General features: G+C 40.6%; 5 protein-coding genes across 5 annotated transcripts; 2 read left to right on the top strand and 3 right to left on the bottom strand.

Moving 5' to 3' along the window:
• Positions 1–2,107: 2,107 nt before the first annotated feature.
• rap1gds1 (RAP1, GTP-GDP dissociation stimulator 1) lies at positions 2,108–27,677 on the bottom strand. Its single transcript, XM_030779186.1, has 16 exons — positions 27,646–27,677; positions 27,077–27,168; positions 25,723–25,830; positions 23,410–23,532; positions 20,570–20,695; positions 15,705–15,851; positions 12,033–12,161; positions 11,478–11,603; positions 8,737–8,880; positions 7,229–7,360; positions 6,579–6,713; positions 6,247–6,372; positions 4,406–4,545; positions 3,179–3,305; positions 2,592–2,720; positions 2,108–2,286 (listed from the first exon to the last, which is right to left on the bottom strand). Exons 1-16 carry the CDS (start codon positions 27,675–27,677, stop codon positions 2,159–2,161), a joined length of 1,944 nt encoding a protein of 647 aa, XP_030635046.1. The 3' UTR covers positions 2,108–2,158.
• Positions 27,678–31,636: 3,959 nt separating this feature from the next.
• On the top strand, positions 31,637–36,948 carry LOC115816220 (excitatory amino acid transporter 3-like). The gene is made up of 13 exons (XM_030779185.1): positions 31,637–31,640; positions 32,022–32,162; positions 32,686–32,778; positions 32,904–33,018; positions 33,158–33,200; positions 33,460–33,550; positions 33,855–34,041; positions 34,169–34,276; positions 34,393–34,515; positions 34,913–35,107; positions 35,412–35,546; positions 36,167–36,325; positions 36,801–36,948. The coding sequence occupies exons 1-13, from the start codon at positions 31,637–31,639 to the stop codon at positions 36,946–36,948; spliced, it is 1,542 nt and encodes a 513-aa protein (XP_030635045.1).
• Positions 36,949–39,049: 2,101 nt separating this feature from the next.
• Positions 39,050–48,760, top strand: LOC115816567 (excitatory amino acid transporter 3-like). Its single transcript, XM_030779542.1, has 12 exons — positions 39,050–39,149; positions 42,616–42,756; positions 44,281–44,373; positions 44,691–44,805; positions 45,115–45,157; positions 45,238–45,336; positions 45,567–45,751; positions 46,391–46,498; positions 47,099–47,221; positions 47,401–47,595; positions 47,997–48,131; positions 48,520–48,760. Exons 1-12 carry the CDS (start codon positions 39,050–39,052, stop codon positions 48,758–48,760), a joined length of 1,578 nt encoding a protein of 525 aa, XP_030635402.1.
• A 4,818-nt stretch (positions 48,761–53,578) lies between these two features.
• spata6l (spermatogenesis associated 6-like) lies at positions 53,579–59,716 on the bottom strand. The gene is made up of 10 exons (XM_030779184.1): positions 59,669–59,716; positions 59,101–59,238; positions 58,954–59,002; positions 58,789–58,830; positions 58,537–58,661; positions 58,154–58,237; positions 57,705–57,879; positions 56,310–56,427; positions 54,813–54,906; positions 53,579–53,650 (listed from the first exon to the last, which is right to left on the bottom strand). The coding sequence occupies exons 1-10, from the start codon at positions 59,714–59,716 to the stop codon at positions 53,579–53,581; spliced, it is 945 nt and encodes a 314-aa protein (XP_030635044.1).
• Positions 59,717–61,289: 1,573 nt separating this feature from the next.
• Positions 61,290–64,645, bottom strand: trmt10a (tRNA methyltransferase 10A). The gene is made up of 8 exons (XM_030780676.1): positions 64,557–64,645; positions 64,005–64,194; positions 63,486–63,648; positions 63,130–63,201; positions 62,939–63,013; positions 62,210–62,359; positions 61,864–61,969; positions 61,290–61,652 (listed from the first exon to the last, which is right to left on the bottom strand). Exons 2-8 carry the CDS (start codon positions 64,163–64,165, stop codon positions 61,363–61,365), a joined length of 1,017 nt encoding a protein of 338 aa, XP_030636536.1. The 5' UTR covers positions 64,166–64,194; positions 64,557–64,645; the 3' UTR covers positions 61,290–61,362.
• Positions 64,646–68,767: the final 4,122 nt, after the last annotated feature.

Raw genomic sequence — 68,767 nt, 5'->3', positions numbered from 1 at the left:
CTCTAACTCATTCCCATTGTAAAATAAAAGGCCCGTTTTTCAATCTGCTGACCATCTACCATGTACAAAACTATTGATATTAAATTTTAAAAAGGGAATAAAAACAAAATCAGTGCAGTGTCTTAATTTGAGTGTGTGCTCGCAGCTGTTTCTGAGAACCGATAATGACAACAACCATGCTTTGTCTCCTTACAGACAACATACCATACATTACCTGCTGTACACAACAGTGCAAATTATGTGTGGATTTATAAGGCTTAAGACAAATAGGAATACAAGATTCTCATTTTCTTTCTGTTCTCATAAAATTTGTGTTAAGTTTTGAATAAGCAGTGATATCTAAATGATTTATTACCTAGGCTACAGTTGCCTTTTTCTTGTCTGTACAGTTCAGGTAAGAGTAAAACAACAGAAATCATTGCCAGCAATCATCTTTAATAATCCTTTGAGTTTCAATCTTTCAAATGTACAGTTCATCAATGACATTTACAACAATCATTTGAAGTTTATATTGTATGTAGTTACCGTTAATATATCAGATTGCTCTGTGTTTTTCTTTAAGGGTACAAACCTGGTACATAAGAATCATTTACTTGACAATAACAACATCAACCTAAAAAAAGATGAAAAATTTAAAATAAAAATTAAAAAAAACAAAAAAAAACAGACAAAGCCACATTATGGTGTTTGAGAAGTATCTTACATGCAAGTGGGTGCATGTTTTGTTTTGTTTTGTTTAAGATACCCTCTGACATTTTGGAATGGGAGAGGACAAACCCATACATGCAAAAAAAAAAAAAAAAATCTGTTTGGTAAACAAACATGTACCACAGCATTAAATGGATATGCAGGAAAACTCCTCATTCACGCATTATGAGTATGTGTCAGCTCTACAAGTCCAAAAGGAAGTTTTGGGAAACTTTTTCAGTAGTTTCCACAACCCACATTTTGACCTAGCCAAGCTCTTACACACAATACACACTCGCTACCTCACAGACCACCTGACAGACTGTGACAGAATAAAAATTCTTAATGTATCTTCAATTCAGTGTGTTGTGGTAAGTGATTAATTTGCCACTGAAAACAGCTTGAATCAATTCATAATTAACACCGGGGCACTGCCCAAATATAGTTTTCGGGCCTTCTCTTTACAATATTAAACTGCCTGATATTAACCACTAAAATCTAAATTGAACCACTATGAAAGTAATCACAACAGGTCTTATTGCACTACTGAACAAGCTTTGTGACAGAGTCTGTCAGGCACAACACTGTACCAACACCCCTAGCACTAACAGGAACCAAGATCTGTTCGCTTGAGTTCTATTTTGAATATGCAACAGGCTTGTGATAAGGAGTTCAACTCTTCCCAGTAAAGTGACTTCATGAATAGATATGGATATGGGCTGCACTAGGACCAGGAGGTGTAAAATTAGGTGTGGTCTGCCCTGGTCCTGGCTGGTCCCTTTTACAGTACAAACACATTTGATCTCTACTTGTCAGGAGTAAGAGGTCTTGGTGGGTGAGCCAGATTTTGGCTGAGGAGTAGGAGGAGGGTCATGTAACATATGAGGGAGGGATTAGAACGGCCGAACACATAATACGCCATCAACTCAAACGAAAACAAATAAATAAACATGCACATCTCAAACTCGGCTGGTTCTCAAGCTACACGGAGAAAATGTGGATACGCACACGTCGTGGATAAAACAGCCACTCTTCTTTGTCCTCTCTTCTACAGCCTTTTTTTTTTTTCCTTTTTTAAATGTTTTTATATTTTTGTTCCTCGATGACTTAACATTTATACTCTTTAATCACAGCTATGGTCTTAAAAAGTGTTTTGCTTTCATGTATTTTGACGTTTCTATTGCGGAAGGCGATCTACGGCTGCCCTCTTGAACACGGTGACTGTAACTGGAGCTGTGTGTATGCATGCGCAAACAGTGGTCTGGGACAAGGGGGCGGGGCAGGAAATTGGGGCGGAGGGGGGCGGGATAGAGGAGGGGGAGGAGCCAGACTGGCAGGCGGGGATGGGAAGCCTTGGCACATGACGATGGGAGACACAGTGGGGGTCTGAGGGAAGGAGTAGGAGGGGAGTTGTGGTGAGGCAAGCTGGGGTGGGGGGTGGGGTTTGGGGTTTGAGGTTGTCAAGAGTCTTTTAGCTCTGCGCCGTTAGCCTCTGCTCTGTCAGCGACGCTTGGTGGGCCACCGTTTTGTTCTCGTGAGAGCGTAGCTTGGACACCACGTCGATGAAAGCCAGGCTCTGGACCTCTTTGTGGAGCGGCTCTGAGAGACGGGAAGAAACGATGAGGAACAAAGAACAAACACCAGGCGCCACAATGCTAGTTATGCCTTCAAAACATCTCAAGTGCTCTCTATTAAACACCAGCTTTATAACGTGACTCACAACTGACTGAGATTTTGGCCTTAACTTTCCCTCTCAATAAGGGAAAGGGTCTTGAACCGACAGAAACCGTCTTGGCAAGGTCTTCAGGATGAAAACAGTTTTATGCTAAATTTAGAGCAGGACACTTCTCGATGATGTGAAATCTGACTCATCTGTCCACTTTCAGTCATTGACTGTCTCTTACCTGAGCCCATTACGGCACAGATCAGAATCATAGAGTTGTATTTAATCTCAGGCGCGCTCCTCTCGTCAGACAGTAGTTTGTGCAGAACTTGTACTAAATTGGCTCCAACGAAATCTTTCTCTGCAGCATCTGAAATACCACAAGAGCAACGAACAACTTCAGTCGATAAATCAGCTTCTCGGGATGAGGAGTGCTACTATAAGATGCTCTGATGGATAACGTTTGACTGTTTTTTTTTTTTCTTTGAGTGCAGAATCCCACACTACTGAAAAATGAGTAAGGTGTGAAGGATAAATCCTGGCTTAACTACAGAGTAAGGGTTTTAAAAAACGCATTAGGACTCAAACAAAATCTCTCTCATGCAACTTTTGAAGTTCTTTTTACACTTACAGTTCTGACTGCTTACTACTACATTTTCTCATGAACTTAACTTCTACATATGACCATAAAAACTTCTGTCTTTTCGAGCTGCATCTACACATCAGCTCTGGATAATTATTTCAGAGAATCTATCACGTGTCTTTCACATCTCTTATAGCTTTGACAAGAACACAGCATAACCAGATTAACAGAACCTCGTCTCTTACCCAGGTCCAAGGCGGCGATGAGACCCAGTGCCACCAGCGCTTCATTCTGCATGATCATGTGCTCGCTGGTTGCCATGGTTACCAAGTGTTTCACGCCACCACTCTGGATAACTGTTCTAACCACGTCCTGAGATCAAAGAGTTAACACTCAAAAGTCAATCAATCAGTCAATTAGTCAATGAGTCAATCAATCAAAATTTCAATAAAGGGAACCTAGCCCACATCATACAATCATCAAAAAAGCATCATCAATCTGTTGGTATACACTCGAAACATATGTTTTAGGCTCGTGAAATAAGTATGTGGATGTATATCATGGTTTCATGGCTATTGAACCACATTAGCTAAACGCCTTGGACAGATTTCAGCCTCGCAGACATAAACTCCACTCCGTTTTCCATTCCTCCTGGTAAATCAGGGGTAGATTTTAAACACAGCTACAGTAACACTCTGATGACTCATCTGTGCCATAATCAACTCTCTCCAACAACACTCCAAAGTAAAAAGAAAAACAACCCCCAACGCTATTACTGGCAGTAATAATATAATACATTACAATTAATACAATAACATATATGCATATAATTTATGTGTTTGCTCTCTTCCAATGCGCAAGTGTTTGTCAGTGTCTTTTTAACTGACCCAAGTTTGCTGCTTTATGCAGTTTACACTGCAATCTGTAAACAGAGTGAAACTGCTCCAGAGTGTTAGTCTATAAATTCTAAGCCAGACAAAATTGATGTTGAGCGTTGGAGTTCTGAGTCACTGTGTTCCAAGGCTGCATGGAAAAGGCAGTGCAGCCGGAAAGTCCCGGGAGTGTTTAACACCAGGCGCTACATGCTAATTCAAAAACAAAACAAGACCGTGTGATATGAAACATGCTGACAGAGCTAACGGGTATTCACCCAGCTGGTGTGGTGAAATTCTGCTGAAAAAAACTAAACACTTTGTGACTTAAGGAATTCGATTTAATGTTAATGACTTGACAAATTATTGGTTGACAAATGCTGGTTTACTGTTATCAGTTGTGCCACTTGTGTCTGAGTATTAGTTGATGTGATTGGTTGATATGATATCAGGTGATGTGATTGGTTGGTAAGATATTCGAGCGATCGTCATAGTGTTTGTCTCCATACTGAGGGTCAGTTGGGGTTATCTAAACACCGTCCCTATAAGTCAAAACATCAGTTTATTGGAGTGGGCAATGCCACTACACTAGCTCCTGACCTTTGACTTGCTGTGTCGGATGAGGGCAGAGAGAAGGCGGTTGGACTCCCCCATCACACCGGCATGATCTTTGGCCTCACACCATTCCACCAGTCTCTCCACCAATTTCACATTCGTCCCCAATTGGTCAGCAGCGTCCGCTGTGGTGAACAGAGTACATTTTGCCATACTCAAGAACACATACAAACATATATATATATATACATATATACATATATATACACACATACATACATAAAATCCAATTCTTCAGTGCTAAAGGCCCACTTGAAGTTTAAAAACCATTAAAAATAGTAGAGATAGAAGCTTATACAATCGTACTTAAAAATTATATTTATTCTAACAGCGAAGCCTAAAGCTTAGAGAGCTATAATTGCATATTATGAAGCACATATATCTCGAGTTTAAAAAAAAAAAAAAAAAAAGCCAAGCTCCGTTACGAAACACATACACTTAAGTGAGACTGCACAACGTAAACCCCTGTAATACTTTAATCACTGGTAATGTACATTTAAGGGTATGTCCGGCACAGATGTGCCGACCCAGCTGGGACGTCCAAGTTTGGTCCCTTTCATCCACTCAGCGTGTCACTGAAGTCAAGTGCTGTTGGCTGCATGCCCCACCGTTCACGCTGCATTTTATAAGATGCCACTGCTAAGTGTCCAATTACAGCCTCCGCCTAACTCCTAGTCATAACCCGATCCATAGAAATCACATCTGACCGCCGCGCTATCGACAGCCTTCGCACTTAATATCAAACTACAGTAACTGCACACAGGCCGTCTGGGCACAACGGCCCCCCCTTGTGTGCCAATATGCTACTGCATCTGGGGTGAATCGCTTTGGGTTGTGTTGGGTTGTGATGTGAAACTGAAAAATCTTATAAAAGATTATGTTCTGAGAATATGTAATCAGGAACACTGCCGTACGCATTTCGTAATGATTAGAAAATAACACACAGTTTAATTTTACCTGACATAGCGCATGGTTCTCTACTAATGAAAACATATGTTTTTCTTTCTAATACAACCAGTGACTGATTTATCGTGAATAAATCTGGTTGAGCACAGACGCTTTGTCAAAAAAAAAAAAAAGTACTTCTTAGTTAAAGCCTTTGATGAAATTATGTCTTTAACCAGATTCAATTTATGTCACTATTCATTTACGTGGAACTTCCAAACGACAAAGGTAAACTAGAGACTAAAAATAAAATTTCTTCCATAATGTAGATACAGCCTTAATTCTAACCATGTGCTTTTACAGCCTAAGGCCATAGAGAGGGTTTTAGACAGAGAGGGGAATGCAGTGACTTAGCAGAGAAGTTCTTTAAAGAATTTGGCATAGATGCTCAGAAGCACATAAGATGAACTGGATGCCCCGATACAATTTTAGGCAGCAAACCCAAAGGGCCTTCTAAAATGAAGCTTAGAAAACGCAAGCCAGACAGGAACAAAACTCAAGCCAAGAGAAGTCTCTAATGCCGAACTCCAAATGCATGAGTCATCAAGCGAAAGGAAAAAAAAAAGGGTTCCTGAAGAGTTTAAGTGGCTATATGTATATTATGGCTGAGTTTCAAATAGTCAGCTATATCCAGTCTGCAGATTTGGTCTTAAAAGGAAACTAGTGGAGTTCAAGGATATTTTTTTTCCACGTGGGCTGGGTTAGGAAGGTCTTCAAAAGTTCTAGAACTTGCTACGCTTTAATGTTTTTTTTGGAATTAATGTTGAATGAACAACAGCTTTACTGAAAGTCAGACATTTAGGATCATTATTAACTCTGACAGTAGGACAGAGTGGGGAAAAAAAAAAAAAAAACATTTAGGAATAGCGCAGGAAAAGTACCTTGTGTATCGATGAGCATCCGTAATGTGCCCAGGAGTTTGAACTGCACTGGCGGCATTTCCGACTGGAGGAACTTCAGGACGACGTCGGACACGCCGGCCGCGAGCATCTTCGATTTATTCACAACTGACAAAAAGGTTCGAGCGTTATCGCACAAAAATCAGAAAAACCGTCAGACAGGATTATTGAAAGCAGTGGTTTTTAAGTAATTAGCGTTAATTCCAATGTAATAGATGAGTATGCATGAAACTTAAGTTTAATTACGGTCATGCTCTTTCATGGGCAGAGCGTCGTGAGAAATGGAAGGCAGGGATTGGAGGGTCAAAGTTCACCTGGGATAGCTAGGTTCCTCAAAGCACTGAGGGCCGCGTGCTGTACTGTGACGTTACCCTCCTCGACATGCCTGTCCAGCAGTTCCAGAAGTTTCTGCACAATACCAGTGTCTACCATATGGATACAGTTCCCATCTGTGAAGAAGTCGGACACAGGACTACATTACCCCGCATTCTGTCAGAACTGCGTATGAGGTCGTGTCAGGCGTTGGTCTGTCTGATTCTGCACGCTCGTGCTAATGATCAGGTATGACTGAACAGTCAAAAGTAAAATGGTTGATAACTCAAACAGACCCACACATAATCTTCCCCAGTTCTATTTATCTTCCTATTCTCCGTCCACATATCTTCCCGATATTCAAATCTGATGTGAAATGTATGATATGGGGCTAAAATAGCTTACATCTCTTTTTCTCAGAAAAAAAAAAAAGGATCATTACACAAAAAATGGATCATTACACAAAGCACTGCCCCAGTTTGGCCAAAGAGGCACTCACTGTTGTTTTTTATTTATTTATTTTTTTACTGTATTACTTTACATGGCAGGCAGTGAATATCATTACTGTGTGTTTAGGCTTAAACTCTACATGCTCTTGTGGGGGGGGAGTTGAGCTGGAGGCTTTGAACATCCTGGTTAGCGGTCCTCTTACCGTTACGGGCAAAGTTGGCAATGGCCAGCGCGCCTGCCAGCTGGAGCTGGTGGTTATTGGAGGGCACCCAGGAGAGGACTCTCTGGAACACGCTTCCTTTCCCTCCCTCAAACAGTTTTTGCATGGACTCATCTGGAAGACAGTCAAAATCATGACCATGAAATCGCCATTCAGATTAGATATGAGGAGGTTCATTACATGGACGGTTTTAATTCGGTGATACATTGATACATCTGATTCAACCGCTCGCGGTCCTGCCTATGTAACTTTTTTTTTTTCCCCCCCATGGAGACAGGCCTGGGAGAAGAGTTACCTGGCACTGATTAAGATCACAAGAGGCCTATGAAAATATAATACAGGTTAATAAAGTCTTTAACTGTAGATATAACTCGTGAGATGGGCAAGATGAAACACTGTACTAGGCAATGACTGCCTCTCAGTTTTAATTCTGTCTCATAGAAGATAAAAACCTTATGTGTTAACCTAATTAAAAGCATTGCGTGAAATGGCTTGTGATGGAGGCGTAGAAGGACTTTCACAAAGCCAAATTCCAAACAATCATTAAACACTCTTCACCGATATCTGCCTGAAACATCTGTCACGAGACGTCGTCCAAAAAGAGACGTCGACTTTAGACAAACGGAGATAACGAACTTCTGTCTCGCTAAAGGGACAGGAAATAGAGCACTCGGAAAAAGTCGAAATAACATTCCTTGGAACATCTCGACGCTCCCCATCCCATCGCGGACTCCCAGGTTCTGAGTGCGTTCAGTCTCTGGCCCTCCGTCGGCACACCGACGCGCTTCTATTAACGCTTCACAACCCATTAAAAGATAGCTATGAAATATTCATATGGAGAAAGATACATCCCCACATCACACTCCCCACACAAGCTGCAATGCTGACTCTACATACAGAACAGAGCAAAAGGAGAAGACGTCCATGAGATAGAGGAGAGGGGTTACCCCAACTCTCTTTACACACCACAAAACCCCCCCCCCCCGAAATACCAAAATAACTAGGAGCCTGGACTGGCTATTCGAAGTCATCGTGAAGGTGCTTTCGGCTCTCTTGTTGAAATTTTACCTCTCCTTCTATATTCCATTCACCTTTTCCCATCAATATTTCAGAGACCTCATAAAAAGCAGAACCCATAATACAGCTGGTCTGTCAATTCGATGATAAAGCGCTGATGTCTTTTCATTCTGCCCAGACGTAATTTGACATGGGCACGTCTTCTGGAAAATTGAGCTCTGTATTCCAGACGCTGATGTACTCCCGGATTCTGACATTGGTTGGACTGAATAAGGGACAGAAAGAGAACAAAGGCCCAGTCTCGTGGCCTTCGTCACGTCTAGCTGAGACTCCCGCGCGTTGGTGCTCTATTGCGAATGACTCTGCGTTTTTTGGGGGGGGGGGTTTTCTCCTGTGTTTTACTAAGCGAGGAGAGATGCGAGGCTCGGGCGGAATGATTGACGGCTGGTTTGATTGGCCGTGTGTCGTGTTACCTCCCAGCAGTAGGAGCACCATGAGGTCAGAGGCGGTCTTGAGTTGAGCGACGTCTTCCTCTCTGTCGCTGTCTACTGTCTGTGCCACCACCTCCAGCAAACACTCCACCAGCCCTGCCTCCACCAGCTGTAGCTTAATCACATCTGAAAGACAGAGAGAGAGAGAGGGAGAAAGAGAGAGAGAGAGAGAGAGAGAGAGAGAGAGAGAGAAACATATGCCAAGACTGTGAAGAAACACAGCAGGTTAACATCAAAACTATCACCCAGAAGCCACCGTGTATCGGGATAATATTCTCAAAAATGAGACGTCTGGGAGAAATCATTGCTTCACAAGAAATCTGAAACCATTGGTAATTTGAGATTTGGAGATTGTAAATCTAGATTAATTTGTCACTCCTCTCAATCCAATTCTATCTGCTGGAGCCATACAGGTCCATCCATATGAAGTGTTCATCTGTTAAATGTCTTACATCTAGTTATAGACTAAGCAGAGACAAGTATTTCCTATAACTATATACTACAACATATTCAGATTGCAGTTTATAATGATTTTTTTAACCTATAAAGGTAAATGGAGATTTTTTTTTGTAGACATTACTAGGTGATGTGCAACAAAGAGAGAAAAGAGAACCCCCACCACAGTATGACGGGAAACAAAGCACACAAAGATAACTTTAACATTAAACAGAATGCAAGAGATTTTTTCCACAATGAGTGTACAAACATTTGTCTGTCCGTAATGGTTACGCACTAAGAAAACATCTCCGAGTGGGTCCCTCCACCAGAACTAGAGACATATGGCTGGCCCTCTCTCCTCTCAGCTGGTTATGAAACACCCGCGGCTTTTAGCGAGCCCTTTTTCTCTCTCTCTCTCTCTCTCCCTCCCTCCTCTGTTCCACACGAGTCAGCCAGCCGTGTCTGTAGAGCTGTGTAGTGGCTTTAAGTAGGACGTTGTCTTGGAGACTGGCAGAATAGGAGAACAGCACTGTGCCTAGAATGATAACAACGACCCTTTCTCGCGCATACGCTTTCGTTATACACACCGCCACTCCCCCCCCTCCCCCTCCCCCTCCCTCTCTCTCTCTCTCTCTTTTTCTTTTGCTTTCTTTCTCCACCTTCTTTTTGCCTTCTCTTTCTGCTTCTTTCCTTTTCATTTTCCTATCTCGCCGTCCTTGTCCCTGCTCCTCACATTGCCTCTCACACCTACTCTCGCTTTTGTTTTGTTCCACTCTCTTCTTCTTCTTCTCCGGATCTTTTTGATACATTCATCGCGGGCTCAATCATCTATCTATTTATCTGTCTGTCTGTCTATCTATTTATATACCTGTCCGTCTATCTACCAGCGCAGACATCCTCCACACAGACATTCTGGGTATTCATTCTCTCTCTCTCTCTCTCTCTCTCACACATACACACACACTCACACACACACACACACAGTACAACACCCACTCCACAGAGCCATTTTCTCTATAGTTCACCCTCTTTCTCACTCACACTCTCTACCTCTCTCTCCTCTTTTATGCGACACCCCTTCTCCATGGGATCTTTCTCTCACATACATCACCTGCTTCCTCTTCTCATCTCTCTTTCTCTCGCCGTGCTGCCTGCTTTAAGTCGGTTCTTTCATTTCGGCGCATATTTCATTTTCCATGAGAAAAGTTTCACGCGTCCTCAAACAAACGGCGCTGAGGGTAGCAGCTGAGGGCAGTTTACAGATTGGATTTCACGTGAACAGCCCAAAAACACAGCTGCAAATAGACTCAAGAATCCCATTTAGGCAAAGACAGGCATCAGTGGCAATGAGACCAACTGACAGCAGTTATTATCCATACCCGGAGTGGACAGAGGGCAGCCTAGCGTCTGCTTAATTGTAGACCACTCTCACTTTCAGGCAGAATGTCGATTACCGTCCCGCCTAATGAAAGACGATTAGAACAGTGACGCTGCTCGGAATGAAAGTTTCGAGTAACTATCCATTTGGTACAACTTATGCCATCTTAAAACTCTGACCTAGTATTTAGGGTCTAATGTTGTGAAATGCCGTCAAAATTCCTCGTAATGTCTTTGCGAGCAAAGGGAATGTGTGGTTAAAACTGTTTTATAAAAGGAAACTGTAGTCTTATTTTCTTTTTTCGACTGAGTACCAAAACCAGTCCTTATGAAGATCATATGACGGCAGCTGTCTGTCCCACAGACGTGCGGCATGTCAGACGGCCTGTTTTCAAAGACGCGACAGGTGTCCGTTAGGTCTGGTATGACGTTCGAGAAGTGGCCTATCCTGTTCTGTGACTGGACGCAAAGCCATTGTACAGCAGTTGCGTTCGGTCAGTCAGTCAGTGGGTCAGGGACTTGCGACTGGCAGCCGGCCAAAATCCACATTCTGTCCGGACCCACAAATCAAACCCCTCACGTCACACACTGAAAAGCTACACCAAGAGCAGCACAAACAAAAGTCTCCAATGTTTCCCCCTGGACCGCTTTTAAATGAGAGATTAACTGAGTAAAGAGTCACTGCTGAAATGCTAAAAGAATCATCCTACTTCTAACGCAATATCGCCAATCCACTATCTCCCACCAGGTTAAGAGGTCTACACTGTGCCCATGAAGCGGGAAAAAAGTGAGAAGTGAGAAAAAAAAAATGTAGAGGTATTAGTACTGTTTTTTAAGACTGTTCGACGACTATGATGTTTCCCATCTTTATCTGCAGTTAGATCTCCTCCTCTGTTTCTCCTTCTCACCATTTTCAGCCAGAGGAGCAAGGACTTCGAAGATCATCTCCTTTTTCTCATGTTCCACCTGCTTCCGGAAGAGTCGCACGAGCTCCTCCGCGATATTCGTGGCGGCAAACTGCTCCTTGCTGGATTCTGCGGAAAGACGAGCAGGTCCGTCCGAAAAAGGAAAACGGCATTGATTACTGTGGTTTACATAATGATACGCTATTGTGGAGCCGCGGCCTTGAAGAAGCAAGGCTTGATAAGAGACAGCAATGCACAACTGCAGCAAAGACTGTTTTTGTGCGGACATGCTGAATAAATAGCTCTACTCTGAAATAAAGTCTTTGCTCTCCGCATTGTTAGGATGCTAGTTTAACAGTATGGTACATTCTACACATATACTCACGCTACATGGGCAATTTACATGATATCAGCAACATAAATCAATTGCATATAATGTGACTTGTGGGTAACGTTAAGGGTGAAATGTATCATTTGATTGACATGTGAGTTATCCAGTGCGGTACATGATATTTGCTGAGCTCAGAGGGGAATTGGTGGATGAGCGTGGTTACTTACCCAGCTCGGCCAGGTTGCCAAAGGCGATGAGACACATCTCGGTGAGGGCCGTGTTCTCCGAGTGGATGCCCAACAGTTTGACCAGTGTGGGGATCACGCCCATGTTAATCAACTGTGCTTGTAAGGAGTCTGCAGACGAGAGAGAAAAAATCCGCAAAACACCGTAAGCGCGCTAATTAAGACTCTGATTTTCATGTACAGTAATGAGAGGGCAAAAAAAAAAAAAACGAAAAAAAAAACAAAGCCTGCTGGGATGTGTGGTTCACACTGTTTGAAGCTTCGTGCTGTCAATTTTACGTCCCAGTCAATTTGAGCTTTTCGTTATCGTTGTTTTGCGAGTGAAAAGGTGTAACTTTCAAAATGGTGAGATCCTCATTCCAGTCAGGAAGGGAGGAAGAGCGTAAGTATGTTAACAGCATTTAGACAGAGAGAGAGAGAGAGAGAGAGAGATGACGAGGTGATTGGGGAATTGTTTCCAGGGATGTATCAAAGGAATCAAAGGAAAAAGCGGCAGAAAGGTGGGATGTAAAGAAGGAAGGGCGTCGGTCGACATGAGACTGAACGAGAGAGCGATCAGGAGAGAGAGACGCTCATGAAGCTCAAGCAGTTTTGTGTGTGAGTGTGTGAGAGAAAGAAACAGAACAAACGGAAAAACACAGCTGCTCAGAAGTATACCTGCTGTTTGGGGGTTTTTTTTCTGTTTCACAAAGTCCTAATCTTGAGAGTGATCTGACGTGTTCTGCCCACAGGCGGCTCGGTTCTGCTACATCACACGTTTATCCAGTAACGAAATCTAGGCCACGTTCAATGCGCTCCTAATCTTTCCATCAGGATGGAAATTTCTGGACTCGGAGCTTTTCCAAACAAGGGGAAGGGAAGCTTTCGCTTATAATGCCTCTTTTTTTTCTTCCTGCTATCAGCCCGATTGGCAAAACCTCCCCACCACTGTAGTCCCATCAATATTAATGGAAGTTACATTAGCTGCAGTGACAGTTTACAAACAGCCTGGCTCTGGGACAGGTTCTGATGGCGTTCGCACAAACTCATTTGCACAGTATAATTGCAAACGCTATGGCCTTCGCATTCAATAGACAGTCTCCATTACCTTACTCTCTCTAATCCCTCCCTCCTGTCCCTCGGACGTCACTCCAAGGCCAGGGAGCAAAAACCGTTCTCTCTCTCTCTTTTTTTCCTCTTTTGTTTGCCTTTTTCAAACAACCTTGAAAAAAAGTTGGCCTAATGTCTCCATTTCAAACAATACCTCTGGCTAATCTAGGTACACTTTAGGTGCAGAGGGTAAATGCAAAAGCCAAAAAGCTCATTTTAAAAATGGCCCCTTAAGGTAATTGAATTATATGATGGAATATCTGAGAACAAACCTCATTTTGTATAACTAAACCTGCTCTAACAGGAGCTATTCACAACCCTTTTTAACGTTTTTTTTTTATTTTTAATAGATTAAGACAACATCATACAGGCTGTAGGAGTAAATTGTCTAGAATTGTTCATCTGAACAAGAATGTACTGCCAGATGCAAACTGATGATATAATATGATATGAGGTCAGTTATGTTATTTAATCATTACAGAGCCTTAAATAGAATAAAATACCACGGGACGACATAATGTACTGTCAGTGTCACTGTGCCTGGCTATTTTACCGCTTCAGAGGATTATGCCTTCAGTGAGACAATGGATGGCTATTTTTGGTAAAAATGCTGACTGAGTAAGACCTGGGTAAGGAACATGTGAGACAGTCTGCTAAAGAATGCTTGCTTACTCAGACTGATTCAACTCGGTAGGTCTGAAGCAGAGAATTAGGCTTAGACATGAGGCCCGTTTTCTCTCTCATAGCAAGGCAGTTGAGATGCTGTTCCGGTCCCTCGAGTTAGAGGACAAACAAAAGCTGAGATTGGCATAGAGATAAAACACCAGAGAGGAGGTAAAGATGAGAGAGAGAGAGAGAAGAAGAAGAAAGAAAGAGAGAGAGGAGAAACAGTATGGTGGAGATTTGAGTAACTGCGACAACAGAGACGCCCTCCACGATGCGCTTTTCAATTACAATCATATTTCACAATCTATTTTCGGGGAAAGGGGCAAAAAGAGAAGAGGCCCGACCTCCCGTCGGCTGGCTGGGGCTGGTGGCCAAACGTGAACGGTAATAGATCGAAAAGTAATTACCAATTCGTGCCTTGTCGGTGAGGGGAGAGAAGAAAGTAATAGAGCCTTACTCCCCCCCCCCCCCCCCCCCCCCCCCCCCCCCCCGCCTGCACATCAATTATTCAGAACCGCCCCGCCACCAATAAACAAACGCAGAAACAAAGAAATAAATATAAGATGCTCGTATTCCTCTGTGCTCTTAAATAACGCTGCCACACAAGTCAATAAGAGGTTTAGACTGAACACACACAGGACTTTGGGTGAATGGTCAAAATGTGCTGATGTCGTTATTTCCTGAGCTTCGAGAAAACCGAGAGAGAGAGAAAAAAAACTTGATTTAGAGTTGGAGTGGTGCTCCAGGAGTGAAATTGGGCATTTGGGCTTTGAGTTACATAACAGGAACATCTGAAGAGCAAAATCACACGCTAAGTTGAAAAAGAGAGAAATGAAACTGTAAGTATAATCTGAGTGCTAATGAAATTTATACACTTGTAATGTAAATGTTTGTAAATATAAAATATCTCAGGCGTAGAAGAGACTTCATATTGAGCCTGGAGGAACATGGAGTACAAAGACATCAAGGACAATATGAAACAATATGAAAATGATTTTGAAATCTAAAAAGGAAACATAGAACACGCTTTAACTTATCTTCGTTATTTTTTTAGTAGTTTAAATTAATGATTCATTTCACAATTTGGGCAGAAGAGCCTCTAGTAAGGGGATGGGGGGGCTCTGGATTTCTTAAAGCAACTGTTGGGAACTTGTATTGGATTTGGTTGACGGTGGATAGAGGGGAAGGAGGCCTAGCGTCTATGCAAATGAACCATCACCGAAAAAGCAAAGAACAACAGGACAAGCCAACATCGTGCCTAAAAAACACACAGAAGCTGAGAGGGGAAAAAAAGATTTGAAAAACCTGAAGTGACGAAGAGGTAGAAAGACACAGACTACACACAGACAACCACAAAGAACATCATCTTATCGCTAATCAACTTAAAACGACTCTCTTAACCACGATTTTGTAGAGGTAAGCAGGACTGAATGAAGCGGTAATGACTTATAGATTAGGAGGTGTAGCCCCAAGCAATGTCTCTGAAACGTTTTCAAAATCATCCCCAAAATTATGAAATAGCATCAAGACTCGTGTTCTTTATGGAGATATAAATATATATGTAAAAAAAAAAAAGAATTAGTGATCTTTAGTTGATCATTTTGTATTGCTTAATTTGGATAGTCCCTCAGATACAACTGCTGACATTCAACATTGTCAGTTAATTTACAAGAACTTCCCAAATATGTCTATGTAAATAACAAAAAAAAAAACAAGAACTGCTTTTAGAGACCTTGCTACCTTACAGAAAATACATGACATATATATATTTTTTAATTTCCTTATAGCTCTTCAGCTCTGGTACCTAATAATGTATTTGTTGACAATCTGGTGAACGTCTATTAATGTATCTATCAGGGACTATCCGAAGAGGGTTTTTTATTTTTTGGGGGTCATTACCATTATCATTGCTATAGTTCATCAGCATGCCACAAAAGACAGTCAAGAGCTTCCCATTGGCTGGCTCACAATTATGGGCCATTGACTTTATGAGCTCAGCTACTATCTGTGCACCTCCTGCTTCGTCAACTGCACGCCTGCCCTCATCTGCAAAACAAAGAGGTCATGTAAAAACAAAATAAGGACCAAATGATAAACAAATGTACAAGACAAATGAAAAAAAAAGAAGAGGAAATGACAAAAATGACAACCTGGGTAAAAATCAAAACATGGACAGGTAAAAAAAAAAAAAAAAAAAGACTCAAATCACAAAGCAATAACGAAATGCTAACATGCAATCAAAAATGAAAAACATCCAGAAAGCCATGGTAAAACTACTGATTATAATAAGCTCTGATAGAAAAATAACAAGAATAACAATAATAATAATAATAATAATAATAATAATAATAATAATGATGATAATGAATGAATGATTTGAAACTCGGAACAGAAAAACCCAATACAGCTCAGCACTGTTTTACTGAGGCTCCACCTATTTACTGTTCCTCAGCCGCTTGGCGTATCTGAGCCTCTGTCAAATTAATGCATTGGGCAGATACATCCACAGGACAGCCTAAACCCAGAGGCCAAATGTGCAACGGTGGAATAACACAACCCCCTCGGTGAAAAACTCTCTAACGAATGTGAGGGAAGGCATCTGGGGCCAGCCCAATTTAAAATGAACCTCAACTCTGTACGCCATGGTCGCAGCAGACAATAACATGTTTAACAATACAAACCGATATAACATTACAGACCGATACAACAACACAATACTTATTAGCTCAGTGTAGTTAGTTCAATTAGATCAGCACTATTCCATCTAATTCTCTATTCTATCTAATTCTCTATTCTGAGAATTTGGGTGGACCTCTGATTGTTGTGCTGAATTAGCAAGAACATTAGTACGTGTCTAATCAGAGTAGGGTTCGTCATTCATTAAATATTAATTATCCCCAGTTTAAGGGATAGTGGCCCTACTGAGACCTGTATGCCTGGTTCTGATTAGGTTATAAGACAATTAGGCACTGATTAGCTGTTGTGGGAAAAACATGAGTGACATCAGCAAGACATTAAAGCTATGGTGACTGCTACTATTTTTCGGGAACTTGCTGAGTAAATGCTATAAACAACAGTAGCTTATATTGGTCTGGTTAAGAAAGCGGATTATAACGTGGCCTGTGGGCAGAGACGATTAATGCTGTAAATAAAACGAGAGAGGCACAGGCGCTTCATCACGCGCAGACGTCTCTCTCCTCGCGCCGACGGGAAATGAGGCTGCGTGCACCTCTGTGTTGTCAGCCACGAAAAAATGATCCGCTATCGCTCATGGACAGAGGCTGCAACATCTGCGCAAGGTCAGCGGGAGGAAGAAATGCAGGAAGAAAATCAGGGAAGACCTTGAACTCCAATTTTTTTTTTTTTTTTAATTTTAGCGTAGTGGGGGAGAAGCAACCCTTTAGTTATGTGGTTTTGCTATGCTGCTGAAGCACAAGATAATAAAGCAGTAAAGCTAAAAAGGTTACTGTATTAGTGATCTAAAATCACCTAAAATTCGCTATTAGGCAGACCGTGGGCTGTGCTCGGATGATATAAAAGTATGTCTGTCACGTCTGCGAAAGGTTCCTCCTCCACTGTATGAAACGTTGGATGCGGCTAGCCTCTTACATCGATAGCTGCAATTAAACAAGCCGGGAGAAAGGCCAAGTCCGCGGGGGTGGTCAGGAATCACAGCTGAGCGGTGGAAAAGAAGGCTGTCTGAGACTACACTCTGCAAAGCACTACGCTCTGCTTTTGAGCAGGAGATGAGACAAGGCACCATGGGAATTGGAGTTCTGTCATGCTGAGAGACGTCTCCAGAATGAAGTGGGGTTTTTTTTGTTTTTTGTTTTTTCCTATCCGTCCATTCTTGCGCATTTGGAACTAGACACAATTTCTACAGGCTCTAATTAGGAGCGGTATGAAGAGAGCAGTGGGGCTAGTCAGAGAGCAGACATTAGCATGTAGGCCAATGCCCTGCTTCTGAAAACAGTGAGCGGCTATTAAATGCCAAAATACATTTCCAACAGTAATAAAGCACATCTGAGCACACGGCCACAGTGGGCATTAAAAGAATTTGTATAACACAGGTTATGAATTACTTCAAATAGCATGCTGACTGCTTGCATTGTGTCCAATGAGTGACTCAAGATTACTCATCACAAACATGCCATGTACAAACTCAAGCCACAAAATCATCAATCATACTTAATATCTCTCGAAAGGTGTTTTGATTTCTGTGGATACACTCCCTGTTTTCCAGTTATTCCTGCTCCTGACCTGAAATATTAATTTTGCCTGTCTCTCCCTGTCATCAAATTAACTAATAGAACTCTCCTGAGGCAGCCAAAAAGTCAAGTGCATTGTTCAAGGCCAAAAATTACTAATAAAAATCCCATAGTGTCCTTCCCACACAGGTCTCAAATTTCAGACTCTCAGAGCACAAAGCCAGAATCAAGCAGGAATACATGACTGCTTAGAATCACTGTTTCTCGGAATGAGAAAGATCTCATAGATGGTTCAGTCGACGTAAAGTGTCATTTTAATGATTGAAGTTAATATTGTTATCCTCTTGCCAAAAAAAGAGAATGAGAGAGAGAGAGCGAGCGGGAGAGAGGGAGATAGAGCGAGAGAGAGAAAGAGAGAGAGAGAGAGAGGGAGAGAGAGAGAGAGAGAGAGAGAGAGAGAGAGACTGTGGAGATTCAAGACGTCATATTGCACAAACCTCATATGCTGTCTCTACTCCAGACGTGATAACTGGGAGAGATGACAACGTGCCATACTTTCTCAGCTTCGAGATTTGTTCTGAGGCTTTTTTTACCACCTCTAAATGACAAAAGGGCGCAGGTGGGCAGAAGAGAAAAAATATCTGTTTATGAACCCTTTTCCTGTCACACCTCAATCAGTCAACTCCAAAGGTGGACCCTCAACCCCTGTCAGGGATTTCCTACTCAGGAAGGCTATTTTAAGGTGAGGGTTAGGGGGGGAAAATGGGCAGATGCTGAAAAACTGCTTAGTACAGAGTTTTCACCTTCATTTATAATTTTTCCCTTATTTCATTTTACAGCTGCTGTGTAACATCTGTTGGCTTGTTCTTATATTGGCAATAGGAAGAAACCAACCGGCACTGAAACTTATATAAAACTTTACAATAACAGATTTGACATAAAAGCTGTCCTGAGAGAAGATGGCAAGAAAGTAAGTCTTCTAACTTATAGCACTAGTTTCTCAGTTATAAGTCATACCATCTGGTATGAGGAAAGCTCCCGTCTCTCAAAATCAGACCCTGCCCAACAGAAAATGAAGGATAACTTCAAACTGTCTTGAATCAGATGAATAAGAGTGAGAGAGAGGTTGGGGGGGGAGAGCGAGAGAGAGATAGAGAAGCCACTTTTTGGTTGAGAAAACATTAGCGTCTTCATTCTCATGCCTTTGGCTGCAGGAGATCCTTCCAGGTAATCATTACCGTTTTCACTTTCCTGGCAACAATTGCTCTGCTTGACAGGGACTGGTAATGGAACATAGACAGCGAGATGTGAGATGACAGTAAGTGCGGGGCTTGGAACTTTGGAACTTGAGAAATTCTGGTCTAAGAAAGAAAGAGAGAAAGCCAGGTTCCCAGATTCTACTGCAAAATGCCATCTGACAGACCAATCTAGTTAACAATGATGCAGCAATGACATGTATTGGCACTGTTCCCTGGTCAGTCTCAGTTGGGCATGAGTTCAGCTGCTTTACTGTTAAGCTTCAGCAAAGCTAGGTTAAGGTCTGCTGCTGTCTGCCAAATACATCAGGCAACTGCCCCACCATACATTATACAGCTCCTCTGTCTCTCTTCATAGTCTCTTAAGCCCTGTGGTCTTCTCATCATTCAATTTGAAGCATTCATGTGAAACAAAAAAAAAAATGCCTAGCTTTATAAGTGCTAAAGCTTTGTTCAAGAACAAATACGCGAAAGAGGCAAGTTTTTAAACCACAGGAGGCTCAGAGTTATAAAACCCTGCTCCTTTTTAGTTTCTCTCATCTGAGAAAAGTGCTGGTGTAGTACCCTGGAGGAAGGGGGGGGGCTAAGCTGAGCTCCAGAAGGCACGCTCTCTGCTGCCCAGATACTCTGAATGTGGGGTGGGGGGGATGGGGGGGGCAGTATCTTCAGTGTTTGTTTTCAAAAGCCCCTCATCTAGCAGTGGCATGTGCTCCACACCCACAGTTAATCTTGTCTACAAAGTTCGTAATAGCCAAGGTGTGTGCCCATCTGATGGCACACATTATTCATGTCTGTTCAAATTTTTACAGAGAAACGATACCATTGGAAGTTAGTTCACAATATACATTCATCGCTCAATTAAATAAACCTTAGGAGAAAAACACAGAGGATCTACACCAACCCTTCTTCTTCTCGATGCCTTCCAAGTTACTACCATATTCAATAACGTAAACCTTACACAAGGGCTTTTGATTCTGACCCCAAAATCTAGAAGGCCAGAATATACTTGTTTCACCATTCACTAAACATAACTGATCACATACGTCTAAAGGACACACATACCTCTCTCTCAGGTTGAAGTCAGTCTTGAATGAAAACACATAGGTGTAGTAACCAGCAGGATCTACGGCTGAGGCTTTGAAGGCCAGAGTCGAAACAGACCTGCCTTAACACTATTTGTGCTTTTGAACAGCAACGTTCTGAGAGAGACCTCGATATGGATCTAATCAGAGGGTTCCGGAATCCCTTGAACTTGGAGTGAAATCTTGCAGGGGGAGGGACCATTGGGAAGGGCACTTACGGCTATCGTAGCAGATGTTGCCCAGGGCTCGGCCGGTCTGGAGCAGTACTTCCTGGTCCTTACTGTTGAGCAGCTGCACCAGAGGAGGAATGAGGCCAGCCTCAACACATGGGCTCCTCATGAACTCTGAAGGAGAAGGAGGAGAAACCCTCGTCAAACTTTGCGTTCAAACCAGTGAGGAATGATTCATATTTAACCATAAACATACAGGCTATTAAAATCTTACAACCAATAAAGTATCACAAAATTATGCTTTGCTTCAGATTAGTAATAATTTATAGATTGTTTGCAGAGTTTCAGAACAAATCCAGCACAGAACTTGTTGATACTGAGGCACCATTAGTTGATTTCTTGGATCCAACTGCAATAAATGAGATTTTAGTACAACTCACACATAACAACCACATTTCTTAAATCTTTGTGTGTTTAATAATGTTTGTAGGTGCCAAAAATGAGAAGAGAGTTGAATACGCTAATTATCTGCTAGCATGCGTGTAATTACGGATGGATGTACTTTTTAGGGACCCTACATTGCTGTTTTATAAAATCGCTTGGCCCGCGTAGGGGCAGTGTTCTTAAAACGCTGAGGCCACAAATGGACTGAACACAGATGTTCCCGGTGATGCTGGTAGATAAATGCCAGCGGGTGTCTGCCAGTCCTTGCACGCCAGCCGGCAGCGATCATTAGCTGCCTAGCAAGCTGCTAAAAGCCCATTCATTATTTTAACCTTTTTAGCCTTTGAGTACTCCATTCACTTCCTTCTTTCTTTCTCCCAGCTTCCTCAAGCATGGGGCTCGAAAAACACTTGTATAATTAGTCTAAAAGCATTAAGGAAAAGCAGAACTCTGCTGCTGCAGGACCATGGTTGTGGAGCTTTTAAGACTTGGGGGCATGGCAACGAACAAAAAGAAGCTGGTCGAGAACCACAAAGGAGTATAGTTACACAAGTGGATAAAAGATTGAAAGCTTGAGGTTCTCTTGCGGAAAACAAGACAATCATACTAAAAAGAAAAGATTTAGTGTCTGCCGTAGAGGTTCGGTTGTCTATACAGAGACACCACTGTTTCTTGAAGTCTCTTTAGAAATTTGAAAGCATCTTGGTATAACAGACTTGCCGAAATCCAGGTTAGAAGCACCACCACTGCAAAAACAGAGACAGGCCTTCTACCCCAAGGGGCTAATGTTGTGTAAAGGTTAGCGTCGTGCTAACAGCAGTTCTCAGGCCTCAGGGAAAGATGTCTCCGCTGTAGCCTGATGGATCTCAATCATGCTACCTAAGCTTTTCCTATCTGATAGCATTATAATTCCTGAAGAAACTACACATTTTCACATCCTGTAGTTTAGGGCTATTATTGAACTAATACCACACTACTGATTATGACAGCAGTCATACTGTAACAGTTCTATATATGAATCTGAATTCTTAAATAATTTTGCTACAGATAACATTCAAACTTGAGTCACAAACTCAAACAAACTCAATTAATATTTGGTAGTTCACAAGATTATGAAGCCGTGTACCTGGCTCTTTAATTAAAGGATCTAAAAGATGATGTACATCTGCAGATTATACAGTCAGATCTTAGTCTGGCATTGCTAGTTCTCACCAAAAAGAACAACATCTCGGACTCCAGCCAAACAGCCAGATTGTAATGGCTGCCATCAGCATGACTGGACATGGAGCAACGAAAGATTCTGCATATTTTCACCTTCTGTCCAGTCCTTAAAGATGACAGCACAATTTGCTCATCAGCTAACGTAAATAGCACAAGATTTCATTTGAAACTGTATCTTCCAAATTCAAAATCAATACAGAACATGTCATCGACCGCAGTTAAAAACAATGCTAAAACTGTAGTTGTTCCAATACATTGCTACATTCATTAAAGCATATTTTCGGAATTATGCTGTGTTATATTTTATAATGTATCTTCAGTATGTCAGGCAAACTTAAGATACATTGTTTCTGTATACAGTTACTTCAAATCATTTGCAAACATTTAATCTGATTTTATTCATTTTACTTAAGTCAGTAGAGGCTAGTGTCTGAGAGACCACGAAATGCTACAGTGGACTGCACACAGTTTTAGACGAGGAGCCGGTTCTCTAAAGCAGTATCTACTACAGCCTGGAAAAAAAATACTGACTAAGAAATGTAAAACCTTGGAAAAAAAGTCCACTTTAAAAGGAAGTCAGTCCAGAACCAGTCTTAATCCTTCTTCAGGAATTAGACCTCTGTGATTTATCAACCAGTGACTTCCCCCATGCTGACTTTTCACCATGCATCTTAGCCGTAGAAAACACAAGAGCCAGTATTCAGTTATCTATACTGCCTTTCATAATGTATTTAAAACACTGCATTCCTCACCACAATGAACATTACCTAAATAACAAACATGCAGTTGATAAGGGAAATTGGGTATATTCATTTCTTAAATTTGACCCGTATATTTTTATTTCCGTAATTGTTCTTTTGGGTCAAGAATGCTGAGTGCTTTGAGCAATCAACCCAAAAAAATTTGACAAAAAATAGACCTAGGCTGGCAGATAGTCACCAATTATTTTAGGTTATTTGGGCCAACGAGTTCCTGATTATTCTCAATTATGTAGGCTAACTTTATCCTCTTACACTCTGGTAATTATGCCAATAGAAATCTCTCTGCGGCAACCGCTACTACTTCAAAGACAACGAGAGCGAGGAGATCCAACTTAAGAAAAAAAAAAAAAAAACCACACACACACAAATACAGGGCAAACGCATATGAAAACACCAGATAATTACTAAGCCTACTGAATTCCCAGATGTTTTTGACAAGGAGCAAGTAGCTGAGGTTCTCACCATTTTTGGCCACTTCAGCTATGATGTTGGCTACTTTAGGTGTGCAAGGAGACTGTGTGGACAACAGAGATGGGAGAAGAGGGAGAGCTCCCATCTCTTGAATCTTTTCACTGGCCTCTGCATCTGGGGAGAGAAATCGAGACAGAGGGAGAGAGAGAGAGAGAGAGAGAACATGATGAGATAAAGAAAAAACACTACATGACTATTAGAAGGTTGTGATTATGTTTTTTTCAGGCAGATGTGGAAACTCTATAAACCCCTTGCAATGGGTGGGGTTGGTTGCAGTCTATGCAATATTTAAGATTCTGCACGACTTTATAGTTACATCCTGTGTGTCAGTATCCAAAGTTGGTTATGAGCTAATCAAGTCTGATCCACATAAGAATCTATCAAAGGATGATCAGTGCGCCGCTTGGACAGGATATAACAGCAGGGTAAGTAAGTTAGCACTGCACATACTCTTGTTTTAGCAAAGAGATAAATCCCACTCATCTCCATGCATCACAACAGCCTGTAAATCACCGCACTGTTTAATATTTCAGGGGTTCGGTCAACTAACTCTGCCAAAGTCACTGTTACTCAGTCACACAAATCGGTCGTGAGCGTCTGTGGTTTGGGTTGATTCATGTCCTGACCAAACTTGGCCAAATAAAATCTCAAATTCACTCTGTTCTGCTCACACATAAAACATTCGCTGCAGTACAAATAAATCTTCCCCCACATTCGCCCGCAGTGTCCGATCCATAAGACGACAAACGTGACAAAGAGCGGTACAAACAGAGGGACCTCTAGAGTCGTGGGTCCTTGCCCTTTGACCTGTGGGTAATGATAATATCATACACTCCCTCCCTCATTTCAGTCCAGAAACCAGTTTAGAAGCTAATTAAATCTAATCACTATACCAGTGACAACATCAGCGAGTGTCTTCTCAGATATTTGCCTTTAAAATGTCACGAGAAATTGACCTTACTGGCTGTGCACTCCAGGTGAAGAGGGATATTACTGTCAAACCCAATTAATGACGGCACAACTTAAACTTCAACAGATTTAAAATCCTCTTGTCTCAGTCAAAAAGAAATACTGCTTACAAAAAATACTAAATCTACTTCTTTGAGGCATTAAGCAACAGTCCTTCCCTAACCTACACCCAAAAACACAATTTAGCAGGTTATTTTTAACCCACCCTGATAAAACACATTAACTCTCAATTACGGTGTGAAGCAAGGCTTTCGTTCTCATTACTTTACGAAACTGTGATAATAATAAACCATAAGCTCACGCTGATCTCTTAATTCCATGAAAATAAAATGTTGCTGTAATCTGTTCTGTCCTTACATTTTTTCCAAAGTCAGTTCTTCCAGTCTTTTCCATGTTGGCTACTTTATCTGGTAGCCCTCACTGACTTTTTGTGATTCCTGGGTCGTGCAAAAGCACAGGGCATCTAAAGAGGCTGCTGCCACGAGGTGGAAGCGATTGGGCGGTTCACTCCACCCCATTCCACGGCCGTCAGGGATTATTTACGACTGTCCTGAACATCACATGGCTGGTGTAAAGCAGAGCACTACATAAATTAAATAACACGGAGCAGGAATCAAGGACATTAATCAACACAGCACTGTACTGTTTCAAACACATCCATGGAAACCGAGGTCACTCTGAACCCGACGACTGAGACTGAGGAACTAGATGAATTGCTTCTAGTCCATGATTTTTGGCCGCCAAAGACAATCTTGTTGTGATTGTATTGTGACTGAATGACAGAATTTGTGCTATCTGTGGTTTTAGGTTATGCTGTCTCTCTACAGTTTTGGAGGATTCAAAAAATTTCCTTGTTAAACAGTGGTATTCAAGTGGATACATTTTGTAGACAGTGCATCATTTTTTTCCATAACTGTCAGGTGAACATTTCTGAAGCCCCAATTAACACTTTGAAAAGGGTTTAGTAGAGCAGCATTGAAATTGTGACAGAATGTTTAAAAGAAACCTTCACTATTAGAATCCTTGATGTGATCAGAGCAATGAAAAGGAACAAATTTCTACAGACTTCTCTAGCTATAAAGAAACACTGTGACAATCCACTGTAGTCCTTAATGATCAATACAAAATACAGATGTTTTTTCTTTGCTTCAGTTTTCCTACTCGGAGAACAAAAAGTACACAGTGTTAACGTGAGGGGCCAAGCCCTTGTACAAGGCTTAGAGCATACTAAATGTGACTCACCATTAAAAATAATAACAATAATGATAATTTTAGGTCTGTGTTGAATGTTTGTTTGGGAAACCAGCCCATGAGTTCTAAAAGGTTCTGACTTACTGTTCTGGGCCAAAGCTTTTAAAAGGCAGTCCAGGCAGCCTTCCACACTGTCTGAAGCGCTGTCCGCCGAGGAGAGCTTCAGTGTCTTCAGGGCTTCGTTTAGGTTGTCTGCTGGGAAAAAAAACAAAACAGATGTCTATACTAAATAAATGATCTTTAAAATTCACTTCCTAAGTTTCTCTTATTCAGGTGCTTTGCACTGCCTTATGTGTGTAATTTACCGACAAAAAACCAGGCCAAACTAAAGCAGAAAATCTTGTCCCTTATTTCTACGAAGAAGATGAGTTCCTTTGACCTCACTGGCATCAGAGAGCTCATCCAAAGCACACAAAGGAGTCAAAGGTCTGAGGTCAAATGAGCATGGGTGCGCTGAAGGGTCAGGCAAAGCACGTCAGTGTACCAGGAACGGCTTAACCAGGCCTTAACCAATGTGTAGTCCATAAATATAGCATGTGTACACGTTTCCATTAGGATGCTATTGGCTGTTACGCATTCATTGTCATATCGTCAATTTGTTCTATCTGAGCAGCTCGCCCAAGGGAAGACCTAACCTTTCATTCTCACTAAAGCAGGAGGAGCGAAACAAGGCAAAATTCATGCAGCTTAAGTCATTAGGGTGATGAGAAATCACACAACTGAAACCACACTACATGGCCAGTCAATTTCAATACCATGCAGTGTGTGTGCGTGTGTGTGTGTCTGTGTGTGTGTCCTATGATTCATATTGGGTCAAGAGTCTAAGCTGTTCCAAAGGGGAGAGAGGGGCCTTGGTAACAGCAGAAGGGGCACCAGGGAAGCCAATTAAAGTCATGCGAAGGGTGATGCTGGAGACCACTCGTAATCACAACGGTGGTAATGGTGAGTGGAGGTGTGGGACTGGGACCATTAAGGGTCCACAGTCGGCTGTCTCTGGGCGGGGGAGTCATCAGCTAGGAATACTCAACAGACGAAGAGGCAAAGAGGGAGAGGAGCTCTTAGCTGATCAGAGATCCAACATGAAAACGCAGCATACTTCCTTAAGTGTGTGTGGGCTGGATATGACTTGGTACTCGTACAACACAGCACTTTTCAGTCCTTTACCAAAAGCATGATGTTTGGCACACATTAATGAAATGCCATGACAGGACAAGCACGCCGACTTATCACTGGCTGTGTTGATGGATTTGAGGAAACAGACGTCCGGATATATTTCATCGTTTTATTAAACAGTAAAGGAACATACATTGCCGACAAGAGTCCTTTTATAAACGATAAATAAAATAAATAATTGGAGACACAGCATATGGTAGGGAGCTGACACTCTGTGGATGAGAGAGTAGGTGCTAAGAATTTTTTGGTTTTTTTTTTAAATGACCTTCCAGCACTTTCTGTAGAAAATGAACGTTCACCAAGAGGCTGCGTCGTGTCTGTCGACTGGATTTCTCTTCTTTTACAGATGGATCCTGCCTATCGGGTACAGAGACGCTGAAAAGATTTATCACGGAAGAGTTCAGCCGTTATACAACACCCACCTCTCTTTTCTTTAAAGAACAGAATTGAGTGACTCTCTAAGCCTCAGTATCCTTCTGCTCGCCAACGGATAAAGATCGTGTCACATTTTCACGTATTTTTCTAATCCGATATAAGCGTCTGGTTTTATTCAGGGAGAAAAAAAAAATAAAAACATTTTCTGAAAAAACCTGATTGCTTATTACAGGGTGTGTGGCAAGACAGTGTGGAGGTAGTGGCCCTTGGTTGCAAAAGGTGGTGCTAGAATACCGGGTCGCGTAGACCAGCCCGGGAGATGTACTGACATAGTGTCATACTTCCATGCATTCTGACTGGCCAGCTGACCCTTCATGGGGCATTAGCAACAGACATAAGAAACCAAGAACAGCTGCCTAAAACCACAAGCAACATCGTCGGCATGAAGGAAATGGACACCCGGAGACGTGAACCACCAACGCCACCTTCATTGTGATACTCTCTGTTGCTCACTTCTGCATACCTCAAATAACGTACCAGGCAGTGTATCACACTTAACGGTGCTCTTGATAAAACTGTAAAAGCCCTTGTCACTCACAGCTGATGAGTTCTAGGAAAACACGTTTCTTCTGATTATAAATTCAAAATTCAAAGCTCTCTTTAGTCTGTGTGTGGTCCATTTCTGTCCCCTGAACATAATTAAGCAAATTGTCGAAGCTTTAGAGCATTCACCTGGATGCTTTTCAGAGCCCTCTTTTCTCCAACTGACACATTCTCCGATTTTGTTAGGACACCTTGGGTGCTGGGCCAAGTCTAATAATAACAGTGATTTTAAGCCAACAGAGCATCAGCTCAAGAAGAAATCAACCCAGAGAGCCACCAGCAAGAGAGAGAGAGATAGTGTGTTTGTGTGTGTGTGTGTGTGTGTGTGTGTGTGTGCGCATCTCTGTTTTCTGCAAGTTTTTCACTCTGGCAATAGGTAACAAAGGGAACAGAAAACATAAGCAAGATCCACATCAGATTGCCACACTAAGACATAACATTTTGACTACCATGTAATAGTTTATTCGTAACACATGTTTACAAGGTAAAGAAGAAAAAAATTACTAGTGATTGCTTCGAAAGTCTTATGTTGATTCCATTTGTATATTAAAGGATGAGAGGTTTAATGGCACACAGACAGAGCTGTGGGATTCTTCTCGATCAGCTCAAATCCTCAACAGAATCCACCCCATCCTCACACCCATGAATCAAAGTGTTTGTGGAAGTGTTTGTGTATGTGTGTGGAGGGTGTGGATATGTCTGACCTCCTTTCTGCAGACTCACCATGGCTATTCCAGATTTCTTTGATGTTATCCATCGGGTCTCACATGTATGAACTTATTAAGTGCCCCTCATAACACAGTGGGGGTTTTTTTGTTTGGTTCGTTGATTTTTTTTTTCTTTTTGGTTGTTTGTTTTACCACATGTCTGCGGAGTACAAGCACTCATTTTATGCACTAAATCAACTGACTGCACATTCGAATCATGTAACCATCAAAACGCGATTTACGTACGGCAATTTCTTGTTGACACAGGATAGCTTAACTCTCCAGTTAAAAAAAAGGTATGCGAGAAGTCAGTTGATTCTCGTGAAATATCCGAACTAAATTATTTTCAAACACAAATCTGTTAGTTTACAAGGATAATTAAGTAATCAGTGAGTGCACTTGTCAACTAGAGGGTGTGTAAGACATTTGCTGGAATTTTGAGACGCTTGACGCACGAGGATGCTCTCTCTGTGGCAAGGTTTTCAATGATATGTTGATGAATGTATCAAAGTCGATCATAAAACACGTAACTCTTCAACGCATGTCTACACGTTGCATTTGTAAATAATACATGACAACATTACATCATTCGGATAAAAAATGTGCTCAAATGCATTTGTTACTCTGTGTCCGACTTACATAATGTGATGCTCAAACCAGAGCACGCGAACCGTTAGCTAATGTTTTCACCCCACCTACTCCCTCGATAGCAAGAAGGCAATCAATTGCCACAGAAACATGGACCCTAGAGGAAAGCCAAGACTAGCAGGCTACGCTAACTGAAACACGACTAGTTGCCACGCATCTTCAGTGCGTGTGCTGAGCCGAATGTAGACGATTATGTTATTTAAACAGAACTCCTGGACGTCGGCTGGTGCTCTAACCCGTTTAAAAGCTACATTTCAATGAAAATGTGTCAGTATCACTTACCCATTTGGCTTCAGGTTCGTATTAGTCCTAACACTCGTGTGGATCCTAAGGACAAATCGTGCGAGGTGAGAGCAGCCAATTTGCTCTTGTTAGAGAGCTGGTTTAATTGATAAAGCAGAGGGTTCTGGTTTGCTTGTCAGACAGATATCCGGGCAAGGCCCACCTTTACACACGCTGCTCCGTCCCCAGTAATAACGTAAAAGCAGCACCACTGCACACTTTAATGTCCCTCCAGTTCGAGACGTAACAGCGAGTACCTGTGGGGCAGTGCACAGACCGAAGCACCCCACTGTGTTGCTATTTACGGTTACGTAATTTGTCCGAGAAGATTAATATTCACAAGCACCCAAAATGACATCAATCCAACTACAAATGTACTTCCTTTTACTGTAGCCGGCCGCCTAGTTGCAGTATGGAATCTGGGTAAAGCGAATCGCCGCCTTTCTCTCAATTGATTGGTTCGTGACCTGCACAGAAGGTCCTAGGCTCGCTGTTTATTGGTCGAAAGCGGTGTCGTGTTTACACATCTTTTTTATAAGTTAAATCCCACCCCAAAACTGACGGGTTTCCCAGCAGATAAAATAACACCGTCAAAGAACCACTGTAGACGGTGATAACAGACGTGGCATAATTGCTGTTGGGAGTTCAGAGCATTATGTTTAAACGCAGCCAAACCAACCAAAAGTGAGCCTTAACGCATGTTGAAATTATAAAACTGAACTGCACAGGAGGGCTACCAGAAATCTAAATAGTTGGGAAGCAGGCAGTATTTGCTGATCAAGAGCACATGATTGTCTAATAAGAGTAACGCGCGTTTCTCTCTGTTGCGAAAAACGTCCATTCGGTCCCTATGTAGCTACCGGTCTATGATGTGTCACTATGTAGAGCAGACTACGAAGCACTCAGACTAAAAAAATATCAAGCACGATACATTACAGAGCGCCTCAGAAAAAAATCTATCTATCTATCTATCTATATACGCGCAAAAAATCTAAAATATCTAGATCTGATTTACACTTTAAAGTGTAATCAACCACAATGTAACGATTTCATTAACTTGTTGCCAGATGGAACTGGGCACATTTTGGCAAAATAAATAATTTTATTTTGCCACAAATCTCAACCTTGATAATGACAAGTATCACAAAACAAACACCTACTAACCACGTTCCTAGGAAAGAGCAGAGACAGACTGGTGCCAAGTGGCCGCCAGGAATCTCTTCAAACCCTACTTCATTAACATTTAATATTCAGTCTTTGCACTGGGACCAAAAAGGTAATATCCAAACCTCTCAGTCAACAGTGTGTACTAAAGCGATGGCAGTTGTTTGGAACTAACACTTCTTACAGGACGTTTTGTGCAAAAACAGAATCCGGACATGACTAATAATTAATGTGGTAGCGGCCAATGGAGGAGTGATTCTTATGAGAGGTCACATTTGTGAATAAAGTGAAAATGCACCCTCTTGTGGGCCTTTGTAGAATGCAGAAATAAACTACAGTCCGATTTCCACCTGAGCTCCATAATACAAAGTAACAGCAACACCTTGACAAATGGACATAATTAAGTCATTAAAACACATTTCTTTACAACTCATTGCCAAATTTTGAAGTGGGTTCATTACTCATACACATGTATTGTATGATACAGTGGTTCACATTCACACTCAGTGACAACACTTAAATTATAATACTATCAGAGGCGGCTGTTATGAGCCGTTCACGTGCTCGTTGAAGACAAATCCGTTATTTTGATGTGCAACCGCAGGAAACTGGCGAACATCTTACAGATTGCAGCGAATTGTCCTTTTTTAACCAACATTACCAACAGATGACGATTAGTTAAAAAGATTCAAACGAGCTTAACCGTTAAACCTTAAGTCAGAATCGTTTATCTCTAAATCGACGTGTATTTTACCGTTATCGACTTGTCAATTTAACATAGCCTTTGCAGTCAACATGGCCATGATGACATTTATGTTACCAATATCACAGGCAGAGGACTTTATTAGTAATAATGGATGTTGTTGTGATAGGTCCAATTTTAAAGAATCCGTCAAAAGGAACAAATTTCTTATATCCACACTTGTCGCCGTTGGTATTGGTAAGCACTCCAATCTACTCATACCTACATTTTGCCGGATTAACAGGTCACGGGAGCAAGAAATTCAAGAGTAGCCTAGCTCGCTAATAACCAGACAATGTTTGCAATGGGTAATACAAACTGTACGAGTCAGCTAGTTCAATAAGTAATGTAAGGGTCTAGAATAAATTTTGCTGCGTTGGTAAGTATACTAGGTTGATCTCGGTCTGTAAGCCTTTTTGAGTAACATATGTTCGTTGTCTTACTTGCTGATGAGCTAAGATACTGCACTACTGAATTTACAGGCCCAAACCTTGGTGATTTAAATACTTGAATTTCTCTCAGTTTTCACTGAAACTCCCAACCAATCTGTTAATATTTTGTTTCATTCATTACCATGTCCTTACTGTGCTGATGCTAATGTAAACGCTCTCAAACAGATTTTCTGTCAAAGACAATACTGTACCTCGTTAACAATGTTGTCTTTTTTGTTTGTTTGTTTGTTTGTTTAGGAGTTGTTTTTGGCATTGTGGTCCGGGCATATGTTCCCCTCTCAGACCTAAACAAGATCTACATAGGCTTTCCAGGGGAGATCTTAATGCAAATGCTGAAATTAATCATCCTTCCCCTTGTTACATCGAGTATGATAACCGGTGAGACATGTTTTTATTTGTTTGTTTGTTTTTAAGAGCAATTGTCCATATTGCACGTTTCAGCAACCCCTTCTCTCGTAAGTGTGTAGGCTAATTTGTTTTGGCCCTGCTGTAGCGCACTTATTAGAAATTACAGGAAGCAGGGAGTTCTCAGCTAATCTCATTATTTGAGCAAAAAATCAAAACACATCAACAGGACAAGAGTTGAATGTTATTCTTAACGGGGTCGTTTGACTTCTGGCCAAAGTTATCTGGCTGAGAATTCTTGATTTGTGGAATGCCCCCTTCCCTGGGTTATCCAAATAAGTGACTGATAATATATTGATGATCTTAATCAGTTATATGCCTGTTGAAAACAGAAATGAATAGGAAGCCATGAGGAACAGACTGAGAAAACTTGGTCTGATCCATGGATATAGAAGTGAGCGTTGTACTTTCACAAAAAACAACAGTATCTAATATCTACAATGAAAGAAACGTCACTGGCTTATCAATTGATCGTCTTCTTTCATGATTTCAATAGGCATCGCAGCTTTGAAATCAGATGTGTCTAGCAAAGTAGCCTTACGTGCGGCTCTGTATTTCCTCTCAACAACGACTTTGGCTGTAACTACAGGTAAGCAGTGACATCATCATGTCATGCAGGACAAATAGAAGAATTAATTAAGGTTCCCTCGTGGTACTGCGTAGCTGGAAGGACATAATACTTAGATCAGCCTATGTTTTGTATTCTAATTCCAGGTGTAATCTTGGTGTTAATGTTTAAGCCTGGGGCTACGTACCGTGCTGACAAGGCCGAGTTGGAAGATGATGGAGAGGGCATCTCTACAGTTGATGCCATGCTGGATCTTATAAGGTTCGTTCCATCTTTGCTTTTTATCATTGTGCAGTTTACTATTATTTTCAACTGCTGATCTCTCAGAATAGCTGTTTACTTTGATTTTTATGTAGGTTTGTGCTTTTAAAAATGATTATTTATGGCTTTCCATTTGCAGAAATATGATCCCAGCCAACCTGGTTCGAGCTTGCTTTCAACAGGTTTGATTCCAGATTTAGTGTTTGTCCACTCCTCAGGGCCCTGTGGGCAGCAATATTTTTTATTTAGTCTAGTACCAGCATACGTAATTCAGTTAATCAGGGGCTTGGTGGAAATTTAATTTGGTATGTTAGTCCAGCCCTTGACTGCCACCAGCAAAATATACAGCAGGATCCACATATTAAGACTGATGAAAAATACTGGTGATTACTGTATTCTGTATCTTTTTTCTTTTCTTTTTTTTTAATGTGTTTATCTTAGTTTAAGACTGAGAGGATGGAAACTGAGATTGAACCTGAGGGCAATTCATCTGTGGAACTTGGAGAGATGGTAATGTGCTCAACCATGAATAAGCAAAATTAGTTGTCTTTATGTAAACTGATGAAGCAAAGATTTAAAAAAAAATCTAGTTCTAAAACATGTATTTTGCAATTTTATTTCACTACTGTTTATCTTACAAGAGGAACCAATGATCTATCAGTGACAATCTACTGTTTGTTAGGCACCTAAACACCCAGAGCAGTTGTCACTCTTTTTGCTATGTTCAATCTGAATATTTTTTTTATGAGTTTTAGCCCTGTTGTGTGTGATTTGTGCCTGTTTGTGAATTTTGTTCTTTTTTTCTTTTTCTTTTCTTTTTTTTTTTTTCATGATACAGAATGCGACCATAGATGTTGTTCTCGAGGGGACTCACGTTGATGGAACTAACATTTTAGGCCTCATCATTTTCTGTGTGGTATTTGGTCTAGTCATTGCAAAAATGGGAGACAGAGGGCTTATTCTGGTGGAGTTCTTCACATCTCTTAATGAAGCTACAAAGAACTTAGTGCAAATTGTCATGAAGTAAGAAAAAATTCATTCCATCCATTAGTAATATCTTAATGTTCACTTCTCATAATAGCAATGTAAGCCTTTTTTATTGCTGGTATTATCTGTTGCAGTTTTTTTTTTTCATGCTATCTATTTACAGTTACATGCCAATTGGAGTGATGTTCCTCATTGGTAGCAAAATTATTGAAGTGGACAGCTGGGATATTGTCTTTAATCTTGGATACTTCATCGGCACAGTTTTTGTAGGGTAATGCTACTGGTCTTTTTTCAGTGTATTTCATCAGCACATTTATAAAGGCAGGTATAGTATTTTGCTTTCATTTCTGCTACATATATTTTTTTATTGACGCCTCTCTCGTTCAGGTTATTCATCCACTGTACCCTGACACTTCCGCTCATTTATATGTGTATTGTGAGAAGGAACCCTTTTAAGTTAATACTGGGCACGGCCCAAGCCCTGGTCACAGCTCTTCTGATCTCCTCCAGGTGAAGCATGACATGAAAGGGAATCATATGTTGTGGGAATATACACTTTGATATAGTCTTTGCATGGAGCTTACGTTCAAATTCAAACAGTTAGTTGTGATTCATTCTGCATTAACGGATCACCAATTGATGGTCTTAGCACCTTCTAATCCAACCTGCAGTTTTTCAACCAGACCCCCTGTCAGTAATTACCTCCATTGTTCCAGTCTCTATATACAAATCCCTGATTTTAGCCTGGAATGACTTTTAAGGGAATTCAGGTTTACCAGTACTCTGCTCATTCCAGCTCAAAGTCCAAGCAAATTATGCCACTAAGTTCACCAGAATCCTCAACACCACTGCAAAACCGTTCAGTCATCTTCAAACTAGAAACTGACTATTTGAGTATTTCTTCCAGCTCAGCTACATTGCCTGTGACTTTCAAGTGTTGCGAGGAAGTCAACAAGATTGACATGAGGATCCTACGCTTTATGTTGCCAATGGGCGCTACTGTCAACATGAACGGCACAGCGCTCTATGAGGGTGTGGCTGCCATCTTCGTCGCCCAAATGAACGACTTCAAATTAACTTTGGGACAGATAGTCACTGTTGGGTATGCATATGCCACGAAAGTAGCCTTGTTTAAATTGTCAAAAGAAACTAAGTTGCTAATAATTATTGATTCAGTTTTTTAATAGTGATTTAGTGATCCTGATGTTGACTCAGATCCTTGACTATGGTAATCGTACCCCTTGAATGGGGAAGGGGTACATGAGGAAAATAATCTGGGTTGGAGGGATTCAAATGACAAAAAAAATCGGATCCCCTCGGAGTAGTTACGATCGTAAATTCAGGTTACGATCTTTCATAGAGAAGTAGATCTCCGCCTATTGCCGTTGTCTGTGCTTTGTCTTAAGCATCACTGCCGCTGCCTCAAGTATCGGTGCCGCGGGGATCCCAGCCACGGGGGCCGTGACCACCCTGCTGGTCCTGACGGCGGTGGATTTACCAGTACGTGATGCTGCGCTCCTCATCACCGTGGAGTGGCTCCTGTCAGTGCGCTTTTTCTCCTCCTCCTTTCTCTCATGTGTGACGGTGTTGATTATGATCTTAAGTTTATGTAGTGTGCTGTATGTTAAATGTATCTCCTGTCTCATATTAACTTTTAACATTTTGCCATGACTCTCCCATTCAGAGGACCTAGGTGGCAACATTTTTTTCATGCTTCTGGAGCAATCCTAGGGCTAACTGTTATTCTAATATCCAACCAAAGGCATTCTTTTGGTTTTCACCAAAAATATTATTCTTCTGTATGAATTAAGTATGAATAGACCCGTTGCTTTTTCATATGTGCATTGATTGACTTTTCTGTTTTGGGCAATAGTATGATGGTTCAGTTATCATGACTCTTATGTTTGGAAGCAGTATGTATGTCACACACCCAACATCATGGTCTGGCTAAATGTCAGTCACCCCTCAGACATGCACTAACTACAAGCCTGCTCTTCACAGACCACTTAATAGCCTCAAGAAAAATCACAGATAGTAATCGACAGCTTCTTTTATTTTATTTTATTTTAAATGGACTATCACGTGTTTACTCTTGTAGTAACATGATATGTTTTTGTCCATGAGTTCTTTGGTGACTGCTGTTTGTCCGGGCTTGTTTCAGTGATCGCTTCTGCACTGCCATTAATGTTCTGGGTGATTGCTTTGGTGCGGCAATAGTAGAGAAACTCTCTTCAAAGGAGCTGCAGCTCATGGATGTGGAAAACTCTGAATTGGGAAATCAGCTTAATGATGTTTCAGGCTCCCCCTCTACAACTGAGCAGTATGTGCCTCTTCACTTAACTGTTCATTCCAATTAGCATGTCAAACACGCAGTTACTGAACTAGTTCAGTTCATTCACCGTGTAAAATCGTTACGATGACCGATCACAGGAGCGCAGTATGGTAGAAATCACTTTTTTTTTTTTTAAATCAGAAAACGCAGTTGAATGATGAACAAAACGTACATCGTAGTTCAACATGTTAGCATTTGTACCCCTAGTACGACGCTTACCTTTTCTCAGTTTTCTTCTTATGGATACGTGCACGTTCACAGTCCATTGAAAAAAAAAACTGTGGTTTTCAAGAGAGCTGGCGCGAAGCTATATATCATTATATCTTATAACTGTAGTTACTGTGTATCGAAAGCGTTTTTTTTAAAAAAACAAAAAAAACAGCGTGTTATGAAGTACAGGTTAATACGGTTCATGGTTATATGTGTCCTTTATCGGATGTTGTTTTTTTTGTTTTTTTTCCAGGAAGGACCAATATGACACTATGATTGAGGTTCTGGGAGAGGAAACATTAGGTGTGGGCCTGGTGAAAAAGCTTTCCGCCTCCAGTCACAGGGCTCAGCGAACCTCCTCTAGCAACTTGCAAGCTCAGAGTCCAAGCAACGAGGTCTAAAAAAAGACAGTGTGTTACAAAGCTGTCTGTATATATATATATAGTGTGCAACACCAGCTTCAAGGGAATCTTTCAACTATGTATTGAATCTTTAAACTATGTTTTAATGCGTTGAATGTGCTAAAGTGCCCCTGATCACACCCTAGTGGCTGTTGATCTTCAGTTTGTTTTGAGTTGTTGTTTGAAGTATCAAAAACATAGTATATCTTTACTTTAGTCAGAGTAAAATTTCGATTTTGCCTCTCAAGTGAGACTCCATGTTGGTTTTGCTGTTTCCAGTTGTTTCATTATTTCATGTTTTTGTAGTGTTTTATTTCTAATATTCCTGTATGATTAAACAGTAGTTTTGACACGATGACAGTGCAGAGTTTTCACTGAATTCCTTTTTCACAGTTATGAATGTATCGAAATCCTTAATACTCAGTAGACGGAAGACCACCTCTCAGCAGAACCGAAGCTTAGTGGTTTTACTAATGAACATGAAAGAGCTTTAAGCTGTTTTATTGGTCAGTCACCTGAGTTTTCAAAATCACAAAAGCCAATGACCATTTTCAGTCAGATCACAAAAGGAAACAATAAAAGCTTTTAATTTTATTTGTTTGTTTGTTTATTTTTTACTGTTCAGTATATCTTGCCTGCTGATTCATAACAGTAAATGTATTTGTGTCAAGAGAAAATACAGGCTTTGCCTTATTAATGGAGAGCATTGAAAGTGGAGCCAATGCTAAACATGCAGTATAAACGCAGCACCGTTTAGTCCAGAAGATGGCAGTCTACCGTCAAGAACGTGTCCTGATTGTGCTGAAGAGGAAAATGACCATAGTTACATATTATCAATCAGTAAAACTGGAATGTTCTTATAAAGTTTTAAAGTGCTATTTTTGGAGGAACAGAAGTTTATTTCTTCAGTTGTTTCAGAACAGTGAGATCTGCACAGTTTGTCTTGTGATGTTTTCTAGTTAAAGGTTCCAAACACATACCCTAACCCAGTTTTCCACTATATGTAAATAAAAGTAGCCAATGCAAAATTATTCTGGGATTATGGATCACGTGTGGTATGCCATTGTAGTTCCATTAAACATATGAAGATCTGAGACCACTGCATTATTAATGTTTATAGTACTGATTTGATACAACTGATGTTACACTATCATGGTTGGAAAATATGTGAAAATCATTAGAACGAAACTGGGGTTTCAATGCCGAATGGATTTCTGAGATATATTTCTTTGTCACATAAATGCAAAGCATAAACTGAAAATGGTTAGAGGTTGAAAATGAGCAGGTGTGATGGCTAACGTCATTTATGTTTATTACAAAGCCGTGGGAGACATCTCAGAGGAGAATACCAACTTAAATTTCAGATGTATCATAGCCACGCGTTTTGCCCAAAGTACTTAATTCGTCTAGCCAGTAAGCATTTGATTAGCTGGAACAGGCATGTTAGGTCCTGGGCTACAGTAAAACACGGACTGTTTGTTATGACAGGGACTAGAATTGCAGAACACAAATTCAGATAACTGCTTTTTCGATCAGTTATTCAATCAGTAATTTCAGTAGGTAATTCATTAATTGCAGCGAATTAATGAGCGTTTAAGAAAAAAAGTTGAAAATGCGATAATTCTCTTACGTTATGAATACAGTATGTATTACAGTGCGTATGATACCAGATGTGCCTCTTGCAAGTCACTTTGGGAAGAGGCACCGATGTGTTGAGCATAGGTCAAAATAGCTAACCGATCATAAGGAAATAAACTTCACCAAAAGAGGTGGGTCACAGATTAACAAGCTCATAAAAGGCCGTTTAGCAACTGACACCTTCATTCACTGGCGTTCTCTCTCTCTCTCAAAGACGCGCGCGCACACTCAGACACTCGGACACACATACGCGCTCAGAGGGAAAGAAGACAGAAGCAGCGCTTGCTTCCCACCCCCCGCCCTGTTGGTCCTGACAGCAGTGTCTAGCGCTTGTGTAGGCTGTATCCACTCGTGCATCTTTGTCTCGTTCCTTTCAACGCGCGTTTGCACGGTCTGACTGTTATTTATTTATTTTATTTATTTATTTCACGATCTATCTCCTTTCCCTCTCGGCCGGAGTGGCATGGATATCCTCGGGAAGAAGGAGAGGAGAAGATGGGATATGAAGGGCTTCATGAAGAGGAACTGGCTGCTACTGGCCACCATCGTCTCAGTGTTGCTGGGTAAGTCATCGTCGTTTACCATACTCAACATGAGAGGCATGATATTCACCGTTGGCAGCCAGCATCTCTGTCTCTCTCTCTCTCTTACTCTCTCTCTCTCTCTCTCTCTCTCTCTCTCTCTCTCTCTCACCCTTTTATGTGTCCTGCACCGATCATGCAGTGGATGCTACAGCTTCGTATTTCTGCTGCAGGTCTTTTTCGCTTTCTCTCTGACTCGGTTTCTTTCCCAGTTTGTCCAACCATACCTCCCTGTGACGTTAGTGTTGTTAGAATGATTAATTATTGATTCTTATTAATGTTATTGTCATCAGCATGCTAATGGATATTGGATATCCTTATGTATTGGTGTTAAGGGTAGCTGAGGTAGCTGATGAATGGAAGCATTGATTAAGTCTCTCTCTCTCTCTCTCTCTCTCTCTCTCTCTCTCCTCTTTTGTGTTTCTCTGTTTTGCAACTTGTCTACTCATATGCATTTTAACCACATTTTAACCACAGTCAAAAGTGACCAAAAAAAATTTTCTATGATACTGTCATAACCTTTAGATGGCTAAATGCAAGCTCTGTAGTCTGAATTGGAAGAGTGTCACGTATATGTTAATCACTGAACAACCTGAAACCACAGGTCATTGGCGTAGAGGCCTCTGTATGATTGTGAAAAAGTTTGGGTTTTTTTTTCATTCCTCTTATATCAGGATCACGTACCAAATTTGCTGTGTATTTACTTTTTTTATGAGGAGAGATCACATTCTTCCATTATTCTACTGACGAACAAAGACAACAGAATTTCTTGTCACAATAACCTTTAAATCTGACCTTTTAAAATGTTATGGCTAAATGCCTGCATCATCAGACCAAAAAAAAAACTGCATTATTCCCAAATTCTATTCCTTAACTCTCACACACATGTTTGGACATTCCAGTGATGTAGAATGAGTCACATTCATGCTCTACAGATAAAGTATCTTTGAAACCATTCTAAACAAACTGATATGAATATCAAAAACAAGCAACAAATTCGTATCATTTTGTTGTTTTATCATATTGTGCTACTCTGATATTCAGTAAATTATTTCGAAAAGACAGATCTCATGAAATTGATCTATAGTCTTGTTGTACGTTTGGGGACTGGTTGTGCTGACTGTGAAATAAAAGTTTCTTTATGGAACTATTGCACTAATGGAACTTAATTTGCATAATGCAACTCAAACCTTAATGCAAACTGTTATAGAAAAGTCTTGTTTTAATGCATTTTAACATTGCGATGTGATTTTCAGTGAAAAACAAAATGTCTATACAAAGTAATCTGTCTCATGACAAGTAATCAAGCCAATCAATTTGACTATGAGTCATAATAATTCATCTGAAATAGGAAGAATACTGTTTGAATATTGTTTAATTTCCTTTTACCTAACCGTTATGTCTTCCCTAAAAAAAAAAAAGCCATTTTTTTCTAGAAATGAGAGTACAGGATAGCACTTTGCTTTTTACAGTTCAATATCTCTCAGGCTGGGCTGAGTCATGCTAGTCTTCCAAACAAAAAGCTGAGAACAAAAAGGACATCAGACCATAATCTCTAAAGGTTTGGATTAAACATAAGAGCTTTGTAAGAATAAGCCCCATAATGTTTTAAAATATGAGTTAATCCTTGTCAAGATGTGTCATCTTTATCTTGAACATGGTATGATACCTGAAACATCTGAATGAGTTGTCTTCCTTTCAGGACATGGAAGCTGCAAATGAATGATTATTGCATTATGCTGTGAATAATAAAAAATATATATATATATATATATATATATATATATATATATATTTTTTTTTTTTTTTTTTTTTTTAAAGACAATTTTATGGATATTGATCTTTGTACTTAGCATACCTGACTTTAAATTCTTGCTGGACTTTGTTTTATTTTGGAATTTGTTTTATATTGGACTTTGTTTGCGTTGACCAAGTGTGTTGGAATGTTCAGACATCTCTTGAAGTCTCTCTCTGTTTCCTGCTCCCTCTCTCTCTCTCTCTCTCTCTCTCTCTCTCTCTCTCTCTCTCTTTCTCTCTCTCTCTCTCTCTCTCTTTCTCTCTCTTACTCTCTCATGCACACACACACACAGAGTGAGAGAGAGAGAGAGTGAGAGAGAGATACTAGGACATCTAAAAGAATGGTTATCACAAGACACAAGACAAGATCAACATTAAAGTTTCAAAATAAACATCAATATGAGCAACTCATTAAACAATTACTAACGTAAACTCGCCTTTGAGGTCTACAACTGGTGGATTACACAGTTCTAAAAAGCGTTGGTCAGCATGAAGCCCTTTATGGGAAGATGACATAGAGAAACATTCACCACTTCTTATGAACAAATGAACAATAGCAGGTATATGGTTCAGCTCATAAAGCACTCGTGTCATAAAACACTCAGCTAATCTCAGTTGGTAGCTGCACTTTTCGTGAAAGGAGAGGGTTTAGTTCTCGTTCTGAATTTAATGGGATATGAGACCAAGCCAAGCTTTACCCGTTAAGTTTAGCCAGCCAGCTCTTTTACCACACGCTCAGCGTTTTGTGCCGTGACGGTAACATCTTTATGGTCTGAGAAAGCACTGAGACTATGAAACTACCAGCGGGTTGTCACATTAGCGTCCTAACTTTCTTCGTGGCATGATATCGTATTGATATTTTGAGTTATTACCAGTTAGTAAGATTAAAGTGTAGTTAAGAGTTAAACATTCACTCACAGACATTTCAAGGGCAGTTCCAACTTCCCTTGTTTATTTGTGGATGTTCTTCCATTCTTGGTGCACACAGCTTTTACAAAGAATCGCATGGATACATTATGTTAGCAACAAATCAATCCAGAACCATATTTTTAAACTTCTGATTATGTTGTGAGTTTGTGCTCTACTTATGCTATTTCATCAATAGTACAGAAAAATGAAATGAAATGAAAGTTTCTGGTTGCATTGCCTGATTTAGACTGGATTTTTTTTTTCCTTGTGTGACTACCCAATTGTTATAACTATACAGGAGAAGTGGCCATATGTTTCACATTTTCTTAAGTAAGAGAGCTGATCCAGGATCAATTTCTACTTTTCATAATCCTTATACAATTCAACACGGACCATGGAGAGCTGATCTTAGATCAGCACTCTGACACACTTGATATATACGGGTCAGATTTCATTCTCAAAGATAAATATGTGTGAGCAGGTCATCTATGTCCATGGTGCACAGAAATGCATGACTATTTTGTTCATTCATCATATTCATCATATTCTACCGTGAATCACATATATCATTATATATGTATCTTATGAATGCATGATTCCATAAGAGTAACCTGTTCAATTACAGACTTCAAGCACTCTTCTAATGATTACAGCAAACACAGCTGTGCTTTGCTACACTTCATTAACTGCTCTCTCTCCTTCTCTCCCTCCCTCTCTCTCGCTCTCTCTCTCTCTCTCTCAGGTATTGGATTAGGAGTGCTTGTGAGGGAGTATGCCTCACTGTCTAACCTTGACAAAGCATACTTTGGTTTCCCAGGAGAAATACTAATGCGAATGCTTAAACTGGTCATACTGCCACTCATCGTCTCCAGCATGATAACAGGTACCTGAACTCTCTGTACCCAACACACACACACACACACACACACACACACACACACACACGCACACGCACGCTCACACGCACATATACACACACACACAAGAGCACACACACACGCACACAGACAGACGCACGCTCACACACACACGCGCAAGCATGCACACAAACGCACACACACGCACGCATACACACACGCACACACACACACACGCACGCACACACACACACACACACACACACTCTCTCTCTCTCTCTCTGAATGGTTTCAAAGAACACCTGCAAAATAAAAAAACTGCTTCAAAGCAAAAGCTTTTCTACACAGACATGTTTGATAGTTCAGCTGCTCTATGTAAATCCTTAAACGGGGTCGAAGAGACACACACACACACGCACGCACGCACACACACACACGCACACACACTCTAAGAGATAGAGACAATGCAATGCGGTGCTCAGAGAGCTTGTTGTGAGCTCAAGGCTGCAGCTCAAGGAGGAGACAACTCATGCATGACTGCGCTGTAGAGACACCAATAAAACAGGGAGAAAACAGCTCGCCCAATCTTTTGCCATTTATAAAGCGTCACCTCACAATCTAGCTTCATAGTAACAAAATCAAATGGGTAATGTGTGTGTGTGTGTGTGTGTGTGCATCGCAACACTGAGAATAATTAATACGTTGCAGGATGAGCAAGCACTTAAGATTTCTCTAGAGAGAGAGAGAGAGAGAGAGAGAGAGAGAGAGAGAGAGAGAGGCATAAAAATGATGGCTGTTTCCATGGAGACATCACTCTCATCATGCCGCTTCATTGGGTATGCGTGCACGTGCGTCGTCCCTCTGCCCTTCCAGTTCACTCCGTGTCAGTGAGTCGGCTGCATACAGACCGCTCTATTCAAATAGCCTTAGTCTTCCAGCCACCGTAACTTACGTGTGTCGGGTTCACGTCCGTAGCCCGTGGCCCAGGAAAGGGGGGGGGGGGGGGGGGGCAGGAAAGGGTTAATAACGTGGAGCAATTGTACATTTATCTCTTGTCATGAGACTCTGAGAAATTATACGGGAATCAGAATGTTGCAAGAGCAGAATGACTAAGCCACTGGGTGTGGGGAAAGTGCCGCAAAACAAAGTAATAAAAAAAAAAAAAGCTATAAAACCAGACAATGAATGTGCAAAAGAGAACAAAATGTTACATTATAAATTAAAAAAAAAAAACACATGAAATTGTTACGCTTTTTTTCACAGTCACGCTGCGTCACTTCTTAGATTGAAATAGTAAGATATATATTTTCAAATCTGGTGTGGAGGACAATAATCACCAAACATCTTCAGCTGTGTGCTTTTTGCATCTCCTATATATTATCCTGTGTCTGAGAAGTACCAGTACATTTACAACATCTTAAATATCACTGAATCCAATACCTGTTTTTGAATTGTGTTATACGGGAAATGCTTCTGTAAAGAGCAGGGCACTTTCACGAGAACTTTCCTGACAGATTTGGCTTTGACGTTGTGTTTATTCTGTTTCACAGGGGTGGCTGCTCTGGACTCTGAAATGTCGGGCAGAATTGGTCTGCGTGCTGTGGTGTATTACTTCTCTACTACCATTATAGCTGTCATTCTCGGTATGTCAAAGCCACAGTAGAGTGATCCTCATAAATCTTTGCACTTTGCTTTGAAATGGGGGCAAAGATGACACAGTATAATCACTTAATCAGTCTGGATCGAGTCTTATTCACTACCAAAGGAATCTCATTCACTGCTAACATCTCAGCACCATTTTTATTGGTTTTATTCAACACAGCTCTGTTTTTTAAGTGTCTGCTTTATTGTAAGTATGTTTATTTAGGGTGGGTGGAGAGTTGTTTGTTTGTGGCCCGCAGTTGGTGGTTACCACATTTGTACACATTAAGTAAATTTACAAAGTAATTATCTTGTCAAGGTATTACTCTGGTGATGACCATCAAGCCTGGAGTCTCGCAAAATACAGATAACATTGACAGAGAAGGAGACACACCCAACATCACTACCGCGGACACCATGCTGGATCTCATCAGGTAAAAAAAAAACTACAACCAGACCCAATGTATGATTTATCACTTATAACGCATGCATCGTGGGCTGTGAAAATGTAATAATGCCTATATTAATATGTTAATACAGTATAACATTGAATAAGATACATTATTAGGTGTCATAATAGAATACTGTTTTGCTAAATATGTTGTTATTTATTCTGTGAGGTAAAACAAGGGAACAGAGAGAAAATCTATCAGCGCCCTATCACACATAACACACATGTTCATGCCATTATCAAAATAACTGATAAAAATGTGATAAAAATGCTTTGTGGTTCACTTCAATAGGAACATGTTTCCAGAGAATCTTGTTCAAGCATGTTTTCAACAGGTAAGCAGAATAATATTCATTTCTCAAAATGGAAGTAAGAAATAAGGCGGCGATTCTGATCAGGTTGATCTCTCTTTTAGTACAGGACACAGCGTGCAGAGATCACACCTGAACCCCCCACGAATACAACTACACCAACGTTTCCTCCCTTCACTACCATTATGACCACAGTTGCACAGGTAGGAACCATGCAAAACTTATTAAGAAAGGTTTTTTCAACAGAATGTTATTACAGGATAGTATTTCTGTATAAGGAGACACATTTAAATAAAGGGCCTTCTTGCTTTTATACTGGGTTTGTTTGATGCCTGCTCAATCAAATCTTTCCTTGAATCGTGATTTTTAAAAAAAGTAAATCGGATTAGACTGACACGGTGAGAATATATTAATTGTGTCGTCTTTTTTGTAGAACCTTACCAAGGACTACAAGATTGTGGGAACGTATTCAGATGGAATCAATGTGCTGGGTATTATCGTGTTTTGTGTGGCGTTTGGCATCGTCATTGGCAAGATGGGAGAGAGGGGGCGGATCCTACTGGAGTTCTTCGATGCTTTAAATGAAGCCACAATGAGACTTGTCCAAATTATCATGTGGTATGAATTGCTTTGTTTTGTTTTTGTTTTGTTTTGTTTTGTTTTTAATATAAATTGTTCTTTGGGAAGTATGAAGTATTACCATTACCTCTTTTTTATGACACAAATTTTTTTTTTTTTTTTTGGAGTTGAGATAGTAGTCTGCCAGAAACACTCCCAAACCTTGATAAACACTCCTGTCATAAACACACTCAGACAAATAAAACAATTTCATTTACTGTTTATTTCCTGTTTCCTCGTTTGCGATGGTCCTGCTCCCATTTACAAAGTTTGGATGCGTGTTTTGTTTTGTTTTGTGTTGGGGTTTTTTTTAATCTCTGTTCTAATATTCATTATACTTCTTGAATCTCTCAGGATATAATAGAGGGTTGTTTACTGTTATTGCTCTTCCTAGTACTTTTCAAAATTTGTTCTGCATCTTTTCTTAGGCTGCAAACAGAGGCTATCAACTACTGTAAGGGTGAAAATGTCACTTGATAGTCTCTAAGATGCAATAGAATTACTTTTTCTAAGAATCCAGATTCCAGTCTCAAGAGTCAAGAGTCATTTTCAGTACAGTAGTGGTGCTGGAAATCTTGTTATTGGTTCTAACGTTGTTCCTGATGTGACAAGTGTTTTTCAATAACTATTGTTTTGCAGTTACATGCCGGTGGGAATACTGTTCCTGATTGCCGCCAAAATCATTGAGGTAGACGACTGGGATATTTTCAAGAAAATGGGCTTGTTCGTGGTGACGGTGCTTAGCGGGTGAGCTAATGCTAACGTGCCAACATTCACTTAATCTATAAGCAGCGCTAGTGAGGTGAATTTACTACTGTGGTCAGCCCCCCATTTTTCTGGTGAGATACCGTTAAATATCAGTCCTGTCCCTGGACAGATAAGAACCAAGGACATTTTAAAACTGCAGACACAGTAATGAGACCTTTCACGAATGCCCGTACAACCTTTAAATTTTCACCGGTGTGACTGATGCTCCTGAGTAAGCATCAATGGGGATTCTTTAGCTGCATTGTTGTTTGCGCCATCTGCAGTCGTGTAGAATAACCAGAAGAGGCAAAGACGTTCAAGTACAGTAAAGCTAAGTCCTGAAGTTAGGACTTCACGCAAGTGTTCTTCTTATAGGTCCTTGTTTAAACTATACAGAATCCTATGGGTACAGTTCTCCCTCAAAAGTGTATCATATGAATGTTCATAATCCAACGGAATGTTCTCCAGTAATTTGCTAGTCAGTTTTTTTGTTTGTTTGTTTGTTTATCGGTTAAGGCGTATTAGACGAGTCCAGACGTTTGTGCTGATCTTAAAGCCTCGGCCCAGTTAAGCTTCATGTTCTCTCCTCTGCCCCTCCAGACTAGCCATCCATTCTATCATCTTCCTCCCCCTGATTTACTTTGTGATTGTGAGGAAGAATCCTTACACATTTGTTCTGGGAATGGCCCAGGCTTTGGTGACCGCCCTCATGATCTCTTCGAGGTGAGTTTCAACAACTTGCCATTGTTGGTCTCAAATTTGTTATGTTGTAGTCACGTAGTCAAAATTCCATGTTGCTTCAAACAGATATCTAAGCATGGATTTGAGAGACACAGAAAGAACAGCTAAGCACAAATACACCGTAATGTCCGCGTTAACAAATACTGTTCCCGTTTCTTAAGCTCAGCCACCTTGCCTGTCACCTTCAAATGTGCCGAGGAGAACAACAGGGTTGACAAGCGGATCACCAGGTTCGTCTTGCCTGTTGGTGCCACTATTAACATGGACGGCACGGCGCTCTACGAAGCGGTCGCTGCCATATTCATTGCCCAGCTGAATGACCGCGACCTGGACGTGGGACAGATTGTCACCATCAGGTAGGTGCTGAACAGGACTGAGGTAATTCACGTTCTGTTGGATTGTACGGAACACTTTTGGGTGCGCCAGAACAGTTTGGTCAGCCATATAGAACAAAGACTTGGCCAGTCATCCTAACTGAATTAAAACCATTTGCAGTCAGCGTGTTTGTACAGAGTAAAGCGGGTGAGAGGACGTAATCTGTGGAAGCCTTATTTTTTTCTTATAGGTCCTTGTGTAAACTATACAGAATCCTATGGGTACAGTTCTCCCTCAAAAGTGTATCATATGAATGTTCATAATCCAACGGAATGTTCTCTAGTAAAATGGATTAAAAAAAAGGCAAAATGTTGCTCAGCGCTATATGAAATGTTGTTGATGCCAGAGAATCAAATAATGACTGTTCATTTTGAAAATGCAGTGTAACATCAACTGTCGCCAGCATTGGTGCGGCAGGAATACCCAATGCTGGACTGGTAACCATGGTGATAGTACTAACTGCTGTTGGCCTTCCCGCAAGTGATGTTACCCTCATTGTGGCGGTAGACTGGCTGATGTAAGTACTTATTTCTTTTGTTGCAAATCTCTTGGTACACAAACAACGCCATGCTATTCCTTTTGCTTGACATTTACGCTTTTGCCTGACATTCTGTCTGGTCGATGCTCCACTCTGATAACGGTCTGAATTGTAAAGTGTGAGATAAAGACATTACCTCTTCAGTTTCCACTTAACTGTAGTTGGGGAGTCAAGAAGGTAGTAGCCTTCATCCAACATTAACGATGAGCTACTATTTTCCTCAAAGTAGGCTAGACCAAACCATCTCTTAAACTCTGAAAACAAAAGACATGAACTTGGTACAAACAGATATAGGCTATGTCATTGCTTTCATGATGATATATTTACCCTCAATACAACCTTGTATAATATCTTCTAACACATTTAGTGATCGATTCCGCACCATGATCAATGTTCTGGGCGATGCTTTTGGAGCTGGAATCGTCCAGAAACTGTCGAAGCGTGAGCTGGAGAGGATGGACTTGACCTCCGACATGGACGTTGCAAATCCCTTCGCCTTGGAGACTACCCTGGACGACGAGGAGTGTGAGAAGAAGTCCTACGTTAACGGGGGTTTCACCGTCGACAAGAGCGACGCCATCTCCTTTACGGAAACCTCTCAGTTTTAGTGCCAAGTCTTTTAAGCCAGAAATGGAGGATGGAGGAAAGTACTTCTTAAAATGTCTAAGGGGTGAGGACCATCCATAAAATCAGTGCCATTAATAGGGAGGGCAAGTGTTACTGATGACACGTCAGAGCCCAGGCATTAGCAGTAGCTACCATCCCTTATCCCTCGACATTACACCCGGAGTAACTGTCCTTGAACTGAGCCTACCCTACACTGTTGCCAGATTGAAAGAAGAGAGAGAGAGAGAGAGAGGGAGAGAGAGAGAGAGAGGGGGATGGAGACAGACTCAGAGAGAGAGAAAGATTCGCAGAAGTCAAATAATTTCATTGCTAGTGCTTCCACAATTTTCATTGACAAGTTGCCAAGGTATATGCAAAGTCACTTTCTGGAAGTTTCTTCTGGTTTTTTTAAGTCTCCCTTTTTTTCTTTAGTTTGTTACATACTAACAGTTGACAAAGGGATGAAACTTCTCAAACCTTCTGCTATAGTTCTGCTCCAGTTTTAAATAGGATGAATGCATAGAGTGTGTGTTTGTGTGTGTACTTTGAGAGTGAAACATTTCATCTGCTTTTCCCTTGATTTGAAAGAGGCATTTAATCACGTCTACTGGAAAGAGCTGTGTATACGCAACAGAATGCATGTCCTTAACAACTTATAAATGTATTCCAAAATGACCACTTACAATGTAAAAATAGACGCAAACTTAAAAGCGACGCTATTCCTCTGTGTTTTTCTTTTTTTTTTTTTACCTTTGCAGAGGTTGACATGCAAAGCTCTGATTTTGGTTTTTTTTGTCAGCTCTGTGTGCATTCTTGCTGTTTAGAGCCAAATGTCTGTGAGCTTTCTGTGTTCTAGATTCACAGTTTGTGCCAAATTGGAATATGCTTAAGAGATTAACTTTGTATACAAATTTTATTAATAAAATATTGCATGAAGCAATATGATAAAAGATCAAGAAATGGCCTTTAATGTGAGAATAAATTGAACTGCGGCAGCTAGAACTAGCTGTAATATTTAGGTAATGAAAGGATGAATCTTAAAAAATCTACATGAATCAAGGCTTTTTTTTTTTTCAGTTTGAATTATACTTACAGGATGGCACTTAAGATACATCTTATAAGGGCCTTTTTTTTTTTTTTAGCAGGGATGGTTGTGTTTTCCTGATATTTTAGGGCTATAGTTGTAACAGTCTGAAAAAAAGCCTTCTGAGAGATTTTTTTTATCATCAAACAAGAAGCAGATGGTCATATATTATCTGCCATTGTCCATCTTTTTTTTATCAATTTAACTCCATCAAGAGAATGGTATAATTTTCATACCGTGAATATTATACTAATTACAGTGAACCACAGTGAAAATGTTACGTAAAAATATTTCATCAGCATAACTCTTTAAGACAGTTTTCTTCCTTTAGGGCTGGCTGGTGTGCAGGGTTTGCACCCAACTCTGCTCCAACACAACTGATTTAGCCAGTGATGCTCCTGACACCTCTGATTATTCAACTCAGTTGGCCAGTTAGGGCTGGAATGAAACTGGCATTTTGCCACCTTCCAGGACCTAGATTGGTCAATGCTGGTTTTGACCATTTGGTGAAAACAGACATTTTATCATTTCAAGTCATTTTTTCTCATATAGTTAAAAGACAGAGCAAGACATTTGTCTTTGTTGAGGACTACAGCTCCCAATGGTATTTTGCTTAACTAGTCTTCTGTCTAGCGTGTCAAATTCTTCAACAACTTTTCCATATTATGGCTTTTGTTGATGTATGTTTTACTGAAAATGTGAGAGAAGTTACCAGTATCACATTTTAGCACTACTAAGAGTTACAGACCAGATTTGACATTGTTAACTTGAAGCACATGGTAACGTAAATATCAGTTAACTGGAAAATATACAGTAGTCAAATTAGTCTGCGGTCTGATTCAACATGTGTGTATGTACTTAAAATTAATAAAGACATATATATAGTCATGTTTGAGTACTAATTTTTTCATTTTATTTATTGAGATTATCGTGCAAGAATTCCATGCGTATATATGCTCCGTTACATAGTTAGACCTCGTTAGTATATGAAGCATTATAAAAAATATGGGCACACTGAAAAGACAGAATCATTTTTCAGCCCCTATATTTGCCTGGGAGCGCTCCAGATTCAGACTCTCAGTAAATGTCTAGCTAGTGGAAACAGTCCAAGATTCACGTCAACTGAGGGAAGCTATAGCAGCACTTTTCAAATTTGAGAATCGATCATTATGTTCCAGAAGTCATTGGTATAGTATATTACAATCAGGTGGGTCTCTAACCCCCGATGAGCAGTCTGGTGACTTTTAGGGTAGGGAGGGGGGCGGACTGGGGGGGGGGGGGGGGGGGCAGCAGTTGGAGCCGACACATAATGTCCTCTTAATGGTTGCCTAGGAGACACACCTGAGGACTGTTCAAAGTCAGGCTGTTGGCTTTCAGCCACAGCTCCCATACAGCATATGTCAAAACAGGGCTTTCAGACGAACCGTTTTATACTTGGACGTAATGTGTTTTCTAACTTCCAGCTAATATCTGAACTAGTCTTCGTTCTAGTTAATTAGTCATCCATGTACAGTACAAGTCACTCATGTCATTCAATTATGTAAGCCAAAAAAAAGAGGAGGCTCTGACCAGCACATAAAAAAAAAAACCCTCAGTACATTCTGTGATGGTGCGATGCCGTACTGCAAACTGTACTTTTTTTTTTTTTTAATAATCTGCTATAAGCATACATAAAATTGAAACAATGTACCACAGAAAGGCCACAATATCAAAGACAAAGATTTCGGCAACACGTGAAAATATTTTATTCACACCAAAATAGCCTTTGTATTTTGTATAATCACATTTACAATGTGTTGTTTTTTAAGCTTGAAGTAAACAATAAGGTGGACACTCAATAGGTTTACTATGAAATCAATCACTACGGTCATTCACAAAGCTGGTGTGTGTTATTTCTATCACAAACAAACACACAGAACAAAAAACACCACGCAAACACAGCAGATGAAATACAACATAATTCCACTGACAATCAGTGCCAAAACAGATTGTACATTAATAGCTACCTCAGTGGTTGGAAGAGGGTCAGAGGCTTCAAGTATGTTTGACTTTAAAACCTAAAACAATAAAAATCCTGGGATGAGTTGGTTTGTGGTTACATATTCATTATAGTTCAAACCAGACACAGATTTATGTGGCTTTATTATCAAATAAAGATTATATCTATGAATCTGTGTTGAGGAATCAGTGTTTTTTATGGTCACAAAGCCAGAGTGACAGAGTCACAGTGACTTTAAGAGAAAGTTTAAACCTTTGGACATATGGTCTCATATAATGACACGTCCATCTGGGTTTGACAGTACCTCAGATAGTCTTACAGAAGGTTCCCCAAATGGTTTCTATCAAACATATAACTTTTTAGTTTTGTTTATTTCTCCTCCAAACTACTCTTTTTCCGTTTAAAAAAAAAAGCAAGCAAACAAACAAACAAACAGTCAACGCTGTACTGATTTGCTGTATCACCTGTCGGGTCTATGTTAACACTGAGTTTCCACATACACAAAATGTAACTGTCAAAAGGGTATAAAAAAGCTATAATTTGCTGACACAGTGTTTGCTGAGTGACGCATGATCTGTGTCATAACTGTGTTGATACTGTTTTCATTCATTGCCACAGTATGCAGAGATTCAAGTCCTGCTTCCGGAAATCGGTAAACGAAAACGGATCATTTTAACAGCATTAAAAGTGGAATTAAGCAACTCATTAAAACCAAGGAACTGATAAAATATGTTAGCACCATTAACACAGTGTCACTCGATGTCCACGGCGTCACTGCAATAAAGAAGAAATTATTTCGATATGAAATTAGATTTAAACTTGCATTGCTAAAGCGAAGTGGGTCGTGCCCGTTATGGCACGGGGGTCAAGGCAGGGCTGGTTTCGGTCACGGAGACAGGCAAGAGAATAAGTTCCGTAGGAGCGGATGCTGCATTTTCAGTTTGAGATGTTGTTGCTAGACAGCAGCCTCAATACCCGGTTTAACGTTAAAAATATTGTTAACTAATTCATTTCGAATTCTATTTAGTTTGAATAACAGAGTAAATACCACAGTCAAACAGTATAATGTCAATACATTTATACATTATGGGGTTTAATTTATATATACACCCCCAATATTCCTTCAGAGTAATGAAATAGATACAGTCAAACAGTCAAAAAAGAAGCTTTTTTTTTTTTTAGGTTTGGACAACCGCGTACTAGTTGCACGTGACTCGTGTGGGCACTCGGAATTTTTTCTGTTCATGAATTCCGAGGGAAAAGTCTAAATACGAGAAAAGTGGTGAGTGCGGCAAGTTCTCTTAAATCGCTTGCTGTTCAAAAACGAATCTGTTCGAATGAGTGATTCTTGAATGAAGCCCAATGTCTGTTGTGCCCAACTGCTACACTTCACTTGCAAGTACAAAAAAATGGTTTTAAACTGGGTAAAATGGAATATTTCAGAATAAATACAGATCAGTTGTACATGTTTGTCACAATGACGTTGATAAGATAAGGTATCTCAGAGAAGGATTATAAAGTATTCTGGGCCGCATTCACCACCAGAATGCTTGCATCACCGTGACCAGTTTTACCTTTACTCATGTTATTTATTGACAAGATAAGCCTCGATGTCCTTTGAATATAAACGAGTGTAACTGGGGACAAGTTGAGTCATTAAAGGCAATTAAGTGAAAATGTGGGTCAAAATAAGTTCTTACTCTGTTCTTGCTTCATCAAAGTCTCTGTTCTCTCCTCCTACAATGGCCATGAATGTGGTGAGATTGACCTCCGTCTTAGCACCTCATCTGTTTCTGAGTCTGTAGCACCCTGCAGTGAAATATGTCAATATATCATTGAATATATCATCTGCCCCATTACAGGGAGAGAGAGAGAGAGAGAGAGAGAGAGACAGAGACAGAGAGACACACAAACATACATAAATGCAGAGGCAGATTCGCAGGTTAGCGTTACAACATGCGGTAAACATTTGTTCTATGTCAAATACAGCTTAAAACTTTAGAAGCTTAGAACATTAAATAGAGAACTCTACTGCGATGGAGTTCATTCTCCACAAATGATTTAGAAGATCTCTCATTCTGAATAAATACATTTTTAAAGAGCTTTCTAAACACTGTGAGGCACTGATGGATATGCATTCATTTAAGTCAAGAAAATCATGGTAAGATTTTGACAGTTAAGTTGATGATCAGTTAAAAAAAAACACTGGGACCATGCGAGTGGTGCCAAGCCCAGGAACTAATGCATATGACCAATGACCAATAATTCAATAACTGATGTCTTCAGCAGGACGAGGTAGGCCCTCCTCTTTATTAAGTATCACGAGGGTTATTAATAATCTGTCATGACTCTGAGCTTCCTTTATCTGTGATTATCCAACCAGCACTCAGGCTCTGTCACAAATACTGTACAGCCTTCTTCTATTAACTCAAATAAATATTGATCTCAAGCACTTAAATTAAGAGTCCACTTTAGAGGAAAGAGCTAGACAGGTTTATGAAAGAAATGTGTGGAGTGTGTGTGTGTGTGTGTGTGTGTGTATGTGTGCACACGCACGCGGGGGCACAGAAGTGTGTCTTTTTCAGCAACAAAGTTCGCTCTTACACAGAAACAAAATGCCACAGTAATGGCCCCTTTCTTCAATTAGAACGCTGAAGTTTCATTGCTTTTTCATGGTGCAACATTGTTTTACCTTATTATGCTCTGTGCTAAATAGTTCCTGTTTGTTTACACTGCGTATTTGAGGGTGAGGATACTGACATTCACGGTCACATTCGTGGGAGGATCACTTGAGGTTAACTGCCTCCACTGTGCTCGCTAGAGTCATCACTGCTGATAAGATACGACCATTTCTCGAAATAATTTGAAAAGATGTTGCCAAAACAATGTGCAATCGCCACGGATAGTTTGCAGAATCAGGTAAGAGAACATTTTGAATGTGTTATGATGTGTTGCGTCTGAGGTTACTCACTTGGGCCAGTCTGCGCACCGCCCCGGAGGAGGAAAGAAGGTTGCGGACACGCTCTTGAACCTCCTCCCATACATTTGAGGAACGCAACAGTGAACTGTCAACAAAGCGGCATGCGTTAGCGCTGCACCGTAGTGCAACAGAGCCATCAAGCATTCAAGACGTCATATTTCAACGGTAAAGTCATATCATTTACGACAGTTACTGGGAAACCACGATCAGATTGCCTTATCATAAACAGCGATATTTCTGTCCTTTTCTTTTTGAATCATATGCATCGGAATTTAGGCCAGTCAGTAAACAATGAAGCACTATTTTGTCACTTTAACTGAATGTTCTCTTGAAATAACCTTATCTTGAAACTTTAAATTTATCTTGAAATTTAAATGACCTTAAGAACTGCTTTTGCGGGGGAAAAAATGCTGAACGCTTCTCTGGGTCAGATAATATTCATCCCATTGCACTCGGTATTGCATGTGTTTATATAACCTTCACAGGAAACACTCTCATGGAAACACGCTTGCTCTCGCATACCTGTTTAGCGAACTTTCCCGGTAAGAGCGCCACAGAGAGGCTGGGCCACGGGATCCCGAAGAGCTTGTTATGACGTTCGGACGTCCCAGTTCTGCTGCGTAGTCAAGGAGATCATCTGTATCTGATGAATCGTAGTCACCAGTAGCCTGAAATTATAATCGGTAACCCTGGTTCATTCTAGCTATTAATATGGTAGGGGATTTCCTCACCTGCTCAATATTGCCCTTAGGGAGGTGCATGCGTTTTACGCTCAGTATAAACAGTAACATCATTCTAATTGCACTAAGTGTGAACAGTTATACCCATACCACAAGGTTATGTGAGCTAAGTGCTAGCAGTAACACCATGCAACTGATGCTGGGTGTAGACCATAGTATCATGTTATTTACACCGTGTTAGACTCAAAGTAAATTTCTGGAATATTCTGAAGCAGTTTGCTATTTCAGATAGTGATTTACTCTGTAACTTATGCATGTTCGTGTGTGTGTGTGTGTGTGTGTGTATGTATGTGTCTGTATGTGCTTGTGTCCTCACAGGAGTGATGAACATTTTTTAGAGTTATTTTTTTAACCATTGTTATGGAGTGTCATTAGGGGACCAAAAAGAGTTTAGCACAGATGTTTTCAGGAGGCCTGTCATTTTTTAAAACGACAGAATGCATAGTCTCACGATGCCTCGTTAAATGATTAAGGTTTGTATACCACTCTGCTAGCTCACAGGTTAAATCATCACACTTAAGGGACAGCTTTAACAGGGCCTATGTGAAGGCTCTTAAGTAAGTCAGCGTTAAAGGAAATGCATTTACATTACCCAGCCAATGGAGCGGCTTCTTCTTACACTTCCTGAGGAGAACCAAAGCACATAAAAGTCAGTATAGATATATTGTTCAGGCAGGTAAGCTATTATAGAGGAAAATAACAAGAGCATGGCTAATTCCATCCATAACGCCTTATCCTGTCTACGTACCAGCTCTGTTCGGAGATCTTGGGCGATGCAGAGTGGGGCTTCGTACCCTGGTGGGCCTGAATGTAACGGGACCCTTTTGGGGTGAGGACTGCCCATGTGCCGCCCAAAACTCCTTCTTCTGGACGCAGAGCAAACAACAGTAAGCATTTTGCTCTAAATGTAGTGTTGCCACTCACATTACTACTTAGGGCCTTTTATTTGCCAACGTTCTTATCCAAATGTACATATTGTTTATATAACGTCACCAAAGGTAGACACATTAAAAATCCTGCGATAAGGCGCTAATTATGGAACCAGTTTTGAAAGACCTAAAAACACTGCACAAATTATAGTCGTTTGTAAATCATGATCAGTAACTATCACGTTGAATATGGATCTCTCGTTTAAACTTGATGGTGCTGAACTACTGCTGTTTTCCTGCTTATGCCACCCGTGAAATTGAAATGCTTTGTTGTACCCCAAAAAATAGCCTCTTGCCATGGATACTTCCCCCTGTTATAAAGTAAAGAAGGAATGCCCTTTCCAGCTGCCTTATCACCTCCACAGGCACCCCCCTCTGTCCCGGGGGTGACGTCACAAGGGCTCATCTAGTTCTCAGGAAGCAGTGGCCGTAAAGTAAACAACCCGACACTGTCTGTTCTGTGCTTTAGATTAGAGTTCCCGGGGTCATCTATCTGAGTAGACATTGTAGACATCTCTGTCTACATCATGACTCACTGATTTATGCTGACTGTACTATCTGCCTAGTATATATGCTATGCTATGCCTTTTTGACTGTCAGACAGTCACTTCTTAATCCTATGCTTGAGGTGGCTCCTTCCACAGGTTGTACAGCCGAAATAAAACCTCATGTGCTCGACTTCGTCTCTCTGGTCCTTTTACAAGTGTTGGCGTCGCATCAGAATCTATCAAACTGTTACGCAGCACCACAGGTTTACCGAAATCTCACAGCCCTGTAAGTTTTCTGATCAGCACCATTCCAAAAGTACGACAGATACGACGGTATGAGACATTTTACATGGCTCTGAAATCACTGTTAGAAAACAACTGTATGCGCAGTAAGATGTAGTGCAACCTCAAAATTTTCATGATTTCTTTACTCCTTAATAATATGGTCCACTAGTACCCTCTTCTGGCTACAAATGATAAGGTGTATTCTGATTTCCTAAGTGAATATAAGAAATCATAGGCTAGCTTTTCATCTTAGGAACCTGCATACACTTTCTTCACGAAAAGTATTATGGAATATTCCAGAGTAACTGATAGATTTGGATGATTTGAAAGCGGAAGGTGGACTTACATGTGCAAAATCAGATGGAGAGTCTGTCCTGCTTGACCCAGGAGATTCAGAGTCCAGTCGCAGATGTGCTAACCTGCGGGCGTTGTCATGGCTACCTTCAAGCAGACCCGCAGTGTACGGGGACAGAGAGCGTGACCTGGACACCTTTGGTGCCGTCTCTCGGCCTTGATAACCTCTTTGACTCCGTGGGGCGGAGGAGCACAGTCTTCTTTGGGGTGAGGTGCGGCCCTGCTGCCGGGACTTCTTTTGTCTTTTCCTTGTGACCACTCTCTAGAATTATAATACAGTCCACAAATAAAAAAAACTTATGCAAATACAAATTTAAAACTAGGTATGATCACAGGCCTGTCATAAAGCTTCATGTCCATTGGTAAATTAGAACTCAAACAATAAACGTGTAATCACCTCTGCATATTCAGTAATGGAGTTTTGAAATGACAGCATGGTATGAAATGAATTTACAACGACAAGCTCTCTGTGAAGAAAAGACAGTGCAATATATAGGCTACAGTGTAAAAGAAGTGACGCGAAGGCACGACTGTACCACTGGCGCAACTGGTGAATGGTCTTCCTCTGAACAGTCACTTATGGTTGTCCTAGTGGAAAATTCTAATCTTGGAGAAATTCCCTGAAGAGTGACAGAGAATATGGGAACTTTTACACACACAGACCGAGAAAAAATATGCGTATAAAATACTAAGAACACTGGAAAACTTCAGGCATGTTCATTGATTAAGTAGTGAAAGACTGGACCATTTACTGCATTTGCAGCTCTGAAACATTCCTTACTAAAGACATGTTGACTGTTTATAATGCGTGCTCAGTGTGTTTGTACATTGAAAAGAAGTTGTCATAACAACTTCAGGAGCAACTGCTGCCCACTTTTTGGAGTTTTATTGGTTGCGTAGTGGGGGGCGTGGCTCTTACAGGAAATGTGGGGTCCCTCGTCATGAGAACCTCTCGGTCCACTCCAGAAAAAGAGGGAACCAGCTTGGGCTCAGGGAACAGAAAACTCCTTGCATCCTCCTCAAAACTTGCTAGTATTTCCCCAACTAAAATAGTAATAATAACAATAATAATAATAATAATAATAATAATAAAGTGTTTTGGGTATTATGAACATTATTTACATGGGTGTCATATAGTGACATAAAGAGAAATGAAAAAACAAAATCGTACCTGGGGGAATTAACTGTATAAGCTCAACTTTGACCATTTCAACTGCAACAAATAAATAAATAAATAGTATCATTCAAACCGTTCTGTTCCTATAAACTTTATGATCGAATGTGACCTGACCGCATAAAAGCCTTCGAAATAAATAAATAACAGAAGAGATCATACATTGCAAGATCTCTGCAATATCTGCGGGGTCGACAGCGTACTTGAATACCTAGTTTTAGAAAGACGAACAGAAAAGAGAACAGAGCTTTCAATTGTTTTATAGAATCATAATGACAAACGGACAAAAGAAAAGTGAGTGCTCTCCACCTTTTCAAATCTCATTTTCTCTCGAAAAAGCAACGGGAAAACTGCTGGGAGACATTCGGACTTTCTATACTGGTTCATCAGGCACACGAAGAGGTAGACGTCATCTTTGGCTGGTAAATGCACTCCTGGACAGGTTACCTGCAATGAGTGATAAGTTGGAACTTCATCTGGACAGTGAAGCAAACCTTCATGAAGAACACATACGCCTGACCGACTTAGGTCTTCACGCACTGGGTGCCAACTACAGTTACACAGCTAATGACAGTTAACGAATTTAGCGCTTAAATAGGCATGTGCTCTGCATATAGCTGCAAATTCTCACCTGCTCAAGGGGTTAACTAAAGTTAATCAGTCCCTTGAACTTTGCCGGGACATGAAGGCCATGTACACTATATACACCGCAAGCTGACTAATTACGAACCTTTATGTAAATGAACAAAAATAATTTACAGAGTCGGTTCATAAATACGGCAATCTACTGAACTGCAACTTGGACTTAACAGTTCCTAAAGCATTCGTACTGTCGAACACCTCTACTTGACACCTCCCTTAGAAGACATTCTCTTACCGCTCTCAGGTGCAGTTCAACAGTTACCCTCATTGCCTTCTGGGCCATTTTTGAGGGTTTCCGTTAATTACTATTGACCGTTTTTTCCACTTAAATACTGCATCCAACCTTGCTCGTTTTCATAGCTGTCATGTTGATACGACTGAGGTCAGCGTCACGTTGCCATGGCATTCCATTGCTAAGACTTCCGTGTGCTTTTGATTCGTCGGTCCTGAACATTGGTTCCACATACATTCAACTCTGCATCAACACTTGCTCAAATCCAACGGTACACTTAGAGCATGATCATTACAACCCCCAGGAATGTTTAAGGTCCCCGGGCAAGCTAATATAGTTTTATTAGAATACAGTGACTTGCACCGTAGTTGCTCGAGTACATTATCGCTCTTCTCCGACGCACTGGACTTTTCACTGTAGTTCACCCATTTCCCCACTGGAGGGCAATAGTCATTATTTTCCTTTTTCTGTGGTGTGTTTGGGGGCAAATTTCAACGAAAGCAATAACAGTGGCAGTCTGAATCTGAAAACGCATATCTGATACAGAAAATGCACAGTCATTCATTTATTTCAGCTGTGGATACTAACATTAACCTTAGCGTTACTATATGACAGGACTTAAAGGCCAAATTTAACAATACAATGTCAGATTTCTAAGGCTTCCATAGGGAGCATTGTTAAATCTACACTGACAAGCTCATGGATTCAGTTCACACCGGATTGCATTACATAAATTACTGGGTCATACTTTGCAGTTCCCCAGAAGCATAAAATCAATTGTAATGGTAAATGCAGTATTTGCCCATGTGACAAAACACAATGACATTTCTAGTGCCATTATTAAAATGACTTGTCATTGTAAAGGCCAAAAGAAAAGATATGACTGAGGCATATTCAATAAACACGATCACTCAATGTTCATCTCAACCAGGAATGAACATACTAGCATTCATATGGGAAAAATATAATTCTGGCAAAAATCCTCCCTGCTCTCTGTTTGGTAGCAGAAATTAATCACATATGCTGGGAAGCAACATCTCAGATATGAAGTCTAGGGGTAGGGTTACTCCACTGTCAGTGTCCAGTGCTCAACACCATCTTTTCCTCTGGCTCTCCAGCTTCAAAGCATCTGGGTTCAAAGGTCAACTGGCCGACACGGGAGAACGCCGGGTGTGTTGGAAGAAGAGCCAATCACACGTGGTATCTCTGGTTTCTCTGTAATGTGGTCCAGTCCTGAGACTTCCCCTAAAGACTCACCCCAGTGTTTTAAATCCAAACTCAGGAGCTTCCTGACTAATGCCCACAAATGTCAAGACCTCTCTGAGAATGATCCAAGATGTACAGGCAAAAATGCACATATTTAATAAATGAAGAGGATATATATAAATAAAACAGCAGTAAGAAAAGGCTTCATCATTTTTTCAGCATGTGTCCACAAGTCAATAATGAAAACAAAACGGGACTATGCTTTCAGACTTTTACTGACCGCAAGTGTGCAATTCCAAATTAAACAGCTTAATGGACGCTGAAATCAATTTAAAATTAAAATGTACAATTTGTTAAAGCAAAACGCGCCTCGGTCAAAACCATGGCATAAGGCATATCAGCTTCTTTTCAGAAAACAGTAATCACGTATATGGCAAACACAACAACAACAAAACAACAACAACAAAAAAAAGACGCCTGAATTTGCCTGTCTATGCGACAGTCTGTTCTTTGGAAGCGTCTTCTGACTTGTCGAGTCTAGCAGCTTGTTCTCGCCGTTTAGCATCCGTTTGTTCCTGTGCGTCGCAGCGCTTTTCTAGAACTTTCTCGTTTGATTCTAAATCTCCGTCCGAGTCCTGTTCCCCGTTTTCGTCCTCTTCCTCCGATTGGTCCAGTTTGCCCTCTTGGCCGACTGGTGTAGCTCCTTTTCTCTGGGGCAGAACCGTGAAGAAAGCTTCTTGCCAGTCCCGTTTTTCCAAGTACGCTAGAATGATCTCGAAAACTGTGACAGACATCGGGGAAAACAAAAAAAAAACCCTTAAACATAAAAACCAGAAAATGAGCTCAAATTTGGATTACAGAGAATACATATGGAAATAATGCAGAACATGAAAATATTTCTGCAGGGATTTGCATGTGGCAGAAGGTTTGTGTGTGTGTGTGTGTGTGTGTGTGTGTGTGTATGTGTGTGTGTGTCTGCACACACTTCTCACCGTGATTAACGGCGAGTACTTTGCGGCTATTCATCTTGACAAAGCTGCCCAGCGGGAGCTGGGCGTGAGCGATTCCCAGTTCTTTGGCGCGTTCAAAAGAGATCCCCTGTAACGTGAACAATATCAAATATCAAATTAACTGATTCGAGAGAGGACCCGAGATTGTGTTTCTAGCCATGTCGTAAAAACTTTGATGCGGTGTCATCCATTCCAAGGCAATAACCCTCCGGGCTAATCCCAAGTAAACTCGACACTCGGGGCGTTATTCACGGAATTCGAGATACATCACCATTATTTAAAAAAAAACAAAAAAAAACTTGGCCGTCCCATAACCCTGTGCTCTGACCTTGTGGTGATTGTGATCCACCAGTCCTCCAATGACGTAGGCTTTCGCCTCATCCAGCTCCTGGAGGACGTTTGGTGAGTCGGAGGTGAGGTAGACCAGCTCCTCCTTCTTCAGGACTTCGTGAAAATGCTCGGCGGTGATATGGACGTCCTGCTCACGATGGCGGGAACGCGAAACGCGGGGAGGGTGAAGAACACACGTCACAGGTGTTAATGTCATTTGCCACAGTCTTAAGACTCAACCAAGTGTCACATAGCTCTTCACGATACAATTTCAGGCCTATAAGAGGTGTGCAAATGGATAGTATTAATAATACGCTTCGCTTAATGAGTGATTTATTTCATTGATGCTATAGGTTGGATAGCGGTAGGGGTAATTTAAGTTGTGAAAAAGCCCTTGGCTGTGTGCGGAAAGGTTCGGACTCGTTACGGGGGAGCTATCCGGTTCCGTCAGGGGTTCTCAGCTTCGTATCTAAAGCTGGTTCGAATTTGATCTATGGGAATTCCTCTTAGTCCCAGAAGGGTGTAGAATTCCCACAGCTCCGTGGATTCAGTGTGTGTAGAGGTAAATGAATCAGATCAGTGTCAAACTGATTTTTCATGTTGCATAAATGGATATCAGAAGCAGCTCGTAGTAGACTCGACTACTGTGGTCCATCTGTCTGACAACATACTGAGGTAAAAATGAACAGAAAACAATACATCTGAGCAGTATGAAAAGGCAGCTTACCTTCCAGTTTACCCAGCCTTTGTTAATTTCATCCATATTTTGTTTCAACTGTCCTCCATGGCTTGTAAGGTAAAACTGTGAAAATATGACAGCAAAAAAAAAGAAGAGAGAGAGGGCGAGAGATTCAAAACGGTGCACTGCTATATAACAGCACGCTGAAGTCTTGTTTTTGGTCAGGTGAAATGAACTACCTGCACAGGGTGTGCGGCGCGTCTGTTTTCGGCATAGCATCTCTGGATCTGTTTGTGAAGTTTCTTCACATCCTTCACAGATAGAAAAGAAATGTCCAAAAATAAACAGCTGGTGGCTATAAAATAGATAACTGTCCCGTGCTCAGTTGATAACAATCATTTTGGAACTAGTCTGTAGTGAATTAGGTCTGATGCTAAACTTGGGGTGAGTATGAATCAGGAGAATCAAAGTTCCAGTTGACTGAATGAATAAGAGATGTTTTTCTTCCTGTGCCCCAGGGAAATGCGAATTTGCTCCCATGTATCAGTGCACTGCATAGGGAACCATGAGGTGTTTTGAGCTTTTTCAGTCTCACCTTAAGCACCATAAGGTTGTCAAAGCTGCAGTCTACGACTAGTTTGAGAGAACTGGGCTCAGCCTCCCTCCGAAATCGTTTCTTTCCGATCCATTCTGCGCCATCCTCCGCCTGGGCCTGTCTCTCCAGCCGTCTCTTCTGTTTTCTCTCCTTTCGCTTCTGTCTACAAGAAAAAGAAACACCACCGAAACACGTGGAAAGTCTTTAAAAAAAAGACAAAACTCCAGACATTCAATGTAATAAGCTGTCAGATGTTTGCCGTCTGCCAGGTGTTGAGACTGCAGTATAAAGGGTGCACCACAGAATTCAGGAACCGGTATGATGACTTTGCAGATGCTATAGTCAATCAATGAATATTCATTTTGATAGTTTGAAAATTCTTACAACAGGTAAAACAAGCATACAAGATGTCGCTTCAGAGATGAGATAGCACAACCTTTTTACTTTGCCAGCTATATAGTCAACACACTACTTATAACTGCCGCTTTTGACCTGACCGCCAGCATTAGATGTGCTCACTTGCGCAAGTCTCTTTGTTCTTCCCATTGCTGATGCCTCAGTAGTCTCTTTCTTTGCCTCTTTGACAGCGTCTCGGTCTCACCATCGGCCTTCTTCTCGTTCGTTTCCTCTTTAAGAACGTTGTCGGATATTGCCGCAGGACCACTGTCTGGGTCACACATTTTCAAGCTGTTGTTTCAAAACCTGTTACCTATAGATGAGAACGAAAATTAGTAAGATCACGATAATGTTTCTTAATCATTCTATACCGGCCCAACGTATTGAATATGTATGTTTAAGCCCAACACTGATTCAGTTATTGAGTGATAATGTAGTTGTTGATTAAGCTAAGCAGGTGTATCGAATCAACTGTATTTGCAGTTCTGTCGGTCAAGACTACGAGGAGTCAGTGAAAACAGACCGATGAAAAATGCTATCAACGAGAAAACAATGAAAACGTTCGCGTCATCTCTAATAAATGCGTTGCATCAGCCAGCACAGAGAGATACAGTTCAAGTGGCCAATACTTATGCCTAATGGGCAAATTATAATTACCAAGAGTTTTAATCTCACCAACGCTGTCGTTTAGCATGCCACTGTCAGGATGACAATCAGACAACAAAAGGAAACTATTTTTTAAGAAAGGCAGCGGCAAGTAGCTGAAAGCTATACTGAGTTTGCCATGCTTGCAGTAGAACTTAGCGAGGTTGCTTAGCTACCCAGGTGATGAATTAAGAGTGTTTTGGTTCCTAGTGCTGATTACCCGTAAAAAAAAAAAAAAGAAAGAAAGAAAGAAAAAAATGTTGCTATAAAGTGCCACAGAGTGCCTAACGTGACTTTAAGGCTGCCCCACTGACTTGCCTGATCGGAAGATAAAATACAACTTCATGCGAGAAAGTACTTGTGCTTGTCCAGTTTGCCATCTCATGTGCCACTAACGATTGCGTCATCAAAGCGCGCCTACTCGCGAGAGACTGATTTTTTCTGCCATGATGGTAAGGGAAATTGGGGTACACTTCATTTGGCTTAAGACATGGAAATATAAAATGATAATGGAAAGATAAGATTCATAATTAAATAAAAGCGATTAAATAATAATTTGTTTTTGATAATTATTTATTAAGTAAAATAAAATATTTAGAGGAGTTTCTGTTATATAGGCCTATGTTAATTCACAAATTGACCCTTTTATTAGTTTAGTTATTTTAATTCTATCTATCTATCTATCTATCTATCTATCTATCTATCTATCTATCTATCTATCTATCTATTTGTCTGTCTGTCTATCTATCTGTCTATCTATCTTTCTATCTGTTCACTCATTCATTCATTTTTGCCCGTTCCTAATCTGTCATTTCAAATTCACATAAAGAATGTGATCAGCAACATGAATACTGTAACCAGTCGTGCAAGATTAGAGTTGGAATAAAGCACTGCAGAAAGGTATGCGTTAAACATTGTTTCTCAATGTTGCTCCAGCACGACCACAGCATAGCACATTTTAGACTTCTCCCTCCTTTAACACGACTGTTGCTTTTAATCGGTACATTATAATACTGAGGCAGCTATGTTAGAGCAGGGTGAGACCTAAAATGAACACTGGGAATCACTGGATTACAGGATTAGGGTTGTCTTCCCTGACAAAGACAACTGAACATCCATGAACAAACACGGAGTAGCTCTACTACAAAGTTTACAGCCTTACTTATGTGTCCCAGTTTAAAGGAATGCCAAGAGGCCATCCCTTAGTAGTCTAGGAATGTACTGGAGACATTTTCAGGATTAAGGGGTGACAACAGATCAAATTGATGCTTGCTAAATTTGGCCACACCCCTGTCAGTGATGTGATTAGTATGAAGACTGTTTGAGCTTTTCTACTCCTTTCCCTTATCCCCACAACTCCACAGTCTATCCTACCAACCATCAAAGATCCAGTTACAGTCTGGGCAGGAGGCCAAGACAGGTTGTGCTTGCATTTACAGTATAGATGAAGAAGATAGAGAGAGTTTAGCATGGCACATGCGTGTTCATGAATTGGCAAAGAAGTTCCACCTAACGTTTGTTTGCCATTTTGATGTACGGACTGTTTAGAATATATAATAGCTGTTGCATGCTGATGCTAGCACAATCTTGTGACTTATAATATTTAGATAAAAACATAAAATTATTATATATTCTGAAAATAGATTATTATGAGATAGTGCACACTCGCTGCTAGTTTTATTCTCAGATTATCTAACCTCAAAACACTTCAAATGGAGAAATATTTAGATCCATTTATTTATAACATTGTGAAGATAAAACTGTTCTGGGATTCGTTACACATCCGTGTTTCCCTCTGAAAGTTAACTCTGATCTCTTGTAGCTTTGTCCTCAATGGAAATTCACAACATGTGAACACATAACCTTACTACCAGGACAAGCACCTTGGTTTGACCCGCTGTTCCATGGACAGTGGGGAGTCATGTGTTGAACCTTCAGAGCCCTTTGCTTGGTGGTGGTCCCCGAAGAGTCATATCCAGTTTGTTCCTTGGCGTTAAGACAGAACAGGTGTGTTTGCATTTGTGTGTGTGTGTGTGTGTGTGTTTGTACGTGTGCATGTTTGATGGGTAGGAATTCACACCCAGACACGGGGCTATAGCAGTGTGGGTGACAATCTCACAACTTTACAGATCAGGTTTTTGCCACCTTTAAAGTTCCGAGCAGTATTCTGCATTTTAGAACACAGTATAATTGTTTAACATAAATTCAAATGAGTATTTTTCTAAAAAAACAATGTGATCTGTAAATAAAGGAGTAATTTAACCCTCTAAAAATTCAGCCAACTGGATCTCTAAAACTGAGAGATAAGGAATGTAAGCTGAGGTGTGACTTTGACAATGAACTAAAGATTTACTTATTGTAAGAAATCATTACTGTGTATAAGCAGTTAAATGCTGCATTAACAGCATTATTAAAAGATGCACTCAGACCCATAGAAAATGTGCTGACATTTCAGTAACTTTGACTTATTCTATCAGAGTAGCATTTGCATAACTGCAAGGAACTGACAGCTCTTGGCTGATATTTGGGGAAAGTCCCTTCAATGATGGTGGGATGACAGAGCCAGCATTATTCACATTGGTCACATCCTTGGTTTATTTACCTCCATCTATCTCCCTCTATCAAACGTAATTATTGCCAGTACTTGAAGCCCATGAACAGGTGTGCAGTGTATGGCCTAATTACAGAAACACAACAAAAACAATATTGAATTACATGTAGTATAGTGTTTCAGTGTTTGGCTTAAAGTACAAGATGCAAAGATACAATGATATCTTTCAAAGTTAAGAATAACTAGTGGACCACTGATTGAACTTAGCTGACTAAGTTTTCCTGTTATTTGAGCACCAGAGTTAGTCCGAGGTTCTCGTCCAATCACTGTACGTTTACGGTAGGTCTCTTTTTTTGACTGCTTGTAAGCGAATTATTACTATTGTATTGAACTGTGTGATACAACATTGGGAGCATAATAATTCAGTCTTGTTTGTGTAGAATCATAAATTGAATTGAAAACCTATAACCCACTTCTGACTTTTTTGAGCAGCTATGTTTTGTTGCTGTTGTTGTTGTTGTTGTTGTTGGCTATTGAATGTGTTAGGGTTAAAAGAACAGTGTACAGAAGTACCACTAAGTTGAATGTGTACAGTTCTAACACTAGAAAGTCAAATGGCTTCTGAGTCAGGACACACGCACAGTTTTGTTTTCATATGGCTCCTTAACCCCTAACAAACAAACTACAGTCAAATTCAATGACTTGCGACAAGTTCTTGCTAAAGATACCTCACACTTAGCAAGTGAGTGGTTGTAATTGCCATTAAAATTAGGCTAATTGCTCTTAAAATGAGGTTAACTGCATCACCCCTTTCCCCCCCAAAATCATGTTACATTCTCCAAAGCGTCTGGAGTACTACTTCTATAAGGTCTATAATACCCTTTGCTGTGGAAGATTAAATAACAAGCTTTCAAATTAGCAATTGGAGGCACTCATTACTGAGATAGCCTATGTATTTTCTGCAGGGTTCATCAGGTTCTCTCTAACTCATTCTGGGTAAGACAGACACAGGTTAATGGGTTTAATGTAGTGGAGGTATCTGGAGAATCTACTGAGGGGGGTGAAAATGTAACAGCTGAAAAACCTTGGCACTGATGCGCATTATACATAAAGGACTGCCAGATGTAGCATGGCATTTGATGAATGGTTTGCACCACCATACATTACTGGAATTCTACACAAACATTAGCTGTGGTTGATTTAATAAATTATAGACAAAAGTTTGTAAAAGTCCATATTTATTGGAAAACAAGTCGTATTTGCTTGCAAAACATTAGTTCCATGGATCAGTCTTTTTTGTTGTTGTTGTTTTTAAATTTCAAATATTTCCTGTAGGGAAATTCGATGAGCATGTTCCTTCCCTTTGCATTCATTTGGTTTTGAAACTCTCTCCTTACCCTCTGAAGACACTGGCACGTGCTCTCATCCTGTAAAGTGATTTTTCACCTCTCCACTTCGTCACATTCCACGAACCCTCACAAACATTGCAAAATCCTCTTCAGTCTCATACAAACCTTACCTAAACAGAAAGGTTTCCAACGAAACACGAGGGCGGTCCTAATCCCACCACTTGATTAGACCGCCCAAATAAAGGTAAAATTTCAGGGAAAAAAATTGTTGTCCAATATGTTGATTTGATGTATTTAAAAAAACTGTGTGTTTTAAAAGTAAACTGTTTTCTCAGGATAGT

Source organism: Chanos chanos, chromosome 7, assembly GCF_902362185.1.
Source record: "Chanos chanos chromosome 7, fChaCha1.1, whole genome shotgun sequence".
NCBI classification, from domain to species: domain Eukaryota; kingdom Metazoa; phylum Chordata; class Actinopteri; order Gonorynchiformes; family Chanidae; genus Chanos; species Chanos chanos.
The sequence above is the reverse complement of the archived record's forward strand: the minus strand, read 5'-3'. Positions and strand labels throughout refer to the sequence as shown.

Excerpts from the sequence above, each read along its gene's own strand:
- LOC115816567 (XM_030779542.1), top strand. The coding sequence starts at position 39,050 with ATGGATATCCTCGGGAAGAAGGAGAGGAGAAGATGGGATATGAAGGGC. Across the intron at positions 47,222-47,400 it reads GCCCTCATGATCTCTTCGAG|CTCAGCCACCTTGCCTGTCA; the intron begins GTGAGTTTCAAC and ends CCGTTTCTTAAG. Across the intron at positions 48,132-48,519 it reads GTGGCGGTAGACTGGCTGAT|TGATCGATTCCGCACCATGA; the intron begins GTAAGTACTTAT and ends TAACACATTTAG.
- spata6l (XM_030779184.1), bottom strand. The coding sequence starts at position 59,716 with ATGGCCCAGAAGGCAATGAGGGTAACTGTTGAACTGCACCTGAGAGCG. Across the intron at positions 58,662-58,788 it reads TATACAGTTAATTCCCCCAG|TTGGGGAAATACTAGCAAGT; the intron begins GTACGATTTTGT and ends TTACTATTTTAG. Across the intron at positions 54,907-56,309 it reads AAGATCTCCGAACAGAGCTG|TTCACTGTTGCGTTCCTCAA; the intron begins GTACGTAGACAG and ends CTTTGTTGACAG.
- rap1gds1 (XM_030779186.1), bottom strand. The coding sequence starts at position 27,677 with ATGAAGGTGGCGTTGGTGGTTCACGTCTCCGG. Across the intron at positions 6,373-6,578 it reads GAGGAACCTAGCTATCCCAG|TTGTGAATAAATCGAAGATG; the intron begins GTGAACTTTGAC and ends CCTTTTTGTCAG. Across the intron at positions 4,546-6,246 it reads GATGCTCATCGATACACAAG|CGGACGCTGCTGACCAATTG; the intron begins GTACTTTTCCTG and ends TGTTCACCACAG.
- trmt10a (XM_030780676.1), bottom strand. The coding sequence starts at position 64,165 with ATGTGTGACCCAGACAGTGGTCCTGCGGCAATATCCGACAACGTTCTT. Across the intron at positions 63,649-64,004 it reads GAACAAAGAGACTTGCGCAA|ACAGAAGCGAAAGGAGAGAA; the intron begins GTGAGCACATCT and ends TTTTTCTTGTAG. Across the intron at positions 63,202-63,485 it reads ACAACCTTATGGTGCTTAAG|GATGTGAAGAAACTTCACAA; the intron begins GTGAGACTGAAA and ends CTATCTGTGAAG.
- LOC115816220 (XM_030779185.1), top strand. Across the intron at positions 33,551-33,854 it reads AATGTGCTCAACCATGAATA|AGAATGCGACCATAGATGTT; the intron begins AGCAAAATTAGT and ends TTTTCATGATAC. Across the intron at positions 34,277-34,392 it reads ATCGGCACAGTTTTTGTAGG|GTTATTCATCCACTGTACCC; the intron begins GTAATGCTACTG and ends TCTCTCGTTCAG.